This window comes from Bufo gargarizans, chromosome 5, assembly GCF_014858855.1.
Source record: "Bufo gargarizans isolate SCDJY-AF-19 chromosome 5, ASM1485885v1, whole genome shotgun sequence".
NCBI classification, from domain to species: Eukaryota; Metazoa; Chordata; class Amphibia; order Anura; family Bufonidae; genus Bufo; species Bufo gargarizans.
In genome coordinates this window covers 265,881,906-265,953,994 of record NC_058084.1, presented here as the reverse complement: position 1 = coordinate 265,953,994, position 72,089 = coordinate 265,881,906, and the positions used below count along the sequence as shown (strand labels likewise).

The window sequence follows — 72,089 nt, the reverse complement described above, 5'->3', positions numbered from 1 at the left end:
CTATAAACAATATAAGTAGAAAGATCGGCACATTAGAAAAACAAACAAAAAAAAGTGCAACTAACAACAGTGTGTGACAAGAAAGAGCAGTCCAGCATTCAGCATAATCGCCTACAATAATATAGATGTTCATTGAAAGAAGATTTAACATTAGATGGAGAATGTGGTAGAAGCTGTCATGTGAGCAGTATGGAGATGTTGCTCCTCCATCTTCCTGAAATCTTTGTCACCTTGCCTCGTTCTGAGCACAGCTCTGTGCAATTGAAAGGCTGGTCTCCAGCCTCCGACATCCCTCTGGTATCCACTGTTTGTGGAGTCTGGAATATTGTATTAGGAGGAGGTTTACAGCTGATCTCTGCACCACATGTGTAGTTCTGGGTTCCTTCTGAGTCAACCACCTTACTTGGGAGCAGCTCTTCTCTGTCTTCTACTGATCTCACCTAGTTGAAGCTACTGAGCTGCTACAGGGAGCTTCTGAAGACCTTAGATAACTGTTGGGTGGCACTAGAATTATGGTACTTGCTGCATTCAATCTTTTCTACCTAGTTTACAAGTACCCTAGATCAGTGTTTCCCAACCAGTGTGCCTCCAGCAGTTATAAAACTACAACTCCCAGCATGCCCGGACAGCATTTGGCTGTGCGGGAATGCTGGGAGTTGTAGTTTTGTAACAGCTGGAGGCACACTGGTTGGGAAACACTGCCCTAGATTACCCAGGATTGTACGGTACTCCATTGACCTGTTGGTATGTGCTGAACAATCTGTATGTGGCTGTCAGATCTGGTGAGTGCTACGTTGCATAACTTGCGGTATAGCTATAAGGATTATTGGACATCATGTGTGCCTATTTGTTCAACTGTTTGAGGAGGTGTGACTTTGTGTTGCAGAATAGTGATGGACAAACATCTGATGCGACGGTTCGCGAACGCGGTCGCTCGACTCTCTCAAATGTTCGGCGGGTCCCATTCATTTTAATGGCATGCGAACATGAGCAACCTCCAGGTCATACTTGCAGCCACAAAATACTTAGTAGATGCGCACACATAGTCCCACAACATGGACACTGACATACCAGAAGTATTAAGCGATTTTACAATCGGCAAGCATTCTTTTTTTATCGACAAAATTTCGTCAAAATATTAATTGCAAGAGCACATGCGCTCTGAAGGCATGGCCTACAGCAACTGGTTTGCACTGACTAACAATTAGATGGATGCAATGGTTGGAGCGGAGTTCAATGAGGAAGAGGAAGAACTCCTCGTGACTGTAAGTAATCTTACATTAAAGTAGTGTATTTGATTACATTTCACCTGCATGTCTGAACAATCACTTTATATGCATAAAGAGTGTTATAAAAAAATCGCCTGTGCGACTTTCCGCGATTCTAATTTTTCTTAAGTGCACCAAACTTCACATTTTATAAGATCTCACTAGATATTATTGATTTTTGCACTAAGTATTCCTGTGACATCACACCCACTATGTTAGGTTACCCTGCAGAGTGGCCGAGCGCACGGCGTCATTGGTTGCTAATGCTAACTCGCTATGACGCCGTGCGCTTCTTGCTTATAGATCATACAAGTGTATCACAGTACAGAGGTGGTGGCCTGGAAGCGCACATCGTCCAAGCAACCAATGATGCCGTGAGCTCGTCCACTCTGCAGGACGGGTTTGTACAGTCCGTAGTTTTGAAAAAACACACCGTGTGCATGCGGTCTTACTGTTACGGTTAGGAGATTGTATTGTATTACGACTGTATGTGGGTGGGGTCTGAGCTATCAGATACTGTCCAGCTAAGCAGAGATGTACCTGTCTAGTGAAGTGACAGTATGGTATAGGGTGTACAGCTGGTTCGTCTCCCCAGGATGCACCCTGGGTAACTCTAAATGAGCCAGCAAATACTGGCGGTGCAAGCGGCCTAAATTTAATATTTTCACCTCAAAGCATTACATAATTTTAGCAGTTTACTTGAGTAAATTATTTTCAATACTATTATTGTTAAAAATTGGGATTATATGCTTGCATTTTTCTCTTGCAGCGGATGTTGGGTCGGGGCTACGACCACACCCGGTCCCACACCGAGAAACAGAGGATAGTGCGGAAGTTGGCCTATAAAATGTGGCGCCAAATGGGTCGCAAACACCGCCGTCTGGCCATTATAAAGAAATGGTCAGACATGAAGCAAAAACAGCCCCGTTTTATAAAAAGAATCTGGGACGAAAAATGCCCAGGTACATACGTAAATAACTTTTGTATGTTTTGCCAACACTGTAATGTATACAGGGTGGGCCATTTATATGGATACACCTTAAAAAAATGGGAATGGTTGGTGATATTAACTTCCTGTTTGTGGCACATTAGTATATATGAGGGGGGAAACTTTTCAAGATGGGTGGTGACCATGGCGGCCATTTTAAAGTCGGACATTTTGAATCCAACTTTAGTTTTTTCAGTAGGAAGAAGGTCATGTGACACATCAAGCTTATTGGGAATTTCACAAGAAAAACAATGAGTTATTTACAAGTTTCTGACCACTTATAAAATGTGTTCAATATGCTGCCCATTGTGTTGGATTGTCAATGCAACCCTCTTCTCCCACTTTTCACACACTGATAGCAACACCGCAGGAGAAATGCTAGCTCAGGCTTCCAGTATCCGTAGTTTCAGGTGCTGCACATCTCGTATGTTCACAGCATATGTGTCATGCCCCACTCTGACGATGTGCGGAGGTCGGCCAGGATAGCAGCACGAGTTTAGTGTTTGTTTTGAAGCCATGCTGGATCCGCCTCTCATCAGGTGCGCTGGGTCGGGTCATTAGTTTAAATAGCACACCAGCCCAGTGCTCTGAGCGGATTATACAAATCGTTGTGGTCTTGGAAGCTAGGAAGGAAGGTTGTCTGTCTGTTCCAGCTCAGAAAGATAAGTGTGATTCAAGTTTGGTTGTTTTGTGTCATCTCTCCCATCCAGGTTCTGTGCGAGCAGGCTGCTCCTATTTCCCCTCTTCACTATCTCAGAAATTTAGGGTTTTGTCAGCCCAGGCACGAGGACACATCATACCTACCTTTAAGGTCTGCATGTGGGCTGAGCAGTGCAGGGAAAGAGGTCAGGGATTAGCTAGGAGGTGACCCTTCCCCTGCCTCTCGCTCAGAGCCTGGTTGGTGGGTTATCTGTGAGTCTGGGTGCACACCCGCCGTGAGAATATGCTGTGAAGATACGAGATGTGCAGCACCTGAAACTACAGATACTGGAAGCCTGTGCTAGCATTTCTCCTGCGGTGTTGCTATCAGTGTGTGAAGAGTGGGAGAAGAGGTTTGCTAGACCACGTGTCTGTGTCTGTGGTCAGATGTATCTTGGCACCGACGCTGTGTGCCAGAGATACATTGACTTGCCTCTGAACGTGGCCATATAGCTCTGGGATGACCTTCTGCGAGAAATATTTCCTTTCTGGGACCTTCCATTGTGGTGTTCCAATGGCCACAAATTTTCGAAAAGGCCTCCGAGTCCACGAGTTTATATAGCAGTAGTTGATGGGCTATCAGTTCTGACAAGCCAGCGGTCAACCGTTGGGCAAGAGGGTTATTCGGTGTCGTCATTTTTTTACACTCGAACATTTGGGCCACGGAAGCCTGCCTTTTTCCTGACAAACGTGAGGACAGCATGATGGAAGGTGGAGTGGAGGACAATTGTGAGGAGAGAGGAGAAGGAAAAGAGGCTGGACGGTGAGAGCCTGGAGTGTGGCTTTGTGGGTTCTGACGGTGTTGCTCCCACTGGGCTCAGTGATGTGAGGCCAGATGCCTTCTTAAGGCGGTCGTCCCTAGGTGGGTGTTGGGCTTACTGCGACTTATGCGTTGACTACAAAGGCTGCAGATGGCAACATGATTGTCAGCAGCTGACACATTAAAAAAAGCCCACACTGCGTAGCCATGTGCCGGCATCCTGGGAGTGCAAGATGTGACCGTACATGGTTGATGGCTCGCTCCTGATACATTAGCAGTCTGGTTTGTCCCTCCTGTGCAATGTAGGTTCGGCCTGCTTCTCCTCCCTATCTGCTGGTCCATCTCTCCCTCTGAACTCCCCTCCTCTTCATCTCTTGTGGGCACCCACGTTACGTCCAAAGACACGTCATCATCGACGTCACCTTCTCCACCACTAACGTTAGAGATCTCGGAGTAGGCAGCAACAGCGCGGACCAACCTCCTTGGGCTGATCTGTGTACTGTCGTCAGACTGCTGAGTGGCAGCCGTTGCTACCTCCTCTTCCTGATCCGATGCCAAGAATGGCTGAGCATCGGAAATGTCTTGTGATGGATCGGAAATAATTTCTGTGACTCAAGTGGAGGGTATATGGTGGTGGTGGTATTGTTGGTTGTGGTGTCTTTGGGGGTGCACACAGCAGAGAGTAAAGAGGGTGCAGATAGAGAGGATGAGGAGGGTACAGAAGCGGGAGGCCGAGTGAGCCACTCAACCAAGTCTGGTGCGTTCTTTGACGTAATTAAACGCACCTTCTGCAACGTCCCACTTTGGCTCCGGCCTGGTGCTCTTGCCCTACCCCTACCACCCCTGCGGAAGGGCCTGCCTCTTCTTTTGCCTGTCATTTTTCAAATTACCCGGCGACAAAAGTCTCTAGAGAAGCGCAGTGTATGTGGAAGAAGGTATATAATACCCTGCTTCAATATGTTGTTTTGGTGGCAACTGATCTATAATCACACCAGTTTTTTTTTTGTTTTGTTTTTATTGTTCAAATTTTATCACTGTGTGTAGCAGAGGTAACGCAGTGAAAGCGGCTAAATTTCTTCAGTAGTGTATTCTTAGATAACACCCTGCTTCAATATGCTGTTTTGGTGGCAACTGGTCTATAATCACACCAGTTAAAAAAAAAAAAAAAAAAAAGTTTAAATGTTAATTGTTAGCACTTTGTGTAGCAGAGGTAACGCATTGAAAGCGGCTAAATTTCTTCAGTATTGTATTCTTAGATAACACCCTGCTGTTGAAATTTTATCACTGTGTGTAGCAGCGGTAACGCAGTGAAAGCAGATACATTTCTGCAGCACCCAAATACACTATTTGAGTAGTATATTCTTAGATAACACCCCGCTTCAATATGTGGTTTTGGGGGCCACTGGTCTAGAGTCACACCAGTTATAAAAAATGTTTTCCTTTAAATTTACTCACTGTGTGTAGCAGAGGTAACGCAGTGAAAGCGGATAAATGTCTGCAGCACCCAAATACACTATATACTTTCTATATTAGAAAGTATATTATAAGTGTATTACACCCCTATATACTGCACACCAATCAATAGCACACCTATACCAGTCCTTAAAAGAACTTTTGTGTACCTATTAGCTAGCGATTTGTGTCACTAACAGTCTGTCCCTGCTCCACACAGCAACCTCTCCCTACACTGGCAAAAGACAGAATGAAAAATGGCAGCCAGATCAGGTCTATTTATAAGGTAGGGGGTATGTCCATGTGCTGAAATGTCTCAACTGGCTGTCCTGTACCACCTGATGGATGTGTCATGGGTCAACGTTCTTCACAATGTTAAAAAATATGGCGCCAGCGAATATCGCAAAATGTTCGCATGTTCGGCAAACCGCGAATGTGTAAAGTTCGCCGCGAACCGACCACCAGGCAATCCGAAAGGCCATCTCTATTGCAGAAATGCAATGTTGACATTGCTTCTTTGGCTGACCAAACAGCTTATATAAAGTATGATTTCTCTGCTGAGGTTGTATATGCAGAAATATAGGGGACAACCGACTGGTGGTAAGGGTAGATTGGATATGACGGAGGAAAAGTCTAAAATTTGAGCGTACAATGAGTAAACACTAAGGCGCTCTGGGGGCATCAAAGGGTAACCATTTACCCACAAGACTCAAGAGAGGATAAACTCAAGACACCAATCTCCCACACCTCTCACACCAGACCAACTCGTCAGATAGAACAACACTTAGCCGTCCTAGGGATGGACATCACAGACTTCCAGGCTGCGTGGTAGACTTATATTTGGCTTAAAGGGGCTCTCAGAGTATTAAGAAAATAAAATTACTGAAATACTTAAATATTACTTTATTATAAATATTTTCCTAAATACCTTTCATTAGTTATAATGGCTAGTTTTGACTAGGGAGCAATCATCGGGGAAAATAAAATGGCCATTGTCCTATTAGTACACACAAAATCATAATCACACAGGGGGACAAATTACTTCTGAACACTGAGCTAAAGAGCTGCCTCATCCTCCACTCTGTTATACTTGTCAGGGATTATGCTACTGAATGCAGCTGATAAGAGCTTCAGCTGAATGGAGTTCATGAGGAGACATGAAGTAGAGAGGAGGATAGGGATGTGGCTAATGAGCAGCAGCTTTTGTATCCATTAAAACATCCCTGCTTTACCATAGTCTGTCCTGTCCCTACCCTCTGTACTTCATATTTCCTAATGAACAGAGATTCAGCTGAAGATTTTATAAACTGTATTCGGGATCATAATCCCTGACAAGTAGGAGAGGAGGGTGAGGCAGCTTTTTGTCCTCCTGTGTGATTAGGACAGGTTTTCTGTGTACTAATAGGACAACGGACATTTTATTTCTCCTTATGATTTCTCCCTAGAGAAAACAAGCCATTATAACTAATGAAGGTATTAGAGAATATATTTTAATTAAGTACAATTTAATTATGTGACGAATACCATACCCCGACTGACGTCAGACGTCAACTACGTCAAGCTCACGAGACACGGTATGGTTACGGGTTACCAAGGCGTGACGTTACACCCTCCCGGAGGAGCAGGTGGGGTCAGCTTGGTACAGTTTACACCGACTCCTCCTGTCCACATGGGCACAGAGAGGCAACAAGCTGAGGGAGCCTGGTCACTGCCCCAGTGAAACAGCCCTTCCTCAGCCCGGGTAATCTGCCACCAGCTTCTCGTTTGATATATAGGTAAGCCTGATCCGCTAATGGGATTATTTAGGGTGAGAAACCAACCCGCGGTAGCTTATAACTAGGCAGAAACACGGACGTGGGGATTTGTAATTGAGATACAAGACAGAACAAGATTACATTATATATTTAATCGCCTTAAGGGTACACTAGATAACACACTATACACAAAGAATATATACAGTGGTCTGAGGCTACGAATACAGGTAGTATGGTACAAAGATGATTACACAGAGTACAAGTCAGTTACCGCGTAGATGAATGTTCCTTTGGGTTATCACGGTGGAATAGCCCTTCCTGCGGTCATGTGGGGCAGTGATGTCAGCAGTTTCCAGGTCTCTCCAAACACATGGCAAGATGTGACCCCCTGTCAGAGAAAGACCCGCTTGCTGGCACAAGCCTTTTAAACTGTAGCCGGCCCGTCCTCTTCCTGCCCGTGGGAGACCCCCCCTCCCTGCTGATCCTCGCAGCTTAATGACCCACAAAACCCTTTAGGATTCATAGCTCTAGACCAGAAGGTCACAGGGAGATGGTTCTGGGATCAAAAGACCCTCCTGGGTTCCAGCTACAAGGAGAGTCCAAGCATGGTACCGTTATTTAGTTTCTCTGGGGAGATATATATATCTCCCTTCCCTGGCATCCCACCACCAAACCATGACCACGGTCCTGTTAATTGTAGCCTCAGGGACACAAATATGTATCTGGTTTGTGCCTGTGATGGCTGGGCGATTCATAATTCGTTATGAATTGCTGGCCCCAGAAAGTCTGATAATTTCCATTTAACTGGGGAATGGACTAGATCTCATGCAGAGAGGTCTTTCCTGTTCCATTAGCTGGGGTTCCTGGCTGGCTGAATGGAAATGTAAAAAGTTGTAAACACTGGTGGACTGCTAGAAGCCATCTGTTGACTTTGAAGCAGGGCCCCCCCTTGTGGAGTTCTGAATCAGTGTGTGTATATACTCATAACCACTTCCTACTTTGCTCTTGCTATATACAGTGGGATGCGAAAGTTTGGGCAACCTTGTTAATCGTCATGATTTTCCTGTATAAATCGTTGGTTGTTACAATAAAAAATGTCAGTTAAATATATCATATAGGAGACACACACAGTGATATTTGAGAAGTGAAATGAAGTTTATTGGATTTACAGAAAGTGTGCTATAATTGTTTAAACAAAATTAAGCAGGTGCATAAATGTGGGCACTGTTGTCATTTTATTGATTCCAAAACCTTTAGAACTAATTATTGGAACTCAAATTGGCTTGGTAAGCTCAGTGACCCCTGACCTACATACACAGGTGAATCCAATTATGAGAAAGAGTATTTAAGGGGGTCAATTGTAAGTTTCCCTCCTCTTTTAATTTTCTCTGAAGAGTAGCAACACGGGGGTCTCAAAACAACTCTCAAATGACCTGAAGACAAAGATTGCTCACCATCATGGTTTAGGGGAAGGATACAGAAAGCTGTCTCAGAGATTTCATCTGTCTGTTTCCACAGTTAGGAACATATTGAGGAAATGGAAGACCACAAGCTCAGTTCAAGTTAAGGCTCGAAGTGGCAGACCAAGAAAAATCTCGGATAGACAGAAGCGACGAATGGTAAGAGCAGTCAGAGTCAACCCACAGACTAGCACCAAAGACCTACAACATCATCTTGCTGCAGATGGAGTCACTGTGCATTGTTCAACCATTCGGCGCACTTTACACAAGGAGATGCTGTATGCGAGAGTGATGCAGAGGAAGCCTTTACTCCGCCCACAGCACAAAAAGTGCCGCTTGAGGTGGGCTAAAGCACATTTGGACAAGCCAGCTTCATTTTGGAATAAGGTGTTGTTGACTGATGAAACTAAAATTTAGTTATTTGCCCATAACAAGGGGCGTTATGCATGGAGGAAAAAGAACACAGCATTCCAAGAAAACACCTGCTACCTACAGTAAAATATGGTGGTGGTTCCATCATGCTGTGGGGCTGTGTGGCCAGTGCAGGGACTGGGAATCTTGTCAAAGTTGATGGACGCATAGATTCCACTCAGTATCAGCAGATTCTGGAGACCAATGTCCAGGAATCAGTGACAAAGCTGAAGCTGCCCCGGGGCTGGATCTTTCAACAAGACAACGACCCTAAACACTGCTCAAAATCCACTAAGGCATTTATGCAGAGGAACAAGTACAACGTTCTGGAATGGCCATCTCAGTCCCCAGACCTGAATATAATTGAAATTCTGTGGTGTGACTTAAAGAGAGCTGTCCATGCTCAGAAGCCATCAAGCCTGAATGAACTAAAGATGTTTTGTAAAGAGGAATGGTCCAAAATACCTTCAACCAGAATCCAGACTCTCATTGGAACCTACAGAAAGTGTTTAGAGGCTGTAATTTCTGCAAAAGGAGGATCTACTAAATATTGATTTAATTTCTTTTTTTGTGGTGCCCAAATTTATGCACCTGCCTAATCTTGTTTAAACAATTATAGCACACTTACTGTAAATCCAATAAACTTCATTTCACTTCTCAAATATCTCTGTGTGTGTCTCCTTCATGATATATTTAACTGACATTTTTTATCGTAACAACCAACGATTTATACAGGAAAATCATGACGATTAACAAGGTTGCCCAAACTTTCGCATCCCAATGTATATGACAAAAAGCTCTACAGTGAGAAACACGCTGGGAGTCACTCGAACAATATCAGCCTTACACATGCAAACAGCTTTACCTTTGAAAGTGGACAGCCAATCACCTTCCAAGAGTTGTGGGGTGTTACCCTGTCTCTCCCTATATAGGTGACGTCTGTACTCTGAGTTTTATAATTGTTACTCCTGAAGAAGAAGAAGTTTGTGCTATTCCCAAAACATTAAGAAAATGAAAATAATTTGTGAGGAATATGTATTATTATTCCATGTCATCCATGTTCCCACACCAGCCATCAGCTGTCATAAGATAAGATAAGATGCCTTTACTGTCACTGTACAATACAATGTAATACAATGTACAATACAATGAAATGTTGTTTGGAGCAATCCTAGATGCCATGGACAGAGGAACAAGAACTGACATTTAAACTAAAGCATTACACTAGAAAAAAACAAAACATTGCACTAGAAGGCATTAAATATAAGGTAATGTCGCACTCGAATGGGGTGGAGATCCAACAGAGGTGCTCCCACTAACAGACAACACCCAGTCTGATAAAAGTAGAAGTAATATAAGAATAGAAGTGGGGCACTTTCTTAAGTAAAGGGATCTTTATTACAGGTAAATTACAATAAATTGACAATATATAATAGATATTAAAATTCAACAATATTTAAGACAGCAGAGGATAAAAGGGGGTAAGAATCCAACAATAAATAACACCTAAAATTAAAATACAATCAGCATAAATATAGATCCCAATTTACAAAAAAAGATATATATTCGAATATTCTATGATAATCGGATGAATATTCGTAAAAAATCTTAGCATCCACTGGTATTGGCTTGGTGTGTTTGTTCACATACGAGATATTAAGGAGATAAATGATCGGATGAAAGATTACTTTAGAATATGACCAGTCTCTTGTATACATAAATCGATGGTTAATGCGAAATTCTCATACTGTGAATGATCGCGAACTGTCGAATAGTCAACTTACGAAATAGTGTTTGAACACATGCGTATAATAATGACCAATGTTCCAAGCATGTATGACTTGATGATTTGAGCAGACAATATTGTTACTGCTAATAAGCACAGCGGCGTCCCGTTGTATTTAATGGAGAAGCGATCACTTATGTAGGATATACGTAATCTTACCCGGAGGTCTTTATACTGGACGATGAGCCCTCGACTTGGCGTACTTCACTTTTAGAGTCCCGGTCTCAAGGGTTGTTACTTCAGATTTGAATTTTCGCCCCAATCGAATTGTTTGCTCCACGCGGTCTTAGTATCTCCAATAAAGGGGTGCTTGATTTGGCAATTCGTTATTCTTATAGTGATGTCCAGGCCTCATCGGTTTTACAGTATCCTTTCTTTCCTTAATGGGGGGATTCACAGGTGTATCGTCTGTGTCCTCTGTATCCCCCCAGCCATGCACCAGTGATAGCCATGAGCTGGTCTGGGTGCCACCCTGCTGTGAACATGGTTCCTCCTCCTCCATCTCCTCATCCTCCACCCCGTCATCCAGCAGAACTGTGCCCTGGCTGGACAATTGTGTACCTGGCATTTGTGGGTGCATGAAACCACCCTGACATATGCAACAAAGGCTGCCAAATAAACTTTTTGTTGCCCAAACGGGTGTTTGTTTAATAACTGAATATGGCAGCAGTATATAGCACTGGACTTTCAAATGTCAAGATGCTGCAAGGCCTGAAATATTGTGTATTTTGCCCCAAAAAGGGTGTTTTATTAATAGAAGAATATAAGCCCTGTATATACAGGGTGTATCTCACACGGCCTGACCCACAGTAGGCCTCAATTAACCTCTTCAGGACACATGACGTACAGCCCCCTGGATCTCACAGGCTGGAAGCTTTATGAGTAATACTCACTGTATTACTCATACAGCCGCCAATGCTTTCCAATACAGAAGTATTGGAATGCATTGTAAAGGATTAGACCCCCAAAAGTTGAAGTCCCAACGTGGGACAAAAAATAAAGTGAAAAAAAAGTTGAAACATATCACATGACCTAACCCCTCAGATGAACACCGTAAAAAATGAAAAATAAAAACTGCACTAAATAAACCATTTTTTTTGTCACCTTACATCACAAAAAGTACAACAGCAAGCAATCAAAAAGGTGCATGCCAGCCAAAATAGTACCAATCTAACCATCACCCCATCCTGCAAAAAATGAGCCCCTAACTGAGATAATTGCCCAAAAAATGTAAAAAATTATGGCTCAGAATATGGAGACACTAAAACATCTTTTTTTTGTTTAAAAAAGCTGTTATTGTGTAAAACTTACATAAATAAAACAAAAGTATACATATTAGGTATCGCCGCATCCGTATCGACTGGCTCTATAAAAATATTACATGACCTAACCCCTCAGATCAACATCATAAAAAATAAAAACTGTGCTAAATAGTGTAATAGCAAGCGATCAAAAAGTGATATGCACCCCAAAATAGTGCCAATCAAACCGTCATCTCCTCCCGCAAAAATGAGACCCTACCTAATATAATCGCCAAAACAGAAGTTTAGACACTAAAACATGATTTTTTATTTTATTTCAAAAATGATATTATTGTGTAAAACTTACATAAATAAAAAAAAGTATACATATTGGGTATTGCCACGTCCGTATAGACCGGCTCTATAACAATATCACATGACTTAACCCTTCAGGTGAATACCGTAGAAAAATAAAAACGGTGTAAAAAAAGCCATTTTTTGTCACCTTACATCACAAAACGTGTAATAGCAAGCAATCCAAAAGTCACACGCACCCCAAAATAGTGACAATCAAACTGTCATCTCATCCTGCAAAAATCATACCCAACCCAAGATAATCGCCCAAAAACTGAAAAAACTATGGCTCTCAGACTATGGAAACATTAAAACATGATTTTTTTTGTTTCAAAAAAGAAATCATTGTGTAAAACTTACATACTTACATAAATAAAAAAAAAGGTATACATATTAGGTATCACCGAGTCCTTGACAACCTGGTCTATAAAAATACCACATGATCTTACCTGTCAGATAAATGTTGTAAATAACAAAAAATAAAAACGGTGCCAAAACAGCTATTTCTTGTTACTTTGCCTCACAAAAAGTGTAATTTAGAGCAACCAAAAATCATATGTACCCTAAAATAGTACCAACAAAACTGCCACCCTATCCCGTTTCTAAAATGGGGTCACTTTTTGGGGAGTTTCTACTCTAGGGGTGCATCAGGGGGGCTTCAAATGGGGCATGGTGTCAAAAAAACAGTCCAGCAAAACCTGCCTTCCAAAAACCGTATGGCATTTTTTCCTTCTGCGCCCTGCCGTGTGCCCATACAGCGGTTTACGACCATATATGGGGTCTTTCTGTAAACTACAGAATCACAGTCATAAATTTTGAGTTTTGTTTGGCTGTTAACTCTGTAACTGGAAAAAAATTATTAAAATGAAAAATCTGACAAAAAAGTGACATTTTGAAATTGTTTCTCTATTTTCCATTAATTCTTGTGGAACACCTAAAGGGTTAACAAAGTTTCTAAAATCAGTTTTTAATACCTTGAGGGGTGTAGTTTCTAGAATGGGGTCATTTTTGGGTGGTTTCTATTATGTAAGCTTCACAAAGTGACTTCAGACCTGAACTGGTCCTTGAAAAGTGGGTTTTTGAAAATATCAGAAAAATTTCGAGATTTGCTTCTAAACTTCTAAGCCTTGTAACATCCCCAAAAAATAAAATGTCATTCTCAAAATGATCCAAACATGAATTAGACATATGGGGAATGTAAAGTAATAACTATTTTTGTAGGTATTACTATGTATTATAGAAGTAGGGAAATTTAAACTTGGAAATTTGCAAATTTTTCTAAATTTTGGGCAAATTTGTTATTTTTTTATAAATAAAAATGATTTTTTTTTTTGCTCCATTTTACAAGTGTCATGAAGTACAATATGTGACGAAAAAATAATCTCAGAATGGCCTGGATAAGTCAAAGCGTTTTAAAGTTATTACCACTTAAAGTGACACTGGTCAGATTTGCAAAAAATGGCCTTGTATTTAAGGTGAAAATTAACCCGGTCCATAAGGGGTTAAAGATTTGTGCACCAAATGGCGGTATTGCAAATATCTGAATATAACCCCTGTATATACAGGGAGTATATCACACGCCCTGATCCACACTAGGCCGCAATTACATTTGTTGGCCCAAAATGGCTGTATTTCAAATACCTGAATAGAACCCCTGTATTTAAAGGGTGTATCTCACACGCCCTGATCCACACTAGGACGCTATCAAAGAATTGTGCTCAAAATGGCTTTTTTTTCCAATAACTGAATAGAAAGACAGTATGTAAAGGCGGTATCTCAAAATGACATCTGCAGCAAAGGCTGCCAACTAAATGTTTTATTTCCCAAATGGGTGTTTGTTTAATAACTAAATTTTACAGAAGTATATAACCCTAGAATTTCACACGTGCTGATGCTGCAAGGCCTGAAAAATAGTGGAATCTGGCAAAAAAAAATGTGTTTTTGAAAATCAAGAAAATGATGGCTGTATTTCTAGCTTAAATTGCACACTGACTAATCCAGATGTTGTATATTGCCAAAAAAGTGTTTTTTGGTAACAGAATATGAAAGCTGTATATATTAAACTTGAATTTAACACTTGCAGATCAGGAAAATAGTGTGTGTGGGGGGGGGGGGGGGTTTGGCAAAAAAGTGTGTTTTAAAAAACCCAGAAAATGATGGCTGTATTTCTAGCTTAAATTGCACACTGGCTAATCCAGATGTTGTATATTGCCAAAAAAGTGTTTATTTTGGTAACAGAATATGAAAGCTGTATATATTAAACTTCAATTTAACACTTGCAGATCTGGAAAATAGTGTTTTTTGGCACAAAAGGTATGTTTTTAAAAACCCAGAAAATGATGGCTGTATTTCTAGCTTAAATTGCACACTGACTAAGCCTGCAAATGCACCAGATGTTGTAAACTGCCCCAAAAATTGGATTTTCAATGTCCCAAAAGCTCAGATGCAGTGCTAGTGCACTGAGCTTGCATAAAATGGCTGCCGCCGCCCACCTAACTGACTTATTAAAGTTATTTTTTTCGGTCACTGGGCTCAGGGCAGGATAAAAATAATTGCACCCTGCACCCACAAAGCACAATGTATGTAGATCGCTGAGTTAGATTCAGATTTTGAGCAAAGATTCAGTCCTATTCTCTCCCTAAAATCACCAGCAGCATCCTCTCCCTACACTAGTAACAGCAGAGTGACGTGCAGCGCTACGTGACTCCAGCTTATATAGAGGCTGGGTCACATGCTACACTGGCCAATCACAGCCATGCCATTAGTAGGCATGTCTGTAATGGCTTCTAAGGTCAGACAGTTAACCGCTTGTTGATTGGCTGCTCTGCAGCCTTTCAAAAAGTGCCAAGAAAGCGCCGAACACCAAACCCGAACCCGAACTTTTACTGAAATGTTCGGGTTCGGGTCCGGGTCCAAAAATCCTAAAGTTCGCTCAACCCTAGTAACAATTATAAACAGCAAAAATTAAACCGCACATGGCTTACAGCTACTGTAAAAAGGACAATAACTGACAAAAAGGGCATTTAAAAAATACAGATCCGAGGGATAAGTTCTAGCATTTGAAATTTACAAAGGGCTTAATAAAATCTGCAAAAAAGATGTCAAAATCTGCAGAAATACAAAAGGAACAGCAGGTGGCAAAAGAGAGCAAAATAAATCCCCCAAATTATTTAAAGGGGTTCTGCACTTTGTTTAAACTGATGATCTATCCTCTGGATAAATCATCAGCATCTGATCGGTGGGGGGCCGACACTCGGGACCCCTGCAGATCAACTGTTTGAGAAGGCAGCTGCACTCCAGCAGCGCGGCGGCCTTCTCGCTGTTTACCGCAGGCCGAGTGATGTCACGACTTGTATCAACTTGCCTGGGCGGGGCTAAGCTCCATTCAAGGGAACGGAGCTTAGCCGCGCCCAGGCCAGTGATACTAGTCGTGACGTCACTGGGCCGGCGGTAAACAGTGAGAAGGCCGAGACGCTGCTGGAGCGCCGCTGCCTTCTCAAACAGCTGATGGACCCCCGCCGATCAGATGCTGATGATCTATCCAGAGGATAGATCATCAGTTTAAACAAAGTGCAGAACCCCTTTAAATTTATAAATGCTAAAAGAGCCAAGGTCAGAGCAGGTAGGTGCTCTAAATAATAGAAAAGAGGGGGGGGGGGTCACTGAACATAAGGAAAAGGCAGAGTTACTAAATGTTTTTTTTTAGCTCTGTATATACAAAAGAAGAGACAGGAGCTGATATTGGTAGTGCCAGGACTGTTAGTACATCCAGTAATATACTCAACTGGCTAACTGCAGATATGGTCCAAGCTAAGTTAAATAAGGTACATGTGAATAAGGCTCTGAGTCCGATTATATGCAAGAGTTCTTTAAGAACTCAGTTAATTTATTGCTATGCCACCATTTATACTTTTTAGACATTCTCTAGTGACTGGTACAGTGCCAAGTGATCAGCACAAGGCAAATGTGGTGCTCAAATTAAAAAAGTAATTTTAGACCAGTAAGCTTAACTTCTGTTGTGGGAAAAATGTTTGAAGGAGTCTTAAGGGACTATATACAGGAGTATGTGACTGTTAATAATATCATAAGTCATAACCAGCATGGGTTTACCAAGGACAAAAGTTGTTAGAAAAATCTGATTTGTTTTTATAAGTAGAAGTCTGGACAAAAGAGTGGCTATGGATGTAGTGTTGTTGGATTTTGTAAAGGCATTTCATACTGTCCCTCATAGACATGTAGTAGGTAAAAAAAGATCTGTAGGCTTAGAAAGTATAGTTTGTAAGTGGCTGAAGGTCCGTGCCCAGAGAGTTGTGGTCAATGATTCCTATTCAGAATGGTCTCGGGTTATAAGTGGTGTACCCCAAGGTTCAGTGCTGAGTCCCCTATTGTTTAATATATTTATTAATGATATTGAAGATGGAATTAATGGCAATGTTTATATTTTTGCAGATAACACTAAGCTATGTGGTACTGTGCAGTCTAAAGGAAAAGTCCATAAAGTCCATAAAATACAAGCTGACTTGGACATCCATTTGACAAATGAGTTTCAATGTCGATAAATGTAGTAAATGTAGAGTTATCCATCTGGGTAGTAATATTCTACTTGCATCATATATCCAAGGATAAGCAACACTGTGAGAGTCACTTGTAGAGAAGGATTTGGGTGTACTTGTAGATCATAGAATAAATAACAGCATATAATGTCAATCAGCTGCTTCAGAGACTAGCAGGATACTGTCATGCATTAAATGTGTCATGGACTAGTGGGACAGGGATGTAATATTACCACTTTAAAAAGTATTGGTGCGGCCCCATTTGGAATAAGCAGTTCAGTTATTCATAAACATGAGGAAAAAAAGGAATTGTTGGTCCAGCTTGTATTCGTGGTAATCCAAAGCTTTATTCAATATTCAGTAAAATCCAGGTACAGGAATGCAGGTCTACATGTTTCAGGCACAATAAAATTGACAAGGCATGGGCAGCAATGGCACAAAAAGGCGTAAAATGTGCAGCTAAAAAAGCACCCACCATAGCTAGCTCAGTAAGTCCCTCCCTTTTTAGAAATGACAAATCTTGCTCTACTCAGAGCACTTGGTTATCTACAAAGGGGAACTACAAATGTGGTCATTCCATTTGTATTTGTTGCAAATACATGAAAATCAGCCAGAATTTTGAATCTACTGTTAATGGCCAGACTTTTAAGATTCACTCCTTTCTCAATTGCAACACTACTTTTGCTATTTATTGCATAACATGCACCAAATGCAAGCTGCAATATATAGGATGTACAACAAATGCCATAAAAACGCGCATTAGAAAACATATATCAGACATACCGCACCATGCAAACCGCAATGTATCTGCGGCAAGTCTCCACTTTGCCACAGTGCATGGTGGGGATGTCTCATATATGTCAGCACAAGGTATTGAAAAAGTCAAAAAACCTTTAAGAGGTGGTGACAGAAAACGCAAACTTCTGAATAGAGAATCCTACTGGATTTTCCAGTTAGAAAGTCGCCAACCCCATGGTCTGAATAAAAAACTTGACCTCATCCTACAATATTGATCTTTAAACCATGGATCATATAGTATTCCTCCTTTCTCATTTTTTTTCCCAGTTCCGTCATCATTACTATATTTTTTTTTTCTGAATATGTCATTGTTATTCCTTTTTATGTTTTTATAAACTACATAAATTTATGGTTTGCTTTTAATTGAGTGTTGTTTTGTGGATGGGATGGGAGTGGTTGAACCTCAGCCTGATTACCTCAGGTGAGAAAGTCAGTCCCTCCCTCCTCTCTATAAAAACTTCCTGCAGTGTACTGGAAAATGTCATGAGTAAGGGCTAGGATTTTATTGTGCCTGAAACATGTAGACCTGCATTCCTGTACCAGGATTTTACTGAATATTGAATAAAGCTTTGGATTACCACGAATACAAGCTGGACCAACAATTCCTTTTTTTCCTCATATCTATATTTCTCCTACTTCGGGTGAAGGAGCCGGTCCGCGCTATATCAGTGGAATCCTTGGCAGGTGAGAGCTGCTCAAACTCCTGATTTTCACAAGTTATTCATAAACCTCTTAATTGTATTTATACTAATGCCAGAAACCTGACTAATAAAACTAGTGAACTGGAATTAGTGATGTGTGAGGAGGACTATGACATAGTGGGAATAACTGAGACATGGCTGGATGATAGCTATGACTGGGCAGTTAATGTACAGGGTTACAGTCTGTTTAAAAAGGATCACCAAAACTGAGAGGGGGAGGGGTCTGCCTTTATGTAAAGTCCTGTCTAAAGCCCACAGTTCAAGAAGATACAAGTGGGGGGACATGAACATGTGGAGTCACTGTGGGTAGAAATACATGGAGGCCACAGAAAATCTACTACTAAACAAGATAGACAAGGCGGCAAATCATAATGAGGTTCTTATTATGGGGGACTTCAACTACCCAGATATAGACTGGGAAACTGAAACCTGTACATCTAAAGGAAACAGGTTCTTGACAATAACCAAAGACAATTACCTTTCCCAACTGGTTCAGGACTCGACTAAAGGGACAGCCGTACTGGACTTAGTATTAACCATTGGACATGACAGAACAACAGAAAGACAACACCATAAAGTAAAAACCTTCCAATTGTCATTCAAACGAGTGTTTCTTAGGGTACTTTCACACTAGCGTTTGTCACACTGTGCGCAGCCTTCACAGCACAACCGACAGCAGGAGGAGAGGAGCAGTGGCGTCCAGGAGCAGGAGAGAGTAAGTGTTTTTTTTATTTTATATTTTATGAGGCTGATGGAGAGGCAATGACTGAGGGCTGAAAGAGAGGCACTGAGGGGCCACTAGTGAGAGGCACTGGGGGCTGATGGACAGGCACTGTGGGCTGATGGAGAGGTACTGGGGGCTGGTGAGAAGCACTGGGGGCTGGTGAGAGGCACTAGGGGCTGGTGAGAGGCACTGGGGGCTGGTGAGAGGCACTGGGGGCTGGTGAGAGGGTACTGAGGGCTGATGGAGAGGCACATAGGGGCATGGAGTGGCAGAGTGCATGCTCAACCAAGACAGGGATGTAGGATCCCCATTCCCAAAATCGTTTATTAAGGACCATCACCAGTTCATCCACTTCAAACGAGTTTGAAACCAGGGAAGGAGAACTGGTGCATTTATTAGATAGTGTGTTTTGAATTTATGATGGGATATGTTGGAAACCCACACCTGTTTTTCCTTGCTTTTTTCTACATTAATATTCATTCATTTTATAAAGTTTTTGTTTGCTACACAACTAAATGTCCAGTGGACTGTTACCAATGTTAAAGGCACCAACTGAATAAAAATGCCCAGCACAAAGTTATGTTGCTAAGTGAAACCTCATGGTTCTGGCTAGGTTTATTATGGCTGCATGGCTGTGGTGTGCAATAAAACACCTTCTGCTTAGAAAAAAAGGTTTGTTCTTTCTGCATGTATTTGCAAAACACAAAACGTCTTTCTATGTTGATAATACTTTAGTATGTGTTTATGAGATTTTTACTTTTGAAGGATGAGCTTTGAGGTTTAAGCCTATGGATCCCCAGAGAGTAAAGGCTTTGACTTTGAACACACGAGATTTGATTTAATCTAGCTACTATCTTTTTTCAGTTGTATGATTAAGTGTTTTCACAGGCAAAGTCCTTTAACCTTTTTTTTGCTTTACGTTGTGTAACATGACGCTATATTTCTGGATGCCAACATATAAAAAATCCAATATAGAAGCACACTAACCTAGCTGTCTATCAACTAATAAGTGGAAACTATTATAAAGGGAGTTTTTTGTCTTGTAAGGATGCTTATATTGGAAATGTTCCTTGCTTTCCCTTTTATTAAAAATGTGTCTATTTTGGGGGTCATTTATTATTCATGCGTATTTCAAGCATAGACGGACGCAGGCCCGTCTCATTCATCATTTTCTAAGCCTGGTTTGGGTGTAGAAAATGGTCTAAATGTAAGCCAGCAAGGAAGCTGTCTTACATTTAGACTGCATTAAGAAAAAAATATTTCGTGCACTAGAGTAGCAGACCGAGTAGCTGTCAATTCCAGACTCCGCCCCTCTCCCTCCTGCTCTTCTGAGCACGCCCTCCAGCAGGCGTGCAAGGCCGCGCTTCAAACACCAGCACGGACCCGATTGGTAAGACCGGCAGCTATGGCTCTCCTTAAACTTTGATCTCTTCACACCCACTTTGCTATTCTGGCCCCATGTCACAATATTAACCCCTTTATGCCCATCCTATAGTGGTCCATAACAAGCATTTTATGTTTCCCATCCACTCAATTTATCATGTAATTATGTAATTGGTAATTGATATATTTACTTTCCTTGAACTTGAGAGAGTATGGGACCAGCCGTCAAAATTAAAAATGGGATGAATCCTCACTCATTCTATTGCCTCTATCATGCCACTATCAACTTCCATTATCCATCATATATAGTCTCAATGTGCATTTTTCATTTCATCATGTGCGGTGTATTTGAGCGCTTCTGTATGCAAGTGTGTATGTACTTTTATATACATACATTGGTTCAAACCCCATACATAGCAATTATGCATTTTTACATAACTAGAATCAAGAATAGGCAGTCCAGAACCGCTTAGGTTTGTATATGTGTGCATACATGTGAAGGTGTATGCGTATGTAAGTATATGGCGACACTATTACTACTGGTGCCAATATCAATTTTATGATGACTAAGAGTGGGTTAATCTCCTGTATATGTGTGGAGGTGTATGTGTATGTAAGTATATGGCGACACTACTATTACTATTAGTACGAACATCATTATTATGATGACCACTGGTGGCAGTATATGTCACCATACTTGTGGGATTGTGTGTGTCATGATGATTATCAATAATTGTGTGTGGTATATATCACCATATTTACGGCATTCTAGCTTATTTTATACTACCAACAGCGGTTCCAGTTTTATGCGTGTCCACACATGCGGCCACGTATACGTATATAAACGTCAATAGACCTCAGGCGTGTATGTGTGTTTTTCCATATATCCCCACACATACCTCTTATGATACATCTCTAAAGTTGTGATATACCTTTTAAGGTGTGGACATTTTTAACTTTTCCCTACCACGTATTTTAGTTCCTTGCCTTTTGTCCTTTTTTTGACTTGTACATGTATACGGATTTTTTATGTTTACACTTATAACTACTTCCAATTCGTTTTAATCTTATTTTTATTATATTTTTTTTTATTTCTAATGACTGTGTATATACATTTTATGTCTCTTCTGTACCCAAAAAAACCCCCTTCTAAATTTGTGATTTCTTAGACTTGAAAAAGGAGTATATTGACTCCGAAACGCGTTGTCATTTATCAATAAAAGACCCTTTTGCCTATCTACTGAGGTCGTGTCTTTGCGCCAGAAGGTATCAATTGGTGCACTACTCTAGTGCACAAAATATTTTTTTCTTAATGCATTACACATCATTCCTCTGGAGACTTGGCTACTCCACCTACGAGGACTGAGAAGATACCGGCTGCACCGACCCCCTGTCCTCACGAGTGTTGTGCCTACGTATGCACAACACCACAAGGTGAGCACTACTTCTGATATCTTGACTTCGTATATTTATTACTGAACCTATTACCCTATGAGCGCCTTCATATCTTTTTTCGCCACAACTGCTTACATTTAGACTGGAGATGGATGCGCCAAAATTATGTAGAGGCCTGCGCATCTTCATAACTTTGGCGGATCCACCACCAGATATAGTGGTCATCTAAAACGCTTTTACATTTGTAAAGGCACAATGATAAATATTGGAGAATAAATGCTCTGTGTGCTTGTGTGTGTGTGTGAGAGAGAGATGTTGATCTTGTAAATTCACGTTTATCTAGTTTGGTGCATTATCTATTTTTATTTTATTTTTAAAGTAAAGGAGTTGTCCCATGAAAAGTATTCTATAATTCTCAAATCAGTGCCTGGATCTGAAAAGTTTTTGTAATTTCACACAATTAGATTAGTATACCCACTGAGTTATGGAATAAAATGTATATGTATAGTGTTAGGCTACTTTCACACTAGCGTTTTTGCTGAATCCAGCAGGGCTCAGCAAAAAATCTTCCGTTACTGATAATACAACCATCTGCATCCGTTATGAACGGATCTGGTTGTATTAACTTTAACATAGCAAGGACTGATCAGTCATGAACTCCATTGAAAGTCAATGGGGGACGGATCCGTTTTCAGACAGTGTCAGAGTTAAATGGATCTGTCCCAACTGACTTGCATTGTGGGTCATGACGGATCAGTCTTGCTCCGCATCCCATGATGTAAAGAAAACTGCAGCATGCTGCGGTTTGCTCTCCGGTATGAGAGCGCAACCAAACGGAACGGAATGCATTTTGGAGCCTTCCGTTCTGTTCAGTTATGTTTTGTCCCCATTGACAATGAATGGGGACAAAACGGAAGCGTTTTTTTTTTCCGGTATTGAGACCCAATGATGGATCTCAACACCGGAAAATAGAAACGCTAGTGTGAAAGCAACCTTAGGCTACTTTCACATTTGCGTTCGGGGCTCCGCTTGTGAGTTCAGTTTAAAGGCTCTCACAAGCGGCCCCGAACCCATCCGTCCAGCCCTAATGCATTCTGAGTGGATGCGGATCCGCTCAGAATGCATCAGTTTGGCAGCGTTTGGGCTCTGCTCCGCTCTGCAGGCGGACACCTGAACGCTGCTTGCAGCGTTAGGGTGTCCGCCTGGCCGTGCGGAGGCAAACGGATCCGTCCAGACTTACAATGTAAGTCAATGGGGGCGGATCCGTTTGAAGTTGACACACTATGGCTCAATTTTCAAAAGGATCCGTCCCCCATTGACTTTCAATGTAAAGTCTGGACTGATCCGTCTGCGGCTGAACAGACCCATCGTCTGCATTATATGAGCGGACCCGTCTCAGACGGATCCGCTCTGAACGTAAATGTGAAAGTAGCCTTACCTGTGAGGTATAGGTTTGGTTCTAGCATTGTTAAAAAGAGAGCCATGTACCATATGATCACAGGTGTAGCTATAGGGGCCTTGCTAGTGGCGCACCGCTGACTATGTATTGCCATACTCAGGACGGCAATGCAATTAAGTACTGCAACAGGGGCACCAAAGTGATGTCTCCCTGCCCCACCGTTACCTCTGATAGGCTCCAGGCCCAGTCAGCGGCGCGATAATGTAATCATCATAGTGCAACCTGAGCCGGGCAAGGTAACAGGCCGGAAGAGGCCTGCACCCCATCACTGACAGCGGAGGCAAATATCTGCATTTATTGTTTGTTTTGGGGTTTTTTGTGTGTGCTTTTCTGTGAAGAAAATCTGGTATAAGCTGTCGAGCTTTGCTTAGATCTGGCACATTTTCAGCCTGAAACTGTAGTATCTGAAGCATCACTAGCTCCCCAGCTGACCATAATAGAAGCAGATATGGCCCTGGAAGCAATGGTAATTTCTTTGGAGGTTTAGGCCACACATTGCCTCTGTTCTTTACTGCTACAGTGGCCACCACCTTCCTCCTCTGTCACCTCCTCCTGAGCACACCGATCCATTTCCCAGTTCCTGTCCAGCACACAATCATCATCAGAATGTGATAAGTAATTGTGGGCTCCTTGGCCTCCCTCCCAATTCCCTCCTCTGTATTTGTCCTAAGTGTCACTGTTGCCATGGCTACCACTGCCCCTACCTCCACCACCATGGTTTCTACTACTACTACAACAACAATACAGCTATGCATTGGGTTCACCACCTCCCCCCAAACCTCCTCCTCATAGTAGTCCAAATGCTGATGCTTATCACACAGGTCATTAGCAGGAAGACCATCTTGAGTATCTTCCATAGCACATAGGGTGTTTTTGCCTCTTCTTAGGAAAAAAGAAGGCACTCCACTAGGAGGCAGTGAAAAAAGAGATTATGCAAGTGAAAGGCTTCTCTGGGGCTGTAAGGAGGGGGAGCAGGACAAACGCGCAGACCCTTGGCTCAAAGGCACAATGTCAGACTCACTGGTGACATTGACATCATCCTGCTGTGACTGCAAGGATGAGGAAGCAATCCAGTTTACAATGTCATTCTCCTGGTCCACAGTAACACTGACGTCTACCAGAAGCGAGGGAGATCAGTGGCCTGGTGCTACTACTACTGGCTGGATATGTGGTGCTGCTGTTTGCACTACTACAGCCACACAAATTCTCACTCGCAGATGACCAGGCATGGGTCGTTAGTTTTGGCAGGAAAGGTCTAAGACATATTGGTACTTAGCCATAATATATTTACATATATTATTATATATTTAGAATATATAATATAATATTTGTAAATATATTATGGATAAAAACATCAGTAGTAGTTTCCCACATATTATGCATTCATATATATCAGAAGTATGATTTTATCTAAATATATATATTTATATATTTTAGTAATTACACATTTATTTTGTGTCATACATTTTTTACAATTACAAAAAAATATATAAACTTAATCTGAAATGTTTCTGCCGGGATTCACACTCCCATGCTGGTACATTAGAGGCAAGGCTGTTAACCACTACACTATACAGCTACATGTTAACCTGCACAGAAATATAAAATAAGTCTTCTGCTGAATAGGAATACTCACTAAATCAGAAACTACTATGAGGTTTTTCTGACATAGTTTAGCACTCAGCTTTATAGCTGAGTGGATAAGGTCCTTTTTGCTAATGTACAACATTGGGAGTTCAAATCCCAGCATAAACTTAAAAAAAATGTGATTTAAATATACTTAGGTGTCCCGAAGCACTGACTCCATATATGGATATAGCTATATATGGAGTCAGAACAGGGACTCAAAAGCCGAACTAGAGTCCCGACACCCTCCCCTCTTCAGAGCTAGGGGTTCTTCCATTGGGCTCGGGTGCACAGTTTTTTCATTAGAAAAATTTTCTATTTGGCACTGGAATAGCAAAAGTTATACTGCACATAGTATAATCAGTGCATTAGATTTTGAAAGGGAGTCAGGAAGGAGTTTTCTTCCCCTAAAATGAGGAAAATTTGCTTTTTCCAAATGAAGGTTTTCTGCCTTCCTCTAGATATACTTTGCAGGTTAAGAGGCTGACCAGGGTGGAAGGATGTCTTTTTTCAGCCTTACAAACTATGTTGCTATGACTATCATCACACATATTACAAATTCCATAATAAGTTGAATTATTAACCACTTCACATCCGCACATAGGATATAAACGTCCTATGCGTGGATGTTTATCTTTGAATGGACGTTCTGGAATGTCCATTCAGAGATGGCAGCTGCACGCTAATCGTAACCCAGAGAGAAGGCAGGGACAGTTCCCAGGTGTCCCTGCCTTTTAGATCGCTGTACACACAGCGCTCAACGAGCGCTGTGTATACATATCAGGAAGCGCTATGCGCTTCCTGCTCCGGCCCGGTGGTCATGTGACTGGCGGGGCAGGGAGAGTGCAGGAGCTGTCAGCCTTGCACTGAGCCTTGCACTGAGGCTGTACAGCATTGTATTCTTCTGTACAGACTCTCTGGGGGCTGTATTTCCCCTGTAACAATAAAGTGGTTTAAAAAAAAAAAAAAAAAAAGGTTTCACGTAATGTAAAAAAATAATTCCCCAATTAAGTAATAAAAAAAAATAAATAGAAAAAAATGTAATAAAATAGACATATTTGGTATTGCCGCGTCCGTAACGACTGGCTATATAAATATATCACATGATCCACCCCATCCGATAAACACCATAAAAAATAAAAATAAAAACTGTGTCAAAAAAAGCCATTTTTGTCAACTTACATCACAAAAAGTTCAACTCCAGGTGATCAAAAAGGCGTATGTCCCACAAAATGGTACCAATAAAACCGTCACCTCATCCCGCAAAAAATGAGCCCATACATAAGAAAACCACTTAAAAAAAATAAAAATGAAAAAAAAGCTCTCAGAACATGGAGACATAAAAACATATTTTTTTGTTTCAAAAATGCTATTATTGTGTTAAAGTGAAATATAAAAAAAAGTATACATATTAGGTATCACCGCATCCATAACAACCAGCCCTATAAAAATATCACATGACCTAACCCCTCAGATGAACACCGTAAAAAAAAAAAATGTGCCAAAAAAAGCAATTTTATGTCACCTTACATCACAAAAATTGCAACACCAAGCGATCAAAAAGGTGTATGCCCCCCAAAATAGTACCAATCGGTCACCTCATCCTGCAAAAAATTGGACCCTATGAAAGACAATCGGTAAAAAATTAATATACATGACTCTCAGACAATGGAGACACAAAAATGTGTTTTTTTTTCTTCAAAACTGCTATTATTGTGTTAAAGTGAAATAAATAAAAAAAAGTATTAGGTATCACCACATCCGTAAAAACCATTTCTATAAAAATATCACATGATCTAACCCCTCAGGTGAACACCGTAAAAAAAAAAAAAAAATGTGCCAAAAAACCTAACATCACATAAAGTGCAACACCAAGCAATCAAAAAGGCTTATGCCCCCTAAAATAATAGCAATCAAACCGTCACCTCATTCTGAATGAGATCCTAACTAAGAAAATCGGTCAAAAAACAAAAAAGCTATGGCTTTCAGACTATGGAGACACTAAAACATCATTTTTTTGGTTTAAAAATTGCTATTATTGTGTAAAACTTAAATAAATAAGAAAAAGTATACATATTAGGTGTTGCCACATCCATAACGATCTGCTCTATAAAAATGTCACATAACCTAACCCCTCAGGTGAACGCTGTAAAAATAAATAAATAAAAACTGTGCTAAAACAACCAATTTTTTGGTCAACTTGCCCCATAAAGTGAAATAACGAATGATCAAAAAATCATATGTACCCAAAAATGGTATCAATAAAAACTTCAACTCTTCCTGCAAAAAACGAGCCCCTGCACCAGACGATCTGAAGAAAAATAAAAAAAATATGGCTTTCAGAAAATGGAGAAACGAATATTTTTTTTTCAAAAATTCTTTATTATGTAAAACTTAAACAAACAAACAAAGAAAGTAGACATATTTGATATCATTGCGTCTGTAAGTACTTGTTCTATAAAAATAGCACATGATCTACCCTGTCGGATGAATGTTGTAAAAAATAAAAACAGTGCCAAAACAGTCTTTTCTTAGTTACCTTGCCTCACAAAAAATTAATATAGAGAAATTAAAAATGATATGTTCCCCAAAATAATACCAATAAAACTGGCACCTTATCCCCTAGTTTCCAAAATGGGGTAAATTTTTGGGAGTTTCTACTGTAAGGGTGTATCAGGGGGGCTTCAAATCGAACATGGCATATAAAAACAAGTTCAGGTAAACCTGCCTTCCAAAAACCATACGGCACTCCTTTTCTTTTGATCCCTGTTGTGTGTCCTAACATCAGTTTACGACCAAATGTGGGGTGTTTCTGTAAACTGCAGAATCAGGATAATAAATATTGAGTTTTATTTGGCTGTTAACCCTCGTGTGGATTAAAATGGAAAATCTGCCAAAAAAGTGAAATTTAGAAATGTCATCTCCATTTTCCTTCAATTCTTGTGGAACACCTAAAGGGTTAACAAAGTTTGTAAAAATCAGTTTTGAGTAACTTAATATGTACTCATATTTACATATGGAAATTACTGCTCATCATCTATTACAAGTATTTATTTATTATAGGGGTCTCCCAGAACCACAATGTTAATGGCCTATCCCGAGGGTAGGCCATTAATGTCAACTTGATGGGGAAACCAACTCCCCACCTCAACTGATCAGCTGATTGAAGGGACTGCAGGGATCATCTTGCCTTATTTACCTGGCACAGCGCCATACATTATGTAGTGGCCGTGCCTGGTACTACAGCTAACAGCATCTTAGCCCTATACAAGTAAATGTAACTAAACTGCAAGGAAATATGCAGCACTGTACCTGGCAAACAATGAAGCAAAGCAGTGTGGCCCCCGTAGTCACAATCTAAGTTCCCTATCAGTAGGGAAAAGGAGAGAACATACAAACTCCATGGTGATGTTGTTCTTGTTGGACTTGAAGCTGGGACCCAAGCACTGCAAGGCACCAGTGCTCAACACTGAGCCACTAGGCTGCCCTTTTAAGCATATGTGAAAAAATACATGCATAACATGAGGCCTAGCAAAAGGGCAATTGATTTGCATCTGGCCAGTTACTGAACTGTTTGTATTCATGTTTGTCATTGCTCCGCTCTAGAGATTGACATAGACTGGGAGACATATAGCAGAGAACAGGACACTTCCAAGCTGCTGGACGTGGTGTTGGAAATCCTTTTCCTTTGAAAGACATAGATGGAAATGAAATTGTTGATTCCACTCTAGATTTTCCAGGAATTGATGACGCACCTATGAACTGGGATAAAATCCCCAGTACTTCAGGAACTAAATCATCATCCTCTTTTAGAAGCATAAGTGAGAGTATTGTGTTAAAGGGAATCTGTTCCCACGATCCCAGACTAACATCTGTTGCAATACGTGAGCGGTACTGCAGATAAGGAGTCTAGATCTCTACCTTCTACCTTCCCACTGCTCCCATTACCCAGCCGTCCATGCTTAAAGCTACGCTGAGATACATTCTTGGCAGGGGCGTAGCCATAGGGGGTGCAGAGGTAGCCTGAGGGGGCCCAAAGACCCTTGTGCCGTATAAGAAGACACCAGTATTATAGAAAGTGCACGCTGGGAGGGCTCTGTCATAGATTTTGCACTGGGGCCTCGAAGGAAGGGGTTAGGTCAAGAATTTGGCATGGGGGGTGCCGTTTCAATTTGCCTCAGGTAGCATGAAGGATATGTGTTCCCCTGCCCATTGCCACAAATTACTGAGAGAAGGGGGCCCAAGCTGAACTCTTGCAACAGCACCCATAAGCCTTTGGCTACGCCATTGATTGTTGAGACTGCTAGCATCGATAGTGGCGAAAAAAGATAGGAAGGCGCTCATAGGGTAATAAGTTCAGTTATAGATATATGTAATCAAGACATCGAAAGTTATGCTCACCTTCTGGTGTTGTGCATACGTAGGCACAACACTCGTGAGGACAGGGGGTCGGTGCAGCTGGTATCTTCTCAGTCCTCGTAGGTGGAGTAGCCAAAGCTCCAGAGGAATGATATGTATTGCAAAAGGAAAAAGATTGTTGGTGCACTGGTGTGGTGCACCAATTGATACCTTCTGGCGCAAAATCACGACCTCAGTGGATAGATAAAGGGGTCTTTTATTGATGATAGACAACGCGTTTAGGAGTTGGTACACTCCTTTTTCAAGTCTAGGAAATCACATGTTTAGAGGGGTAGAGTTTTTTTTGGTACAGAATAAATTTTTTTAGGGAATGATATAAAATGTATGCACGTAATTGTGTTAAAATGAATTAGGAGAAAATGTGCACGTAGGAATCTGTGCACGTATGCAAGTCAAATAAAACAAAGAGCAAGAGCACTAAAATACGTCGTTGGGAGAGATTAAAACTGTGCACACATAGAAGATTCGCAAATAAGGACGGGTAAAGAATTAATGGTAAAATAAATTAACATAATATAATCTAATATAAAATAAAAAGCATGGAGAAATATATGTGTATAAGGGGGGATGCATGCAAACACACATGCGTGGCCGCATGTATAGTTACATATAGGACTGGAGCCACTGTTGGAAATAAATAAATACATAAATATATAATATATAATAGGCTGGGGTGCCATAGATATGGTGGTATATACCATATATAGATATCGATGGTCATCATAAACAATACCACAATTGTGATGATATAACTGATAGTGGCTTCTTTAATGGTGGTGGGATCGCTGTGTGCACACATCTATAAGATGTATCCTAGTTTGGCATGGAGTCTGGAAATCTACACGTGCGTAATAACAGTGATGTCATACGCTCCAATTCACAAAATAGAATAAATCATCACTCAAAATAGAATTTAAGCAAATATCTTTATTTATTTAGTTGGGTAATTAAAGGCCGCAATGCTTATTACTTAACCAATTAATTATAATCTGGTTAATCCAATTTATTCTCAAATATAAATAAGTAAATATTTAAACCAATAAACCATATAACACTCAGTCCACTCAGAGAGTGACTTAACCCCCGTCAATAAGCAAAGCGACAAAATAAATAGGGAAGGGAGGGAGGGAACTTGAAAAATACTTACGTGAATGAGCCAAAATCGTTATTTTCTGTTCTTTTATAGGTTCTCAAACTGGCAGTTAAAGTGATCTCCAATCAAATTTGAAGATATCAGCGCAAGCACCCACAGCATCTGGGTTAACCCATTCTTCACATAGGTAAGTAAATAATATAATCAACATATTAACTGTAATGTTAGGTGCCATGTCATCATGGCTCACCACACTGAATTATCAGTATGGTTCGCTCCATGATGTCATACGCTCCAATTCACAAAATAGAATAAATCATCACTCAAAATAGAATTTAAGCAAATATCTTTATTTATTTAGTTGGGTAATTAAAGGCCGCAATGCTTATTACTTAACCAATTAATTATAATCTGGTTAATCCAATTTATTCTCAAATATAAATAAGTAAATATTTAAACCAATAAACCATATAACACTCAGTCCACTCAGAGAGTGACTTAACCCCACAACGCCACATAAAAACAAGTGGCCCAATAAACATTGCAAGCCTTTAATAAAAACCATTATCAATTATGTTCTGCAAATCTGAAATGAATATATCACATCCAATATCAGAAAGCTGATCATCCTTTTCTTGGTAAAGTCCTCTAACGAATCCTTCTAATTCAACATGTCTGTAATTGCCATGACCAATTTCCTTCAAATAAATCTCCATTTTTTTATTAATTCTTTTCCTAATTGTTTCCAGAAAGGATAACTCAGAATTGAACCAAGAAAATTTTGGGATGATGTCAGAAAATACGAGTACAACACCATCAAGTAAGTAGCATATTTTACATAACAATTCTTTTAATTCATAAATTAACAAATGCGTTTTGATTTTTCCCAAATCAAACGAGCCAATATGTAAAATAAACAGGTCAGGTTTCGACATTTTTGAATATATAAGGCTGACATTCTTGAAGATATCAGAAATTTTAAGGTCAGCAAAGGAAAACCAGTTTATGGAAAATTCTGCTGAATAACCTAAATTAACAGTAGAATGTCTAAAAGCAGATCTTCTCTCAGCCAATTGAATCAGTTCATCCCCAAAAATCCATACAACTTTTGAAGGTCCTAAAATCAATAAACAACAAGGTTAGGCCGAATATAACATTTATAGCAATTGGACCTCCATCTACCAATACGTTTAATAACAGAACTATCTAAACCCAATTGCTCTGCAAAGGTTGCAGCACCTATACGAAATGAATGTGCTGAAAGTTTATAATTTACGTAACCTAAATCATTGAGACATTTATGAAATACAAAATTGAATTGAAATTTAGACAAATGGGAACCATCAGTGTGGTTAAATAAAGCATTGGAGTCAGGTTTCCTTACCTGAAACCATCTAGTAATATTATCAACTGGACAAATAGATTTAATCGGATAACTCCTCAAACACAACCAAACTCCTTTACTAAATTGGTCAGTCTTGGATTTTTTGATATAAATCTTTAGAATATCACTATTCAAAATTATGTCTGTCATCAATAATGGGGGATTTGAGATTTTATTGTCTGCAGCAATCTCGCTTAATCTTAGAGCAGCAAAGAAAGCTATAGAAAATGCTGCAGAAAATAAATTGGTTTCATATTCCGAAGAACAAACTAATACTAAATTACATATGACCTTTTGTAACAATTCAATAGATAAAGGGCTGGTCTTAACATTGGGGACTGACTTTCTTTTGATACCTTTAATCATTTGTTTAATGATAAAATTATTCAGAATAGAGCTTTCGCCTTTTAATTTAAAGAAAAAAGAAATGCCCGATAATTTTTTAGAAATAGAATCGGCTTGTAAACCGTTGTTGTAAAGATATATAATAAATTTGATAAAATTCCCTAAATTAAAATCAATGTAAGAAATTTTTTGAGATATGCAGAAAAGCTTCCAATCCAACCATGCGGCAGAATATGCTGCCCATGTATTCTTGGCTAATGAACCAAAAATAAGTTCATTAGTTAATCCTCTGATATCTCCCAAAGATGAGTTGGACAAGGAATTCCCATTCGGGAAGCTCGAGGTGTCATTAAGAAGAATTCCTTGAAGCGCTGTCGGGACAAATAATCAGCAATATAATTAGTTTTCCCAGAAATAAATCTAGCTTTTATCCAAATGTTAAATTTTAGACATTGAAAAACTATCTTACGCAATAATGAAGAAACTAACGGAGACTTAGAAGTTAAACAGTTTATGGAAAAAACTACTCCCATATTGTCCGACCTTAGCAGAATTCTCTTATTCTGAAACACTGAGGACCAAATTGTTAGAGAAACTAGAACTGGAAATAATTCTAGAAAAACCAAATTTTTTGAGTACTTGTTATTAGTAATCCAATTTAAAGGCCAACGTTCGGCAGACCAAAAGTTGTCAAAATAAGCACCATATCCAATAGCACCAGACGCATCTGTATAAAGAGACAAGGTGTCTGAGCCAACAAACTCTTCCTGCCAAATGGTGTGACCGTTAAATTCACATAAAAATTGCAACCAAACTGAAATGTCATCCTTTAGTTGTTTGGTGATGCGAATATGGGATCGAGGTGAGGACTTACCTGATGTGGCAGCATACAATCTTTTAGAAAAGACCCTTCCCATGGGAATCACACGAGAAATAAAATTAAGAGAACCTAAAAGAGACTGAAGTTGTTTAAGCGTAATTTTTTCTTTTCCGGATATGCGAGTTAATTGTTGAACAGTATTCTGGATTTTTTCCATTGGTATGCTAAATTCCATTGTTACTGTATTTATATCTATGCCCAAAAACTTGAGATTCGTAGTAGGATAGACAGTTTTATCTACAGCTAATGGAATGCAGAAATATTTAGCTATACCAATGAATCTATTCAGAAGATTCATACAATCATCCGAATCTTCACGACCTATAAATAAAAAGTCATCGAGATAATGTAGTAAAAATCCACTACCTGAGTGAATATCCATAACCCAGTGTAGAAAAGTTGAAAACGCCTCAAAATAAAAGCAAGATAGGGTGAATCCCATGGGAAGGGCCATATCATAAAAGAATTTATCGAGAAAATAAAAACCCAAAGAATTATAACCGATGGGGTTTATAGGTAGTAGTCTGAAAGCAGATTTAATGTCAGCTTTGGCAAGAAGAGAATTGCGGCCTGCTTTTTGTAAAAAAGACAAAGCTTGATCAAATGAGGAGTATTTCACACTGGCTTTATTTTTTTCCATCTCATCGTTTAAGGAACTGAATTTAGGATAAGATAAATTGTGAATAAGACGAAAAGAATTTGGTTCTTTTTTAGGAACTAAAGCTAAAGGAGATATACGAAAATTCAAGAAGGGGGGAGAATCAAAGGGACCAGCAATCCTACCTGCCAAAATTTCAGATTCAATTTTTTCTTTAACAATGTCAATATTTTGTTTTACAGATAACGCATTTTCAACTAGAATGCAACCTGGACCCACAAATTCAGGTATGAAAAACCCATTGGTAAAACTGTCAATTAATAAATTAGCCATCTGAATGTTTGGGTAATGACCTAGCCACTGAATTATTCTTGGCAAATTCAGCGGAGTCACCTTGTTTAAACGATTGAATTTCCTTGTTAGAAATTGGGAAGTGAATACCTTGTTTTTTAAAACATTTTGAGGCTGAATGAGAACCGGCACAGAAAGAACACTCGTGTCGGTATTTGCAATTATGTTGCCATCTGCAATGCGACTCGTTAAATGCGAAACAGATACCTTTTTTGACGTTAATGAAATTGGGTTGACGAAAAAGATTGTTTTTGTTAGGGAGCATTAAATTCAACCAAAGCCCGACATCTTTACTACCCCAATTTAGATTCGGATATACTGCAAGTTTCTGACGAAAGGATTCGTCATACAGACACCAACCCATTCCGCCAAAATTTCTATATGCCTCCAAAATAGTATCTACATGGTAAAATAAACCAGTACAAAGACTAGGAAATTTTTCACCCAAAACTGCTGCGTATATATTAAATGCTTGCAGCCAGTTAAAAAAGGATTTCTGGTGTAATTTTCTCTTTTCTTCAGAATCTGATTTTTTGTCTTTCAATAATTCACTTTTTAAATTCTCACTAGATGAAGGAAGAAGAGAAAAAATTTCAACATATTCTTTTCTCCAAATTTTTTCTTTCACGCTCAAGGGTAAATGAAACCCTAATGGAGAAATTTGACACGCCAGAACTTCTTTAACAGATGTCTCTTTTATACCTGAGTTAAATTCAAGCTCAGGAATTACTGCCATTTCAGGGTTAATATTGGACATTTTAGGTACATTAGTGAACGGTTGAATGGTTGAATTAGCAGCAGTCAGACTATTAAGGGTATTAACTTGACTGACATCTGCTAATCCAGACCAAACATTTTTTGGTGATTCATCCTTTTTAGATAGGTAAAGTAAAAATTCATCAAACAACTGAATCTTCAATTTAGAAGAATCAATGTCAAGTGAATTAATCTCTTGATTAATAGTGCCCTGCGGTTTGCAGTCACTTAAAAAGTTATAATTCAGCTCACCAGAAGCAGATGATGTAGGAGGATGATCAACTGTTGAAGCAGGTGATGGCTCCTGAGTGACAGTTGAATGCTGTTGAAAATGACGCCGTTGAATTTTCCTGCTGGCTCGGCTTGAAGATAAGTTGGTTTTCTTGGTCTTAGAAGGAGGCGCATATTGTGAAGGGGAATATGCCCTCTTGTCTCTCCGCTGACGTTTTTTAATCGGCGAGCGGTTCTCAGGTTTTTCGCGCATGCGCACAAAATTATCGCAGGGAGGATCGATCAGTTCGGCGCTCGCGCCAGGTACTGCGCAGCAGACGGGATTAGAAGATAAAAGAAGCTCTTCTTGCTGGTCCGGTCCTTGCTGTAAGCACTTCCTCAGCCATTCTTCTCCCCCTTGGCTTTCTGCTCTGAAAATAAGTTGTTTCAACAGATCTTCCATGACACAGATGAACGCAGGTCTGTCTCTTGAAAAATACTTACGTGAATGAGCCAAAATCGTTATTTTCTGTTCTTTTATAGGTTCTCAAACTGGCAGTTAAAGTGATCTCCAATCAAATTTGAAGATATCAGCGCAAGCACCCACAGCATCTGGGTTAACCCATTCTTCACATAGGTAAGTAAATAATATAATCAACATATTAACTGTAATGTTAGGTGCCATGTCATCATGGCTCACCACACTGAAATTATCAGTATGGTTCGCTCCATAATAAGCATGCACATATACAAACAGATGTGCCCACACCTGCATGAGCACAATGAACACAGGAGGTATAAGCATGTATACAGATGTGCCCACACCACAAGCATGTATAATGAATAGCACAGCCAGGGCAACCAAATAAGTCTGGGATTACTGGTCCCACATTGATTCAAACAGGAAGGAAATGAACAGTGAATAAATAGATAAGTCGATCGTGATATAATAGCCTGAATAGATGAGAGACATGCAGCGATGGATGTTCAATTAGTACAAACTACTATTGGATACAAACAATGCTGAACGGGATGACACAACTGGGAGGTGGGCCCAAAGAGATTTGAATTATCAAGGAGGACATGAGGAGATGTGGAGCACATGGCTGCTGATCTTACCTGTAGGGTCCGTACTGGGGCTTGAAGCGCGGCCTTGCACGCCTGCTGGAAGGCGCGCTCAGAAGAGCAGGAGGGAGGGGGGCGGAGTCTGGGATTGACAGCTGTTCAGTCCGTCGGACCGGAGCTGTCATTGTGAACAGCGCATGCGCTGAGCGCTGTGTGAGATGCTGGCTCTCTGAGCCGCAGGGACGGGATCGCTCACAGGGAAGATTCCATAAGGGGTGATAACTAGATGGGGTAAATGAATGGAGGGGAGTGGTGTGGGGTGTTTGGGAGGCTAAAGGCTGGTTGGGTGATATGACTGAGAATTTGGGCAGTGGTGGACTGGATGATAAGGGGAATAAGTGATTGGATGAATATATACGCGTAAATACTGACGGTGTGAGCACAATAGAGGGATTGGTAGGGGGTTGTGCCGGTGGGATGGAGCAGGTGTATGGGTCAATATGGGTGATTGGGGGTAAAGGCTGATGGCGGGAGGGCTGTGTGCTGAAGGGACAAATACCTATGTAAAAGGTATGCCGACAAGAGATATTGGGTGGATGGCAAGTGGCAGCTGGGGCAATTGGTGATAGGGGACGTGTAGTGTGGTGATGGTAGGGGCTGTGGGAGATGTGAAGTGGTTGAAGTATTGGCTGATGGGACAGTGGGCTGGTGAGGAAAAGTGCATGACCCGGAGCTATTGGTTGGGAGAGGACTGGTTAGAAGCAGTTGCTCTCTAGTGATTCGTTTAAACCATAAGGTTCTATGGTTTGCATTTTAAAAATCCAAAACATTTCTTTCCGTCTCAATTTCTGAAATCAGTTTGAGTGGGTAACCGGAATTTGTTCAATCGGAGTTATGGAGAGGTTTGTTGGGTCTTTATTGTGGACCTGAAGGAAATGCCTGGACACACCATGTTTGGTGTAACCATTTGATATATTCCAGCGGTGGTTATTGATCCTTTCTCTCAATGCTTGGGTGGTGCGGCCTATGTATTGTAGTCCGCATAACCATTCTAATAGATAGATGACATAGCTTGAGGAGAAATTTAAGAAAGTTTTTATCTCAAATTGCTCTCCTGTAGAGTTGCTTGAGAATTTTGAAATCCGAGAGGAAATATTCAAGCAGCATTTGCAACGGCAGTGTCCACATTTATAACTTCCGAGTAGTAGCGTTTGGGCCCTCCTGAATGTTGGGGTTTTTGTTGGATGGTTTTTTTTTTAGAAAAGGATCCACCTGTAATATATGCCAGTGTTTAATGAGGGTATTCCACAAGGTATTGTGATTGGTATTATATGTCGTAATGAAGGCGGATATAGCATAACAGAGAGGACTCTTGTGTGCATGCACAGCAGTCCTGACGGTGTGTTTCAGAGCAGCTTTTTTATCTGGACTCCCCACTTAAGCACTACTCAAGTATTACTTCCGACAATAGTCCAAGATCCTGGTGACAGACTCTCTTTAAAGGATACCTATCATTTTTGCAACTTCTGACATGTCATAATGTGACATATCTAGAGTTTTGACCAGCAGGTGTCTGGATGCTGAGACCCCACCAGTCTCTAAAGCAAAGTGGCACAATCTTCAGTTAAGTGCTTCCCAGTTGGTGGAAGTCTCAGCACCCAAACCCACCCTATTTAGAACTTCTAACATGTCTTTATGTTTTTGTATGAGTTTGTATAGCTACTGTATATCGCGATAAATTTGTAAATATAATAGGTACTAAGGGATGTAAAGTGAATGAGACATATTTTAGTGACAATTTCACTCTACAGTTGTGGCAGGTTCACTCTACAGCATCTGAAATTGAGCAGTTGCATCGCCTGAATAGGAGCTGTACAGAGTCATTTATTGTGGCATGCTTCATTTGATGTTGTATTATGGAGGTATTCGTTCTTAGATCTATCGCTTCTACAGGGGAATAAACTTTTTAATACTATGTCATATAGATCATGCACACATTTATTTCTGATGTTGTGTATGAAAATTTATGTATACTGAGGCCATAGAGGTACCGGTATACGCACATAAGTTCTGTATTAGGGCTCAATGCACCTCCAGTGAAGAGACTCTATGTGTCTCTGTAAAGTCTTCAGCTCAGTATTCAACAATGTATCCATGATGTATCAGACTGGATTTCTCTTATCAATGAGCAACACAAATGAATGTAATTTCTGTAGAAACTATCCGGGGTGGAACAGATTGAACACACAGACGAAGAAGTAAGTGATGACCTTAATGGACTTGGAATTGATGACAAATTTATTTATGTAATTCTGAGAAACCATGAGGGAGTCGCCTCTGATTACCCATACTGCATCACTCCAAGGCAGACAGTAAGTTAAAGGGGTTCTACACTTTGTTTTAACTGATGATCTAGCCTCTGAATAGGTCATCAACGCCGATCAGCTGTTTGAGAAGGCAGCGGCGCGCCAGTAGCACTGCGGTCTTCTCACTGTTTACTGCCAGCCCACTGACCTCATGACTAGTATCAACTAGTGTGGGCTAAGCTCTGTTCACTTGAATGGAGATTAGCCCCGCCCACGCTAGTTGATACTAGTCGTGACGTCACTGGGCCAGCGGTAAACAGTCAGAAGGCCGCTGCGCTACTGGAGCGCCGCTGCCTTCTCAAACAGCTGATCGGTGGGGGTCCCGGGGGTCGGACCCCCGCCGATCAGAAATTGATGATCTATCCAGAGGATAGATCATCAGTTAAAACAAAGTGCAGAACCCCTTTAAGGTCGAAGTCTCTTTATCAAAAACTAAAGCTGCCCATATATTTTAGACCTTCTCTTTTCCTGACACCCCTATACACATGCACGCTCCCCACAAGAACAAATAATCGGACATGTTTAAACCTTTTTTTTCCCCTGACATTTGCTATTGGGTTGAGTCTGGACACCCCCATACTCATCAGATCATTCAATCGGTGGGGTTTGGTTGACTTTCATCTAATGTGTGTAGGCAGCTTAAAACAAGGTTTTCAGCCAATCCGCCTGCTGGAGCAGAGGCTGCAAGCAGTGCTGAGAACATGGCGGTAAATACCGTAGTTATTGGTGCGTAATAAACAGTGTTGCATTTGATTTTAATTTTATTGACTTCCATTTCATCTTTTATTTTTTTCTTTGTAAGTATAGCTGCTTGTTAATGACATTTATGTACCCTGGATTGTTCCTGCCAGGGGATACAGCACTATACACGTGTCCTTCACTCCGCTAATGTCTGAGAACACCAATAAGAGTGCTGTGGATAAGCTCTGGGATTTTTGAGTCTAGATGACAAGGTAACCACATTCCCTCTTCTATCTGAGAACCATGCTCATGGAAGTTACTGTTCTGTTTTAAAGTCAGCTAAAATGCATGTCTTTTTTCTGCAGCCTGCAAGACAAATACACAGAAAAGTAAAAAGGCTCCATGGAGCTCCAGGCATTTGTGAAACCTGTTCTGTAAGCAGGGCCGGCTCCAGGTTCATGTGGGCCCTTGGGCGATAAATCCCAGTGGGCCCCCGTGAGGCATTTTTTTACATTGACATGTCCCCCTGTGGCTCCCACACGGTATAATGACCCCCAGTGACCCCTATACAGTATAATGACTACTAGTGGCCCTTCACACAGTATAATGACTACTAGTGGCCCTTCACACATTATAATGAACCCCCAATTCCCCCCCCCCCCCGTATTATGACCACCTGTGGCCCTGCATTCAGAATAATAACCCCCAGTCGCCCCCATTCAGAATAATGACCCCCAGTAGCCCCCACACTGGGGGAATACTGTATGGAGGGGGCTCTGGGGGTCATTATACTAAATGGGGGACACTGAGGGTCATTATACTATGTAAAGGGCCCTCACAGTATAATGACCCCACAGCGACACTCCATGCAGAATAATGACCCCTAGTCGCCACCACACTGGGGGTTATACTGTATGGAGGGGGCACGAGGGGTTATTATATTTAATGGGGGCTCTGGTGGTCATTATGCTAAATGGAGGGTCAATGGGGATCGTTATACTAAATGGGGGGCACTGGGAGTCATTATACTGTGTAAGGGGCCCTCACAGTATGATGAATGACCCCCCAGTGGCCCCCTCACATACCTATCATTGCAGGGGAGCTGGTCGTCCTGTCCATCACTAACCGCAGCTCCCTGCGCTCTTTCTCTCCTCCGGCCCGCTGCAGCAGTGAGCCAGGCCTGGAGCAGAGAAGGAGATGTGCAGTGATGTAGCTGGAACTGACTGGGCCCCACAGCAAATTTTAGTACGCCCCCCTCCTCCCCAATGTGTGTTCACATCACGTTTTCCTATCGGTTTGATGTATACAAATGTGCAGCGCTCCACGTTTTTGTATCCTGCAGAGTCAAGTAAAAAATGCATACGTTAACGTATATGGTTTTTTACAATGGAACTGTATGGTGACCGGACGCCACTGTACGGCATCAGTGTGAGGATTGTATGGTGACCGGACGCCACTGTGCGGCATCAGTCTGAGGATTGTATGGTGACCGGACGCCACTGTACGGCATCAGTCTGAGGCATCTGGTAACGCATACATTTTTGGTATACATTAAATGGATGGCACAAATGGGATGTGAACCCAGCCCCAGTGTCAGAATAAGCCCCAGTACACAGCAGAGCAGCGTGGTGGAGAGGGGAGGCCGCCATGTACTGACAGAGCGCTACCTGGTCCTGCTGGTCAGGGATGAGGACTGTGCTTCCCAAGGATCATTTGCTACTGGGAAATACAGTGCACAATATAATACACTAGAATCCATATAATATAAAGATATTAGCCCTTCCCCCAAATAATAATACAATTAGGGGGTCATTTATTACATAGAAATACGTCTGTTAGGCTACTTTCACACTTGCGTTCGGGGCTCCGCTTGTGAGTTCCGTTTGAAGGCTCTCACAAGCGGCCCCGAACGGATTCGTCCAGCCCTAATGCATTCTGAGTGCTTGCAGCGTTCGGGTGTCCGCCTGGCCGTGCGGAGGCGCGCGGATCCATCCAGACTTACAATGTAAGTCAATGGGGATGGATCCGTTTGAAGTTGACACAATATGGCTCAATTTTCAAACGGATCCGTCCCCCATTGACTTTCAATGTAAAGTCTAAACGGATCCGTTTGCATTATCATGCAAACGTATACGTTCTGAACGGATGTAAGCGTTTGCATTATAGGTGCGGATCCGTCTGTGCAGATACCAGACGAATCCGCACCTAAACGCAGGTGTGAAAGTAGCCTTAGGCTACTTTCACACTAGCGTTCGATCGGATCCGTTCTGAACGGATCCGATCATATTAATGCAGACGGAGGCTCCGTTCAGAACGGATCCGTCTGCATTAAATTGGCAAAAAAAAAGCTAAGTGTGAAATTAGCCTGAGCAGATCCGTCCAGACTTTTACATTGAAAGTCAATGGGGGACGGATCCGCTTGAAGATTGAGCCATATTGTGGCATCTTCAAACGGATCCGTCCCTATTGACTTACATTGTAAGTCTGGACGGATCCGCATGCCTCCGCACGGCCAGGCGGACACCCGAACGCTGCAAGCAGCGTTCAGGTGTCCGCCTGCTGAGCGGAGCGGAGGCTGAACGCCGCCAGACTGATGCAGTCTGAGCGGATCCGCATCCATTCAGACTGCATCAGGGCTGGACGGATCCGTTCGGGTCCGCTCGTGAGCCCCTTCAAACGGAGCTCACGAGCGGACAGCCGAACGCTAGTGTGAAACTAGACTTAGGCGTATTTCTGACACAGATTGTGGCACAAAGGTCCTTAGCACCGCAATCTGTATCTTTTCCCGCTCATGCCAGGTCTAAAAAAGGATGGCGTGGGCAGGGAAAGGGATACAGTTATGGCCATGCAGTTATTGGATACCACCGCCATATAGTGATAACACCGCCATACAATGATAAAACCACCATACAGTGACCGGATAAAAGGGTATAAGAGGGCACAGTACAGGGAATGACTATGGGCACTGCACAGGGTGTGGTAAGAGGGCACAATGCAGGGTATAAGTGGGCACAGTACGGGGTGGGGGGCACAGTCACATGACCCTGTGACGTTAGAAGGTCCTTATGGTGAATGCTGTTCAGATGCCACCATAATTAGAGGCAGAGGAGTGAGACAGGGGCCCTGGGTGGACAGGAGGGGTGGACACAGCAAGTAGGGGGAAGGGGCTCTGAGGGGGATTCATACAAGTAGTGGCAGGAGGTCTGTGCAGGGCAGCAACAGGAGATAGGAGGGTGAAACAGGAGCTCTGGATACATGAGGGAGGAAAGGAGACAGCAGGGGCCCCATGAGGATGAGATAGGACAGGATATGGGGGGGGGGGGGCAGGTGTCATGGGGGCAAACTGCTTAATGAAACAGTAACACAACTAAATAGAATGAAGCAGCAGCCGATCGAAGAGACCCCCCCTTCTGTCCCAAGAGACATTCACAGTGCAGACTGCAGACTCACTCACAGACTGTCTTCAGCTCCAGCTCCAGCCCTCCGGTCTCTCTCCTCAGGCAGCGTGTGTCCTGTGTAGAGGGGGCGTGTCTGAGTCTCTGCAGCTCAGAGGGCCCCACCAAAGGGGTACTGCGTAAGTGAAGTGACAGCAGTGAGAGCTCCCATCTGTATTGATGGAAGTGCTCATAGCAGCTCAGTGGGCCCCCCCAGGAGCATTGGGCCCCGGCACTTGCCCGGGGATGCCGGGTTATGACGCTGGCCCTGTCTGTAAGTAATGTGATTGGACAGCTTAGTTTTAGGGGCAAATAACAGTGTTATGCCAGAATGAAACATGTATAGAACTAAAGCTCCAAAATGCATATCTGATAATGACTATTGAAACTAATGGGCCAAACTTTAAAGGGGTACTCCAGTAAGAAGAAGTTATCCCTTATTCACTGAATAGGGGATAAGTATTAGATCGTTGGGGTCTGACTGCTGGTAGCCCCACCAATTACAAGCATGCTTCATGCATCTATATGGGACTGACTGAGTATAGAGCTTGGCTATCTCCCGTAGTCCCATAGAGTTTAAATGGAGCAGCATTGAGCATGCTCGACCGGTGGATACAGGGCCTCTGTGTGTTTTCGTGTTTGTGTCCCAGCAGTCAGACCCCTATCCAGAATCATAAGAACTATTACTTCATTGTATATATTCCAATGTGCTTTACAATTAGGGATGTTTTTAAGAACTGGGCGGTGCTTCTAAAATCTTCCTCTTTCTCCTCAGGCTCACAGTGGAATATAAATGATCAGGGCGAAGAAGGGCTGGTGTTTTATTCCGTAGCAAGTGACCTCATTCCTGATAGGATATCTTTACCAGTTAGTATCTAATTCTATCCAGTCATTTTTCTTACATATTCATTGATAACATTAGGAACATAAATTTTTTTGGCTTGTAAAAAATACCATGAACTTCAGTGAAATAAGTATATATATATATATATATATATATATATATATATATATATATATATATCTTACAAAAATCTACTGTCTTTAACTAAATTTTTTATTATTTTTTTTTAGTCCTGGTAAAGTCCTGGTTTTTTAGTCCTAATCTGATGACAATAGCTCAGGGATGGCCAACCTAAAACTACAACTCCCTCCATGCCCTGCTGTAGGCTGATAGCTGAAGGCAAGTCTGGGCATGCTGGGAGTTGTAGTTTTGCAACAGCTGGAGAGCCTCAGGTTGGCCATCCCTGCAGTAGCTGATGACAGCATGGTGGCTTAATGAATAGCACTATCACCTTGTAGCACTGGTTTCCTTGATTTAAACCCAGCAAAGGTTAAAAGTGACATGGATTTTGTATATTCTCTCGGTGTTTGGTGAATTTCCTTCCACACTTCAAAATCAAACTGATAGTTTTATTGCTGTATTATGAAATTGGCTCTTTTGCAGGGATGACCAACACGTAGCCCTACAACTGTTTCAAAACTACAACTTCCAACATACCCAGACAACCTACAGTTAACAAGGCATGTTGTAGTTTTGTAACATCTGGAGGACCACAAGTTGGACATCCCTAGCTCTAGAGTGTGTCTAAAGCAACAACTATGTCTCCTTGGAGAGAGCGCCTTAATCGGCATGAGGAGACTTATAGGCCATATATGCTAATCTGGAATTCTGGGAAGAAAGGGATGCAAATGAGCTCTTAACAAGCTTTGCCTCTAATGTCTCTATTTAAAGGGTCGAACATTAACTTAAAAGATTTATTAGCCTTACATCTGGTGGCATTAGAGGCATGGCTTGTTAAAAGCTCATTTGCATCCCTTTCTTCCTAAATGTTATTTGGGACAGGAACTGAAATGTAGGATATCAACAGGACTGCAGGTTATGTTGATGCTACATAAGCAACCAGTAAAAACTAAATGCAAAGTTTTTTTGTTTTTTTTTATAATTAAATTTTATTTATTGTGATACAAAAACTTAAATACATATTACATAATTAACATTATAAAATCCATAAGTCCGCCAATTCTAATCTGTGAACGTGGTTAACAATAATTTCATACGAATATACATAATAGTGTCGACATTTGAACCTTCACATTCTACAACTATGGAATAAATGCTGAAAAGCCGGACAGATAGCATTTTCCCCATCTCTTCCCACCAACCCGCCACCCACCCTGCAGGAAGGAAAAAAAAAAAAAAAAAAAGAAGGGGATCCTAATTAATTAGCCGTGTCCCAATCTTTCCATAGACTATTCCACTTTGAGTAGGATCCTCTTTGTTTGTACAGGATCCTCTCATAGCTTTTCACTTTCTCCACCAAACCCAGCCAGTTCTTGCAATCTGGGGCAGAAGAGCAAAACCAGGATCTAGAAATCAGAAGCCTCGCCAAGAACATCACCTTGATCAACAAGTGACTTTTTATGGGTTGATGATTGACCTCAGATAAATCTCCCAGGACCCATATCCTAGGAGACAGAGGAACAACAATTTTAAGTTTACGCGTCAGATTTTTTTGGACCAGGCTCCAGTACCTCCTCACCATTGGGCAGTCCCAGAACAGATGTAAATGATCTGCCCCGGGATCGCCGCAGCGGGGGCAGTCAGAGGAGGTCCGGAGTCCTCTTCTGTATAGCCATATAGGTGTCGCATAAATTTTGTGCAGAATATTAAATTGAACAACAATGTGATTAGAATTGTGTGAAACCAATTTTAAGCTTTCCCCTATGTTCTCCCAGTTTGGGGGACCCTCCTCTGAAAGAAGAGAAGACCAGGCTCTCTGTCCTGGAGAAAGAACATCCCGAAAAAAATTATCCATTAAGTGTCTGTAACAGTAAGATAGTTTAATTCTCGTGGCAGTTTTCTTACAAATTAAATCCTGTAAAAATAAAGGAGTGTCTATAATAAAAAGGTGACTGTTCAAAGTGCTAAAGAGTGCTGACCTCAATTGAAAATATGCGAACCAGGCCACCTCACCTAATTTTGCCCTTAGTTCCATAAGGGGCAGAATTTGTCCACCGCTGACTACTTGATGTAAGTACTGCACATTTTTAGTCCTCCAGTACTGACTGCCACTTAAGTCGTTTAGATTAAGAAGTTTCGGATTGTGCCATAATGGGGTGCAGATAAGCGATGCCTTAACTGCGCACCAAGCCCTTATAACCGACCAGGTCTTTATAGCCATTCTGCAGAAAAGTGTGTACCCGCTCAGTATATTTAATAGGTAATCGGATTCCAGTACAGTGAAGAAATCAGAAAAACCTGCCTCCTTCACCACTTTACTGCAGAAAGGACTATTTTCCCAGTCACTAAAAAGGCAGAGTTGGGAGGCAACAAAATAACCCCTAAAATATGGGAGATTAAGACCTCCCCGCCTATAGGGCATGGAAAAATAAAGTGCCTTCAGTCTCACACGCTTCCTCCCCCATAGTAAGTCATTAAGCATCCGCTCTATCAATCTGAAATGCTTGTCTGTAATCCATATAGGCGAGTTGCGCAGGACATAAAGAACCTGGGGCAGCACTACCATTTTTATTAATGAAATTCTATCCCCTCTTGCTTGCAGAATTTTCTGCCATATCTTAATTTTTGCTCTCAACTTCATCAGCAAGGGGAACAGGTTAAGCTGTAGATAGTCCTGAGGTTTAGCGGAAATTATTATCCCCAGGTACTTTATTGAATCAGAGATCATTATCTGATTATTTAATTCGCCTCGCAGCTCGTCTATCGGGAGAAGTACTGTCTTCTCCCAATTGATCTCAAGTCCGGATATGTCGGAAAAGTGACCGACCAGATCCATTATGCGAGGGAGGGTGGTATTTGTTTGATGAATAAAAACCAGAATGTCATCTGCGTAGAGGGACACACGGTCATGCTTCCCCATTATGCCAAAACCGGCCACCTCCGGATCATGTCGTATCATGGCCGCTAAGGGTTCGATATAAATATTAAATAAAAGGGGAGAAAGGGGACAGCCTTGGCGGGTGCCTCTTCCCAGAATAAAGCTCTCTGTCATCAAATCATTGATCCTAATCCTGGCGACTGGGAAGTTATAGAGTAGCCGGACCATTGCCATAAATTTTGGGCCAAAGCCCATTTTTTTCATTACCTCCCAAAGAAAAATCCACTCCACCCTGTCGAAGGCTTTAGTAGCATCCAACGACAGGATGGAGCGGGCGCCGCGCCCCGGGGATTGAATATTCATAAATAGCCTATGCAAATTGTGATGGGTGCCCCTGTTTGGCATAAAGCCGTTTTGATCCGGATGAATAATCGTAGGGATAACGCGCGAGAGCCTCCTAGCCAGGACTTTTGATAGTAACTTAGCGTCTGTATTTAATAGGGAGATTGGTCTATAGGAGCTCAATTCGGCCGGATCTTTATCCTTTTTTGGAATTAGAACAATAAGGGCCTCCATCATAGAGTGTGGTAATCTCCCTCCCTGTGCTGCTTGGGAGAAAACCTCCAGCAGCTGGGGGAGGATCACCTCACTATGCTTGCGATAGACCTCATATGGAAGGCCGTCTGTTCCTGGCGATGAGTTCCCCGAGACAGACCCAAGGGCCTCCTGCAACTCAGCAAGAGAGAGCTCCTCCTCCAGATATTCTTTTTGAGTTTCATTTAACGTAGAAAGTGGAATTTTCTCGAGGAACCGCATCACCAGTTCAGACGACAGTCCAGGGGAAGATCTATATATCTGAGCAAAATATTGTAGAAAAATATTCCCAATTCCCTCTGGATCTGTTATGGTTTCGCCCTCTACATTACGAATTGAGATGATAGATTGTTTTTTCTTATCTTGTTGCGAAATTATTCTAGCTAGAAGCTTGCCCGGACGTCCAGACTCGATGAAATAATTGAGCCCCTTGAAGAATACCCTATGATTTGCTTTCTCTGTTACATATTTCTCCAAGGAGCAACTAGCCTTCTGCATCTCTTGCCTATTATGCTCAGTGGGATGGCTAGCGTATCGCTCAGCTGTGAGTGCAGCGATCTTACCCAGTTCCTCCTCTTTCTTTCTAAATGTTCTCTTTACTGCGGCAATCTCACTTATAAAAACCCCCCTTAAATATGCTTTCAAGGCATCCCATACTGTGTTGATATTAGCAGAGGGAAGGTTAACCTCCCAAAAGGAGGATATCAGTAGTTTAATCGTCTGCAGATTGTCCAGAATAGTGAGCCAATATGGATTTAACTTAAATCCTAGCCCCCTAGTATCCTTATTCTTCCCGCTGCGAACCTCAACCAGTAGGGGTGAATGGTCCGAAACTGTTCTTACTCCGTATCTTGCAGATATTACTCAGATTGCTCTCATTAGTAAATGCTAGATCGATCCTAGACATTGCTCTACCCCCCCTACTGACACAGGAGTATACTCTCTTTCCTCCACCAAGATGTTCCCATATATCCACCACTCCCACCTCAGAGCAGAATTGAGGCAGCGGGGAGTTACAAGGATACCTCCCCTTTTCCACATCAAGTGAAAATCTGTCTTTATTAGGATCAATGACCGCATTAAAATCCCCTATCAGGATTAAGCGGCATTCTGGTCTCTTTTCAGAAAAGAGCATTAACTGAAGCAGTGGGTACATTGAAAATGGCGGAGGTATATAGAAAAAGGCTAGAATATAACTATCACCATTAAGCTTGCCATGCAAGAAAATAAATCTGCCCTGGGCATCTATATGAGATTTTATAAGGGTGAAATCTATGGAGTTATGAATAAGAACCGAAATACCCCTGGAAGAGCCACTAAAGGTAGAATGATACGATTGGGACTGCCATCCCGTTGTCAGGCGGGACAAGGTTTCCCTAGTTAGGTGAGTTTCTACTATACAGATAATTGCTGGAAGATATCTTTTTAATGCGTCCATAATCGCTTGCCTTTTAACTCTTTCCCCAAGTCCTCTGACGTTCCAAGCTACAATTCTAGTGGACATCTCTCACAAAAGAAAAAAAAAAAAAAAAAAGACCATTCCTGCAAGGTGGGTCGCCCCCCCCCCCCCCTCTCTTGATCCGCCCGAACTAGTCAGCGAACCTCTAACTTCCGGCCGTTCTCCCCCAGCCTGGCCCCTCCCTCCTATCCCTCCAATCATAGTGAAGCACAATTTCAGATGCCCATCTGATCCATCCAGTCTGATGCCTGTTGTGGTGACTCAAAAAAAAGGGAAGACCCGTTATGAATTACTCTTAATTTCGCTGGGTATTGTAAGGAGTATTTAATCTCCTTAACCGCCAAGCGTTTCTTTATCTCTATAAAATTTCTTCTTCTTTCCTGAGTCTGCCGCGCAAAGTCAGGAAAGAAGAGCAGTTTTGAACCCTGATATTCAATAGGTGCACATTCTCTTTCTCTCCTTAAGATACTATCTCTATCCGCTGTAAGGGATCGCCTCTTATTTGGGGGTCGTTTGCACAGATATCTTCAGGACACCAAGTTTAAGATGCAAACACTGTGCTTTATTGCGGCACATCCGCATAAACATAAACAATAATACAAAATAACAAAGACTTGCCCAGCTAGGCTCTAACTAAACAAATAGATGCCTGACTCACCTAAGTCCCTGTTCACACCCTGTGAACACGTGCGGCTTTCTGAGCCAAAGTCCCACAGCCTCCTGGCTGTACAGAGCACAGTACGCCCACTGTCTCCAGTTCAGTATTTCTTGTGGGGGATTGGGGCTCAGTAGTCTGCCTGACTATGGCCCTGCGACCCTCCCAGGCGTTGCTGTGTCCCCCAACTCCAGGCTATCTCACAGCCTTGTGGTCCCTCAGCATTGCCCAGCTGAGACCACACAGACAGAGCCTCCAGGCCTCTGTCCACAGGTAACACACTCCCCCCTTTCTGACACTCTGGGAGGTGCTTTGTGCTAGGCTGATTACCTCCAGCTTCTCTCACCTGTGGTGGAACAGGGGTGTGGACCGAACTATCCACCCCTTCCTTGCCTCTAACCTGAGTGAGACCTGTCACTGTCTCACATATCCCCCCCTTTGTTCAAGCCCGTGAGGGTGAACACCTGCATAACCACGGGAGGCTGGTGAGAGGGCATCCACCTGGCCTGGACGTGGGGAACAGCCACCCACCCTGCTCTTTGGCTGCTCCCAATAAGAACCGGCCCAGATTGGCTTTACAGCCACACTAAGTAACCCAGTGTCAGCGAGCACTAGCTGCCGCTGACACAGAAAATTACCGGTTCTTATTTCACCGAGGCCAGGAACCTCGGTGACACGTACCTTCCCTTTGTTCTGCCAGACCCACGCCATCAAAGCTTGGTTTATCACCAAAACCAACATCTTGCCTAACCAAAAAAGCCTAAAGGCCTCATGTGCCCATCTCATGGCCAGATACTCTTTTCTTACTCTTTCCCGAGTGATGATGCGCTGTCGTATATTTTGATCTCTCTCTCTTTTTAGATCCTCTGGCTCCTGTACATGCGCCTCACGTCCTTTCTGGGACTGCTGCAGCTCTTGCCTGAACTGTTCCCAGTCATGGTCATATCCCGAGACTTTCTCCTTTGCTTTGCAGGGCTCCTTCAGCAGAGCATGCTTGCCCCTACTCGCTTCTTTTAAGTGCATCTGGGTCACTTCTTCCTTCTTTCCAACAGTAGTTACCCCAGCTACTATGGCAGTTTTAGAAACCTCTGCTTCTTTAGCGGCTTTTTCCACTTCGGCCGCGGCTCCCTTTGGCTTAACTTTGGCCTCTGTAGAACCTGGGGACTTCATGTCAACCAACATATCGGCCTTAACTTTTTCAGTCTTTGTCTTCTTGAAGTCTCCAGTCTCTTTGACCGCCTTCTCATCCTTCTCGGACATGGCACCATACACTTGCCCTGTTAACCCCTCCCCCTCTTTCTCATTGAGGCAGGAGGCACCAGGGTCTTCAGCAGACTCCTCGTCTTCTTTTATTTTCTCCAGAGGCTCACCCAGGACCCTGTTCTCATTTTGTGGAGGAGTCAGGAGATACAGGCCATTGTAATAGCCCAGATCCGAAAACTGATCGTTCACCTCCTTGTACTTCTTCCCTAGCAGCCTGCTGGCTATTTGGAAGGCCTTGTATGCAGAGGGGACATCTTCCAGGCCTAGGCTACACGCTACCACGGGTCTGTGGTCTTCGGCATCCACATCAGCCCCATCAACTGGTTTAGCAGAAGCATCTTCCATCTTCTCTGCCACAGCCAGCACCACAGTGCCACCCTCTCCAGTCCCATTTTTAACCGGCTCTGGCTTCTTGACGTCTTCCAGAGAACTCTCCTCTTCAGGTTTCTCACCTTCTACCTGCTGCTCAAGAGCACACTTAGATTTCTCCAACTCATCTTTTAAGCTCATGAGATTTTCAGTCTCTGCTCTGAGTTGCTTGTTCAGCCTCTCCAATTCAGCATGCTCCTCAAGCGCTTCTTCCAGGGCTTTAGCCAAGGAGAGGGCCTTGGTCTCCTTTTCCCAAGCATCAGTCTCTGTTTGGTCACTTTTTTCACCATATCGAGCAGAGATGCATTTCTCTTCAGCTAGGAGCCAGTCCCACTTCTCCTGTTTCTTTGCTGGATTAGACATAACTTGCTTCTGGTGGTCCAGGTCCACCATCAGATCATCCAATCCTCGCTGAAGTTTGTTCTTTGTTTTCTCCACCTTTTCGTAAGTCACACCCTGTTTCTCCAGGCGCTGAACCACCAACTCCATGTTTTTCAGCAGTTTCTTTTCAGCTTTTTGCACAAGCTTGTGGGAAGTGCCCCGCTTTTTGGCCTCCGGTTCCAGCTGCTCCTTGCTCGGCTCTGCTGCAGCAGATGTAGGAGTATCGCCATTCTCTTTCTTTGCCCTTTCTGAAATTTTCTTCAGTTTCTCTGTGAAGACAGCTAGTCCCGTCTCTAAGGTTTCTAGGGAGCGTGAGGAGAGAGATCATCCTCCTGTTTGCAGCTGTACTGTCGTGTCAGGTCACCTACAACTGCCTGGACATGGACCACAGACCCTAGGCTGATGTCACCCGACTTAATTCTCATCTCGTCAGATATAACTGTCTGGTCGCTACTAGTAACCACCTTAGTTTCGCAGGACCTTGATATGGTAGCTTCACTCTCTGAGTTGCTATCGGTCACAGCACATACGTCACCTATACCGCTCGTGTCATTGTTAATTCTGACCTCTAGGGGCACCGCTGAGCTAATCCCCACCTGGGACACTTCCTTAGTAACCGACCAACATTGTGGAGACTGCATTTCCACCTCTGGTACGTGCGGTACACCCTCTAACCCTATCATATTTTCCTGCACCTTCAAACACTGAGCTGGAGCTGGGCTTTGCTCCACACTACTTATATGCACGTCTTCAAACCTTTTGATTACGTCATATCGCGCTTCATGAAACATAGCAGATGCAGAAAATAAAGTTTCATCATCATTTACATTTTTACCACCAGGGGGCGCTTCTCCCCTGACCACAACCTGCAACGGAAAAGTTATATCACTGTCACCACATATTTCATATGACATCATATTTTCCTTATGCATTTCCGCATTTTTGTCACCATCACCTTGCACTTGACCAGCACCATTGTTTCCAATGGTCAATATTCTTTCCCCATGCAGGTCAAAGTGCAGCTCCCTTAGATCCTCACTTAAAGGGACAGGTACAGGTTCTGCAGGAGTTTCGTCACCATCTGCAGAAGTGTCTACCTTACCCCACAGCAACAAACCGATATCACGGCCCAACACTCCCTCATGCATGAGCGTATCTGTAACATCAAGTTCATCAGTCTCTGTTCTCATTGGAGTCTCACGCTCAGTGAAAATCAGTGGATAGTCCTTATCCGCACGACTGTCCAGCACCTTTATTATTTTATCAGTCTCTGGTTTCAATATTGTGCTACCCCTTACCCGGGCTAGCATGGGATCCCGGATCCTTGTCATCCCAAAACTAGCTTTGGTCATGGGCAACTGAGGAAACCCAGAAACCTTCTCCCCTGCGGGTTTCTGCGAGGGAGCAATCACAGCAGGCTTATCCGCCTGTTCAGACACAGTTTTTTCTCTGTGCGACTTATTACCTACCGGCCCAGCAGATATCCCCTGCCGCCGGCTCACTGTCACTTGGTCTGCCACATAGTTAATAACAGGAACAGTCTTACCCTTTGTAATCAACCATTCTGGTAAAGCAGTGACATCCTCTCCCGCGGACTCATCAAGGTTGTGGTTGCTCCTAGCAACAGCTTTACTGCACCTCCGCACTTCCTCTCTAGGACTCAGGACACAGTCGCAGGGAAGATATGCACTCCTGAGAACCGCACCGCTCTCCACCTCTTTGTCTTCCCGACGGTTGCCCTTGGCAACGGCATATCTTTGCTGTTCATCGGACTCTCCAGGTACACAATTTGTAGCATTTTCTCCGCTCCACAGCTGCCAAAATAATGGGAAGTCTTTGCCAATTGCTATGGCCATTTCTTCTGCCTGCTGTATGCACCAGCGCTGCCGGAAGTACTCTTCCCCGAGACCCATGGTAGCAGGAAAAGATTTCAGCCACAAGTCCACTTTTGCTGGGCTACTGGCCCTTTAATTCACTGCAGTTTTACTTGCACCACAGCAACATAGTTCACACTCTTTTGAGCAGCACCTGCTCCACTGGACAAAAAAAAGCTTCCGTTCCTTTACCGCCACACACGGCAAAAAACAGCTTTTAGCAGCACCTGCAGTCTCAGCGTTGCCCCTAGCAACCGACCGTTGCCCTTCTCTCATGGACAAGTGCCCGCATCCTCCACCAATTGTAAGGGATCGCCTCTTATTTGGGGGTCGTTTGCACAGATATCTTCAGGACACCAAGTTTAAGATCCAAACACTGTGCTTTATTGCGGCACATCCGCATAAACATAAACAATAATACAAAATAACAAACACTTGCCCGGCTAGGCTCTAACTAAACAAATAGATGCCTGACTCACCTAAGTCCCTGTTCACACCCTGTGAACACGTGCGGCTTTCTGAGCCAAAGTCCCACAGCCTCCTGGCTGTACAGAGCACAGTACGCCCACTGTCTCCAGTTCAGTATTTCTTGTGGGGGATTGGGGCTCAGTAGTCTGCCTGACTATGGCCCTGCGACCCTCCCAGGCGTTGCTGTGTCCCCCAACTCCAGGCTATCTCACAGCCTTGTGGTCCCTCAGCATTGCCCAGCTGAGACCACACAGACAGAGCCTCCAGGCCTCTGTCCACAGGTAACACACTCCCCCCTTTCTGACACTCTGGGAGGTGCTTTGTGCTAGGCTGATTACCTCCAGCTTCTCTCACCTGTGGTGGAACAGGGGTGTGGACCGAACTATCCACCCCTTCCTTGCCTCTAACCTGAGTGAGACCTGTCACTGTCTCACACCGCGGACAGTAATAATTTCATTAAGACTGCACGCGGCGGTCTCCCTGGGATAGGTTTCCCTCCCGGAATTCGGTGGGCTCTTTCTATTTGAAACATAGAGGAAAAGTTATCGCTGCCAAAGCTGTTCATAAGCACGTCTTTAAGTTGTTCCTCTAGATGACGGCCTTCAACTCCTTCTGGGAAACCGATTATACGAACGTTGTTGCGCCTTGATCTATTTTCTAAGTCCTCTATCTTGTTTTGAAGTGCTTGATTTTCTGAAGCAAGAAGCGAAGTTTTGGATTTTAATATGCCCATGTCAGTTTGCAGAGAGTCAACGGATTTTTCCATGCTATGGACTCGATCCCGAATCTTTGCTAGATCTTCTCTTATTAATGAGATATCGCTCTGCACTGACCCCAATTGAATGGACATTCCTTGCACTAAAGTGCCATTATTTTCCACAGCACTTAGGATTCTGTCCAAGACAGCTGGGTCGTATTCGGTTTGCATTTGTGCAGAGAGGCTTTCCTCGCCTACCTCCTGGTCTGCAACCTCTAGACCATCATGGGAGAGTTCATCGTTTTGGGAGGTTTTAGCGGATTTTTTCGTCTTAGCAGGGAGTTTGATTTTAGCAGGATTTTTATCATTTAGAAAGGGCGACTTCAAAAACTTGTCGATTTTGTTCTCTGGGGTCTTTGCCCCAGGCTTAATTGCAGAGGAATCAACTGAGCGTCGTTTTGGGGCCATTCTCCCAAGATTTCCCCCTTTTTTTTTTCTATTGCCTTTTTTTTTTTTTTTCCTCTCCTTCCTTCCTGATTTGCCACAGCTTTTTCCCCTGTTTTTTTTTTTCTTTTTTTCTTTCCCCCCCTGCCTCCCCTATATCCTCGCCTCTGTCTTTTCTTTTACTTTGTACTCTCCTTTATATTTCTTTTGATTCTTTTCACGCCGGCTGCCTTTTTTTTTTTTTTTTTTTTTTTTTTTTTTTTGCGTAACGCAAAGTTTCGGCAATGCACTACACCCTCTTTGCTGCCATGTACACTACTAACCCCTCTCTTCACCAATAGCATAGGAATCAGCAGTACTGCAAGTGTAGACTGAATAAAATGGAATACTTATTTCTCACGTGACCAGAGTGTGATGTCCAGAGCCTTAGTCCCAGTGCACGCTGTGGCTAACAGAGGAGAGGGGCGACGGCGATGTAAGGTATAACGGCAGCAAGATATCCGGCAGAGTGACAGTCCAGCATCCGCAGAAAGCAGCAGGGTGAAACCAGGCGAGCAAAGCAGTTCGACCACAGGGAGAGGAAGACAGCAGGCAGGGCAGCACCAGCAGAGCCCATCAATCAGAGCCAGTCAAGGGCCCAAGCAGAGCAGCCACAGCGAGGACGGCAGACAAGAAGCGCCGAACGGCAGACAGCAGGCAGAGGAGCGGGGCAGGCGAGGAGGCAAGGAAGCACGGCCGAGAGACAGAACACCCAGAGCAGGACGAGAGAAGCAGCAGCAGCACACGGCAGCAACAGGAGAAGCGATCAGCGGCCAGACCAGGTAAGATTCAGCATCTCAGAGCACGAGTCTTGGCATCAGCTGTTTGGCTTCAGCTGGTCAGCATTAGCCTGGAGGGGAGAGACCAGCACTGGGGAGGATCGAGACGCGCTCACTCACGTCATCCCGCCCCCATCAATCTGTGCTTTGATGAACTAAATGCAAAGTTCACTATATTGATAGCCCTTCTCTATATTCTTCTAATAAAAGGTTGCATAACCTTTGCTGGTTAGAGGGCCACATTGCCAGATCAAATCAGTCCCAAGGAACACATTAAAACCTTAAGAGGTATTATCACTTATGGCATTTCCAGAGGATATACCATTAATATCTGACAGGTGCAGGTTTTACTTCTAAGACTCCGGCTTATCAGGCATGAGTCACTCTCTGTTGTAAATTATGAGTATTGTGGTTATAGCCTAGCATTTCACAAGTGCCATAAAATACAGTGAAGATCGCAACATGCACATGCATATATGGTGACCTGACTAACTCATGTACTGTACCAAACTGGGTCAAAGGACCCATTCTCCTTATACAGTCATGGCCAAAGGTTTTGAGAATTACATAAATATTGGAAATTGGAAAAGTTTTTTATAATAGCAATTTGCATATACTCCAGAATGTTATGAAGAGTGATCAGATGAATTGCATAGTCCTTCTTTGCTATGAAAAATTAACTTAATCCCCCAAAAAACCTTTCTACTGTATTTCATTGCTGTCATTAAAGGACCTGCTGAGATTATTTCAGTAATTGTCTTTTTAACTCAGGTGAGAATGTTGACGAGCACAAAGCTGGAGATCATTATGTCAGGCTGATTGGGTTAAAATGGCAGACTTGACCTGTTAAAAGGAGGGTGATGCTTGAAATCATTGTTCTTCCATTGTTAACTATGGTGACCTGCAAAGAAACGCGTGCAGCCATCATTGCGTTGCATAAAAATGGCTTCACAGGCAAGGATATTGTGGCTACTAAGATTGCACCTCAATCAACAATATATAGGATCATCAAGAACTTCAAGGAAAGAGGTTCAATTCTTGTTAAGAAGGCTTTAGGGAGTCCAAGAAAGTCCAGCAAGCGCCAGGATCGTCTCCTAAAGAGGATTCAGCTGCGGGATCGGAGTGCCACCAGTGCAGAGCTTGCTCAGGAATGGCAGCAGGCAGGGGTGAGCGCATCTGCACGCACAGTGAGGGGAAGACTTTTGGAAGATGACCTGGTGTCAAAAAGGGCAGCAAAGAAGCCACTTCTCTCCAAAAAAAAACCCCATCAGGGGCAGATTGATCTTCTGCAGAAAATATGGTGAATGGACTGCTGAGGACTGGGGCAAAGTCATATTCTCTGATGAAGCCTCTTTCCGATTGTTTGGGGCATCAGGAAGAAGGCTTTTCCGGAGAAGAAAAGGTGAGCGCTACCATCAGTCCTGTGTCATGCCAGCAGTAAAGCATCCTGAGACCATTCATGTGTGGGGTTGCTTCTCATCCAAGGGAGTGGTACCAAAATGGTACCAGTGATACAATGGTACCAAAACACCCTCCAACAGCAACTTCTTCCAACAATCCAACAACAGTTTGGTGAAGAACAATGCATTTTCCAGCACGATCGAGCACCGTGCCACAAGGCAAAAGTGATAACTAAGTGGCTCGGGGACCAAAACTTTGACATTTTGGGTCCATGGCCTGGAAACTCCCCAGATCTTAATCCCATTGAGAACTTGTGATCAATCCTCAAGGGGCGGGTGGACAAACAAAACCCCACTAATTCTGACAAACTTCAAGAAGTGATTATGAAAGAATGGGTTGCTATCAGTCAGGAATTGGCCCAGAAGTTGATTGAGAGCATGCCCAGTCGAATTGCAGAGGTCCTGAAAAAGAAGGGCCAACACTGCAAATACTGACTCTTTGCATAAATGTCATGTAATTGTCGATAAAAGCCTTTGAAACGTATGAAGTGCGTGTAATTATATTTCACTACATCACAGAAACAACTGAAACAAAGATCTAAAAGCAGTTTAGCAGCAAACTTTGTGAAAACTAATATTTGTGTTATTCTCAAAACTTTTGGCCACAACTGTATATGTGGGACCTAGAGATGGCTACAATATGTACCATTAGTACTTGCTGGTCTGCTGAGCAGTGTGTCACTCCTCTCTGACAAGGAAACTGCAAGTGAACTGACACAGACAAGAGTGTCTAGATGGTTGGGGGCCACACAGAATGGTATGTTTCATGTAGCCCCCACCCCTCTTCTAATTTATTGGACTAAATACTACACAAGCTACATATGTAAAATACAAACACTCTAGAAATGTGATATAGTCTAGGACAGTGGTGGGCAAACTTTTTAGTCAACTGAGCCAAATATCAACAAAACCGCGAATGAAATTTCTTTTAAGAGACAAACTTTTTCCCTTTTTCCGGGAACTTTCACTACCCTCGTCACTTCCTGTTGTGACGCAGCACGTTCCAACATTTTGAAGGAGAAGGTTCCTAATAGTGGGAGGAAATATGGGTGATATGAGATGTACACGCCCTCTCCAGCTTTGCTAGGTGAAATGGGGCCCTGGGGCGAAAAACAATAAAGCCCCCCCATGCACAATTCTCCAGTCCAAACAGAACCAGGCCGGCCGTGGCACCATTTATCCAGCAGTGCCAGTGCCAGCCCATGCACAGACCTCTCTCTCATGAATCTGAGATGTCTGTGCATGTGCTGGCACTGCTGGAGAAATGTGCCATGGGGCCGCGGCTGCCCTGGTTCTGTGTGGACTCTGAGAAATGTGCATGGGGGGGGGGGGGAGAGATGTCTGTGCATGAGCTAGCACTGCTGGAGAAATGTGCCATGGGGCCGCCCTGGTTCTGTCACATCTCTCTCATGACTGTGAGTCATTCGCCCCCCCCCCCCCCCCCCATGCACATTTCTCCAGTTCAAACAGAACCAGGGCGGCCCCATGGCACATTTCTCCAGCAGTGCCAGTGCTAGCACATGCACAAACATCTCTCTCATGACTCCCCCCCCCCCCCCCCCCAGAACCAGGGCAGGCTAGTACACTGGCTGGCACTACTGGGACGGGTGAGATGGTGGGAATGGGATCCAGTAACTAAGTTGTTATAAATAATCTACCTACCTACCTTTCTGCCTCCTGTCACAGTCTCAGAAGATTCTTCTTTGTGTGGGCTGCGGGCCTTCCCTGGCAGAGTCTGCCGCAGTTTGCTGACCACTGGTCTAGGAAACCTGTTTATTGTACTTAGAGATGCTGATGGTGATGAAGACAAGAATGGGTACACATTTACTAAACAGGTGGACTTCTCCCACAAGCACTACTTAATGCAACACTAATTGCATAGTACTGCTGTCCATGCCTACAGATCAGTAAGTTATATGTTAATAACACCCCTCCCCCATCTCCTCAATTTGCCAAAATGAAACCCTCCTGGAATACATGACGTTGAGAGGACTTCTGAGTTTTCATATACACATAGCTTCATTAGGTCTAATAGAAAAACTAAGATTTGTACTTAGTGTATAACTACTTAGAAAATGCTATAACCTTTAGAGTTTTTTTTTTTTATTAAATGAGAACCATGATATTAAAAGATCCAGACTCCAAGCACAGATGTGCATGCTGTCCTTACAGTTTTTTGATCTTATAAATTACAGTTTTGAAATAGATCCCAGACAAATAAATTATACATAAGAAATAGACTAAGAATTTATGTAGTTTTAAGACCACACTTGCTGGGTCAATCAGTGATGTTTGACAATAAACCTGCATGGTACTTCAGGTCTGGCACTGGATTGACTCTTTCCGTTGGTCCAGAGTAAACAATCTGACACCAGGAACCCCTAATAGTTTACAGAAAAACTTCCTTAGTTTGGAAGCCACCCAAAGTCAACGATTCAAGCACTAAACCTTTTAAGATCCTTTATTGCTTTCTGGAACTAGGGTGCATGCATTAAGTTTTGGCAAAGCTACATCGCAGCTAATTTGGCCCAATGCTTAAGCAATCAAAAACCAAAAATGAATTTTTAAACAAAAGAAAAGAATGTGATGAATGACTGACTACTGATGAAAAATAACGAGTAAAACTTGTTTGAAATCAAATCAAACTACTGTTTATAACGTGAAAATTATATTAATTATTCCAGCATATTGCCGTTAAATAAAGTGTGTACTATAAACCCATTTTAACCACAAATCAAATAATACTAGCAGGCATGGCTCTTAAAACTTAGGTAAAGTTGAAGATAAAAATCCAAAACATTTTGTAATTTGCTTTAATTGTCATCAATTTATTTTCTTAAATTTCATGAGCATCTTTAAAGACGTATGTGATAGGTCTTTCATTTGTGATAGGAAGTGTCAATGTGTTTTTTCCCCAATGCAGTGCATATCCTGTCCATTGTGTGTGCCGGGTACTGCAGAGCTGCAATACCAAATACAGTCCCAGATTTAGAAATATCACTGATTTTGGAAATGATCGATGTGTGCATTTTTAAATTATCTCATAGTTTCTCTAAATCATAGGTGGCAAAATTAAAATGACTTCAGTCATGTGACCATATAAAAGAGGTAACAATCTGTGTCAGCTAACACACTTGCAACAGCTGCCTAGAGCACATTTGGAACTTTCAAGAGAAAGACTACTGAAATGTGCTTTGTGGACACCAACAGACCCAAATACCCAGGATTGATCCAAACTTTTAGAGACATTTGTCTGGTCCTGGCTCAAGAATTGGCGGTGTTTAGGTACACCTTGTTTACAAGTGAATGCTCCCATGTGGATTTGTGAGTGGGCCCAGTGTGGCCTTAAATGCCTCAAATTTACCAACAAAAATGTTGGTAAATATGGTGTTGGAATATGCACAATAATACAAGTATTTTCATTTACAATTCGATATAAGATAGTAGAAATTCATCAAAATTGTAAGGGTAAAGCCAGACAGTGCAGCAGTTTAATGCCAAAATGTTAAAATAAAATGTGGCATTCTATTTTTGCCAGCAAACCTTCCGATCATTGCATTTTTTGTCTGTATTTAATAACAGCATGACTGCTTCTATAATAATCTGCTGTTATTTTTTTATTAATTTTTCTTTGCTAGTTAGTAGGCAAATAATACAGTGGCATGGACCACAGAGAAACCATTTGAATGAACTGTTTGTCAGTTGGCCATTAGCAATCCTTACAAGGACTGCAAGAAGCTATAGAGATAATACACAATGTCAACCTGGGAAAGCCCTTCACAGGGCAATAGTCGCATGACAGATGGCATAAAAATGGGAGTAGCCTTTTAGGGGGGGTGGATTATATATTGGCGTCTGGCTAATCCACTATATAAGATACAGTATTAGCATGAATATTGTGCTTACCAAGATCACTACATAATTACAGCTCTAGAACCAAGGTTATAATATAATAACAGCCCAGAACCAAGCCCAACATAAATAAGGCACCAGAACCAATCTAATAACATAAATACATCTCCATAACCTATAACATGAGTACAGCCACAGAACTAAGATCGCTACATAAATACAGCCCCACACCAAGCTCACTACATAAATACAATCCCAGATCCTAGCTTACTAAATAACTAAAGCACTAGAACCAAGCAAACTACATAAATACTGCCCAGAATTAATCGCATAACATAACTGCAGCACTAGAACCAAGCTCTGTACATTAATACAGCCCCAGAACCAGGTTCAGTACATAAATACAATCACAGTCCAAATACTGTAACTATTTTAGTGGTTACATTGTGTTTTTACATGAAATGCTGCATGTTTATGGATATTTAACACCTTTTTTTCTTAATTCTGATTGGTTGAGAATGACTGACTACTTTTAGAGAGTGTTCAGATGCCTCGTCACGTTGTTTACTCACCAGATCTGCTGCACTGTGGAAGATGACTTTGTTCAACCCTTAGTCAGAGTTTCTCACAGAGTTGAGGAGGCAGTAGGATGTCTGAAGAGTGGGAAACAAGGGACAGGAGAGGGAAAGAGGGAAACATGGGTCACTGGCTAGATTTGCTCCTGCAGAACATCAAAGGCGATGCAATTACATCATTTTGCAATACCCCAAAGGACTATTGTAAAGTATTAATTGTTATTTACAGAGTTAATGCAATATTTTATTAGTTAAATGTTGTGATTTGTTGTATTCATGCACTTAATGACATTGTATAGACAACATATCGTTAACAAATTGGCAAATTGTGTTAGGTTATCAAGAGATGGACAAGGTCCACCTTCTGATTAGTTAGTGTTGAGGTAGTCTAGTCTGATGCAGCCTGGAGGAAACACGTCTGTTAAACCTCCTGCACCGGAGTACCTGAGAGAAGATTAGAAGATATGGAACCCACAAGGCTGCTCCTTGGACTCAGACAGCAAGGTATGCTTGTTTAAGGCACAAAGACTTCGCTGCTGTACCACACTTAGAGACAGATTGGCTAACCATATTTCAGTTCTACACCACTAAGTCTGGGAACTGCAGAAGGACTTAACAAGAACGTTATAGTAGGCTTGTGGTTCTGCTGAAAGACTGCAAAGAGTCTTTAGAGAGAGGAAGTACTGTTACCGCCATCATTGGTGCTGTCCATACGCTGCTATAAGGAAAATATTGCACTGTGGTATATTTTGGAACTGTGCCTTGCTGCTATTTGTACTACAATCCCTATCATCAGTCTGTAAAGAGAGACTTTATTACAACCAACAGGCATAATTGTCTCTAATATCCATTTGTCCTGCATTGCACCCAACCAATCCTATATACTATCAAGGGCACCCCAACTCTTTTACAACAAAATTGGCCACAGCACTCTGTTCATAGAATGGCAGGGGTGGGTGCACGTCCGGGTAGCGTTCTAAGGCTCCACCTCCAGAACTTGTAAGTGTCACAAATATTTAGACAGCACTCCTTTTTTTTAGTGATAATTAAATGATTTTATTTCATGTTATTTCAGCCGGAATAGGTGGGTTTTTTTGTCAGTTGCAACGTTTCAGGCGTAATAATTGCCCTTCATCAGGCTGACAAGACCACTCTGAGGACCACACTAAGTATACAGCGCCGGCTGTATACTTAGTGTGGTCCTCAGAGTGGTCTTGTCAGCCTGATGAAGGGCGATTATTACGCCTGAAACGTTGCAACTGACAAAAAAAACCACCTATTCCGGCTGAAATAACATGAAATAAAATCATTTAATTATCACTAAAAAAAAGGAGTGCTGTCTAAATATTTGTGACAAGGGCACCCCAACTATCACCAGGCAGGAGCCCCAATACTATAGTATGCATAGTATAGTAAAGAAAGGGAGTGAAGATTGCGACTCTGATCTGGGATTACCACCACCACCCTCAGACTGATGACTACCACTTCCATCCTCCATGCACTCTCCTGTGGCTCGCTGCTATTGCGCCACCTGCATCACAAACAAGTGCTGTAAGGCAGCACAGTGCAGGGAACTAATGGTTCCTTTGAGCTGCCAGTGCTGAGGCAGATGCTCAATTATATTGGTGTCCTGGTGGCAGGAGGGTGATCTGCCTGGGTTCCAAGGAGGGGGCACAAAACCCTGGGTACTCCCAGGAAAAACAGACTTGACATGTCTGGAATAATAACCAGTGAACTGCAGTGACAACAGCATAACCAAACCTGTAAATTCTGCACTGAAAAGGAGCTTGCCCCCTCACTACTATGGAGAATAAACTTGCAGCAGTTTTTGACTTTATCAAAGCTGTAAAGTGGATACACCATCTGCCCATACCCTAATGGTAACAATTTCTTTGTTTCCCACAGCAAGTAATCACAGCTCAGCTTTGATTTCTTAAACTGTTTTGAAAAATTGAAAGCTGTTAAGAGAATTGTTAAGGCTAGTTTCACACTAGCGCTAAAATGTTCCAGCAGAGGAACAGCCTGCTAGAGTTCATCGCAAGCAGCCGAATCCTAGCACTAATGCCAGGGTCCCATTATGGTCAATGGGCACTGGCAGGGAAAGGTAGTATCTGGCTATGCCAGATACAATAAACTCCAACAGGCTGTTCCTCTGCTGGAACACTTTAGCGTTAGTGTGAAACTAGCCTAATAACGGTGCAAGCTGAGGTCAGTCCAGCACTCTCTAATTAGTAAAGTGGGGGGACATGTTGGTAAAGGAGTTATAGTGTTGAGGGAAAAGTTGGGGTTAAATATATATGTATATATGCCCTTACATATATGCATATATATTGGCCCTTTTGCATGGGCTGCTCCAGGTGGTATGGGTGTATACATAGAGATGAATGTATGCCCCCTTGTCAGCATACATCTCTATATATAATATATATATATATATATATATATATGCAGGCGGGCTTATTGCTGCCCATTTATGCCCCAGAATTATATTGTGTATATATATATGCATATAGATGTGCCCCAAAAATCTATATGGATGTATATACCTAAATGTGGGCCCAGTATATGGATCTGTCCAGGTTGTGTGTATGTCTATGCATGTATACCTAAGTGCCCCCAGGTTGTGTGGGTATATATGTATATATATATATATATATATATATATATATACTGATATGATCCCCAGGTTCAGCCTAGTTCTGTTTAGGGATTGTTATGACGTAGGCGTGTGTGGTGCTATGGTGTGGAATCTGGGGCTCTCATTTACACCTTGGGCAGTAAGTCCTTTGATTCCTTTGTCTGTATAGATCCTGAGCCTCAGGTGGCCAACTGGCAGTTCAAGCATTCCGTCACAAACCAACGATGATGTCATCACCCTCCTGGTGAAGGGGGAGGGGGGCTGTTTTTGGGATTATATTAGCCCTAGCCAGGACAAAGGCGCTCTCTTGAAACTGGACTACAAACAGAGACACATGGGAACAGCTCCCTGAAGGAAAAGAGGCAGAGTCCCACATGCCCCAGGAGATGGCTGAGTAACCCTTTCCCTCCAGCATTGCAGTACCCCTAATACCCCTTCCCTGATTTACCCCTATTTTCCCCTGCCCTATACCACCAACGATTCCCTATACCACCAACTCCCCTGTATTAACCCTAAATCCCCTGCATTGCATTTCCCCCATTCAGTCTCTGCCCTGCAAGTCCCTGCAGAGAATTAACCCCTTCAGTGCCCTGTTCCCCTGCTCTGCCCTGCAAGTCCCTGCAGAGCATTAACCCCTGCATTGCCCTGTCCCTGCAGAGCATTAACCCTTGCTGTCCAGCTACAACCCTGTGTACCCAGTGTTTTTAGTAGTCGCCATCCTCGTATAGTGATAGGAAGTCGAACGTAGTTTAGTTCAGTCGAATGTATAGGCAACAGATGTAGTTAGCTAGTTAACCACCTCCGGACCGCCTAACGCAGATGTGCGGTCCGGAGGTGGCAGCCCTGCGCTCAACGACGCATATACGCGTCATCTCGCGAGGGCCGGGATTTCCTGTGAACGCGCGCACACAGGCGCGCGCGCTCACAGGAACGGAAGGTAAGCGAGTGGATCTCCAGCCTGCCAGCGGCGATCGCTCGCTGGCAGGCTGGAGATCCGAATTTTTTAACCCCTAACAGGTATATTAGACGCAGTTTTCATAACAGCGTCTAATATACCTCCTACCTGGTCCTCTGGTGGTCCCTTTTGTTAGGATCGACCACCAGAGGACTCAGGTAGGTCAGTACAGTCGCACCAAACACCACACTACACTACACTACACCCCCCCCCCCGTCACTTATTAACCCCTTATAAACCCCTGATCACCCATGATCACCCCATATAAACTCCCTGATCACCCCCCTGTCATTGATCACCGCCCTGTCATTGATCACCGCCCTGTCAGGCTCCGTTCAGACGTCCGTATGATTTTTACGGATCCACGGATACATGGATCGGATCCGCAAAAAGCATACGGACGTCTGAATGGAGCCTTACAGGGGGGTGATCAATGACAGGCGGGTGATCACCCATACACACTCCCTGATCACCCCCTGTCATTGATCACCCCGTCATTGATCACCCCCCTGTAAGGCACCATTCAGACGTCCGCATGATTTTTACGGATCCATGGATACATGGATCGGATCCGCAAAACACATGCGGACGTCTGAATGGAGCCTTACAGGGGGTGATCAATGACAGGCGGGTGATCACCCATATACACTCCCTGATCACCCCCCTGTCATTGATAACCCCCCTGTAAGGCTCCATTCAGACGTCCGCATGCGTTTTGTGGATCCGATCCATGTATCCATGGATCCCTAAAAAATCATGCGGATGTCTGAATGGAGCCTTACAGGGGGGTGATCACCCTGATTACCCTGATCACCCCCTGTCATTGATAACCCCCCTGTAAGGCTCCATTCAGACGTCCGCATGTGTTTTGTGGATCCGATCTATGTATCCATGGATCCGTAAAAAATCATGCGGATGTCTGAATGGAGCCTTACAGGGGGGGTGATCAGTGACAGGGGGGTGATCACCCTGATTACCCTGATCACCCCCTGTCATTGATAACCCCCCTGTAAGGCTCCATTCAGACGTCCGCATGTGTTTTGTGGATCCGATCCATGTATCCATGGATCCGTAAAAAATCATGCGGATGTCTGAATGGAGCCTTACAGGGGGGGTGATCAGTGACAGGGGGGTGATCACCCTGATTACCCTGATCACCCCCTGTCATTGATAACCCCCCTGTAAGGCTCCATTCAGACGTCCGCATGTGTTTTGTGGATCCGATCCATGTATCCATGGATCCGTAAAAAATCATGCGGATGTCTGAATGGAGCCTTACAGGGGGGGTGATCAGTGACAGGGGGGTGATCACCCTGATTACCCTGATCACCCCCTGTCATTGATAACCCCCCTGTAAGGCTCCATTCAGATGTCCGCATGTGTTTTGTGGATCCGATCCATGTATCCATGGATCCGTAAAAAATCATGCGGATGTCTGAATGGAGCCTTACAGGGGGGTGATCAGTGACAGGGGGGTGATCACCCTGATTACCCTGATCACCCCCTGTCATTGATAACCCCCCTGTAAGGCTCCATTCAGACGTCCGCATGTGTTTTGCGGATCCGATCCATGGATCCGTAAAAATTATACGGACGTCTGAATGGAGCCTTACAGGGGGGTGATCAATGACAGGGGGGTGATCAGGGAGTCTATATGGGTGATCACCCCCTGTCATTGATCACCCCCCTGTCATTGATCACCCCCCCCTGTCATTGATCACCCCCCCCTGGTAAGGCTCCATTCAGACATTTTTTTTGGCACAAGTTAGCGGAAATTTTTTGTTTGTTTTTGTTTTTGTTTTTTCTTACAAAGTCTCATATTCTACTAACTTGTGTCAAAAAATAAAATCTCACATGGACGCACCATACCCCTCACGGAATCCAAATGCGTAAACATTTTTAGACATTTATATTCCAGACTTCTTCTCACGCTTTAGGGCCCCTAAAAAGCCAGGGCAGTATAAATACCCCACATGTGACCCCATTTCGGAAAGAAGACACCCCAAGGTATTCCGTTAGGGGCATATTGAGTCCATGAAAGATTGAAATTTTTGTCCTAAGTTAGCGGAAAGTGAGACTTTGTGAGAAAAAAACAAAAAAAAAATCAATATCCGCTAACTTATGCAAAAAAAAAAAAATTCTAGGAACTCGCCATGCCCCTCATTGAATACCTTGGGGTGTCTTCTTTCCAAAGTGGGGTCACATGTGGGGTATTTATACTGCCCTGGCTTTTTAGGGGCCCGAAAGTGTGAGAAGTCTGGGATCCAAATGTCTAAAAATGCCCTCCTAAAAGGAATTTGGGCCCCTTTGCGCATCTAGGCTGCAAAAAAGTGTCACACATGTGGTATCGCCGTACTCAGGAGAAGTTGGGGAATGTGTTTTGGGGTGTCATTTTACATATACCCATGCTGGGTGAGAAAAATATCTTGGTCAAATGCCAACTTTGTATAAAAAAATGGGAAAAGTTGTCTTTTGCCAAGATATTTCTCTCACCCAGCATGGGTATATGTAAAATGACCCCCCAAAACACATTGCCCAACTTCTCCTGAGTACGGCGATACCACATGTGTGACACTTTTTTGCAGCCAAGGTGGGCAAAGGGGCACATATTCCAAAGTGCACCTTTCGGATTTCGCAGGCCATTTTTTACACATTTTGATTGCAAGGTACTTCTTACACATTTGGGCCCCTAAATTGCCAGGGCAGTATAACTACGCCACAAGTGACCCCATTTTGGAAAGAAGACACCCCAAGGTATTCCGTGAGGGGCACGGCGAGTTCCTAGAATTTTTTATTTTTTGTCACAAGTTAGCGGAAAATGATGATTTTTCTTTTTTTTTCTTTTTTCCTTACAAAGTCTCATATTCCACTAACTTGCGACAAAAAATAAAAAATTCTAGGAACTCGCCATGCCCCTCACGGAATACCTTGGGGTGTCTTCTTTCCAAAATGGGGTCACTTGTGGCGTAGTTATACTGCCCTGGCAATTTAGGGGCCCAAATGTGTGAGAAGAACTTTGCAATCAAAATGTGTAAAAAATGCCCTGCAAAATCCGAAAGGTGCACTTTGGAATATGTGCCCCTTTGCCCACCTTGGCAGCAAAAAAGTGTGACACATGTGGTATCGCCGTACTCAGGAGAAGTTGGGCAATGTGTTTTGGGGTGTCATTTTACATATACCCATGCTGGGTGAGAAAAATATCTTGGTCAAATGCCAACTTTGTATAAAAAAATGGGAAAAGTTGTCTTTTGCCAAGATATTTCTCTCACCCAGCATGGGTATATGTAAAATGACACCGCAAAACACATTCCCCAACTTCTCCTGAGTATGGCGATACCAGATGTGTGACACTTTTTTGATGCCAAGGTGGGCAAAGGGGCACATATTCCAAAGTGCACCTTTCGGATTTCACCGGTCATTTTTTACAGATTTTGATTGCAAAGTACTTCTCACACATTTGGGCCCCTAAATTGCCAGGGCAGTATAACTACGCCACAAGTGACCCCATTTTGGAAAGAAGACACCCCAAGGTATTCCGTGAGGGGCATGGCGAGTTCCTAGAATTGTTTATTTTTTGTCGCAAGTTAGTGGAATATGAGACTTTGTAAGGAAAAAAGAGAAAAAAAAAATCATCATTTTCCGCTAACTTGTGACAAAAAATAAAAAATTCTAGGAACTCGCCATGTCCCTCACGGAATACCTTGGGGTGTCTTCTTTCCAAAATGGGGTCACTTGTGGCGTAGTTATACTGCCCTGGCAATTTAGGGGCCCAAATGTGTGAGAAGTACCTTGCAATCAAAATGTGTAAAAAATGGCCTGCAAAATCTGAAATGTGCACTTTGGAATATGTGCCCCTTTGCCCACCTTGGCAGCAAAAAAGTGTGACACATCTGGTATCGCCATACTCAGGAGAAGTTGGGGAATGTGTTTTGGGGTGTCATTTTACATATACCCATGCTGGGTGAGAGAAATATCTTGGCAAAAGACAACTTTTCCCATTTTTTTATACAAAGTTGGCATTTGACCAAGATATTTTTCTCACCCAGCATGGGTATATGTAAAATGACACCCCAAAATACATTCCCCAACTTCTCCTGAGTACGGCGATACCAGATGTGTCACACTTTTTTGCTGCCAAGGTGGGCAAAGGGGCACATATTCCAAAGTGCACCTTTTGGATTTCACCGGTCATTTTATACACATTTTGATTGCAAAGTTCTTCTCACACATTTGGGCCCCTAAATTGCCAGGGCAGTATAACTACCCCACAAGTGACCCCATTTTGGAAAGAAGACACCCCAAGGTATTCCGTGAGGGGCATGGCAAGTTCCTAGAATTTTTTATTTTTTGTCGCAAGTTAGTGGAATATGAGACTTTGTAAGAAAAAATAAAAAAAATAAAATCATCATCATTTTCCGCTAACTTGTGACAAAAAATAAAAAGTTCTATGAACTCACTATGCCCATCAGCGAATACCTTAGGGTGTCTACTTTCCGAAATGGGGTCATTTGTGGGGGGTTTCTACTGTTTGGGCATTGTAGAACCTCAGGAATCATGACAGGTGCTCAGAAAGTCAGAGCTGTTTCAAAAAGCGGAAATTCACATTTTTGTACCATAGTTTGTAAATGCTATAACTTTTACCCAAACCATTTTTTTTTGCCCAAACATTTTTTTTTTATCAAAGACATGTAGAACAATAAATTTGGCGAAAAATTTATATATGGATGTCGTTTTTTTTGCAAAATTTTACAGCTGAAAGTGAAAAATGTCATTTTTTTGCAAAAAAATCGTTACATTTTGATTAATAACAAAAAAAGTAAAAATGTCAGCAGCAATAAAATACCACCAAATGAAAGCTCTATTAGTGAGAAGAAAAGGAGGTAAAATTCATTTGGGTGGTAAGTTGCATGACCGAGCGATAAACGGTGAAAGGAGTGTAGTGCCGAAGTGTAAAAAGTGCTCTGGTCATGAAGGGGGTTTCACCTAGCGGGGCTGAAGTGGTTAACATAGCTGTGTTTATATATATTTTAGGCATAAATAGACAGAGTCATCACTAGATGACTCACTCCTATTTATGAATATTAATTATTGAGTTTTGCATAAATATCAATAATTAATATCCCCTTTAACATATAGTCCATGATACTCTGAAGCCATTGTCACCTCCAAAATCTCTTTCTAAGAAAGCACTCCTTTATTTAGGATAGGTGTATCACGATTTAAACATAACTTTGTTGTGAAAACGTTATTGTAAAATCTTTCATATAATTTGTGTGCAAAACAGGCTTTGAGTTTACTGTGTGCAGGGCCGTGCTATTCAGTTCACTATTGTTCTTCCAGTAACGTTGCCCAGTATCTCCCCATCTTGCTTGATTGATAGTCTCTGCCTTCCTCTGCCTCATCATTCCCAACTATAAAATCTGAAGACACAAACCTATAGACACACTTGACAAGACACAAATCATAGCAGTATGTTCAGACCCCGGACACCAATGATCATACAAAAAATTGCTACTGGCATTACAGTGATTAGCTGGCCAGAACACGTCATTGGGTGCTATGTAGCACCCGATGACGCATGTTCGCCTTATTCGTAGTCAGGGAGAGCTGAGCATAGGAAGGGACAGAGAGTGTAGGGAGTGTAATTGGATTTTTTTTTCTACAAACACTTTTCAGAGACCCAAAAGTCCTTTTAAGGACTTCTGTGTGTGACAGCAGCAGTATAGATTTGTAGCGCATCCTGCGCTAAATACCATGTAATAGGCCGCTACGAACATTTACATTATTCGCACCACATCTTCTGTGTAAAGTGTGCGCATCCCTAAAATATCAGTGACATCCAGTGTACTTTTTCCGTAGACGGTGTCCGCTGCGGACAGTTAAATTATCCGTGACACATCTCCTGTTTAAAGTGTGCGCATCCGTAAAATGTCAGCGACATCCAGTGTACTTTTTCCGTAGACACGGCAAACAGCGACATTACTTGTGGTACCTGTCCTGTATAACGTTTCCTCATCACAAATACCTTTGCAAATTTTTTGGGAGCATACACTTCTAAATCCTACGCTACTGTACGTGTGACATACTTTCAAGCATATAGCACATAAAAAATGAAGAAGGCGAGCCGTAAGGGACGGGGAAGTGGCCATGATACTAATGGTGCAAGCAGAGGCTGTGGCACTGGGCGCGGAGAAACTGTGCCTGCTGCGAGAGCACAAGATAAACAATCATCCACAATACCTATCTTTATGTCCCAGTTTGCAGGGCGGCGTTGGACAATGCTCACAAAGTCAGCCCAGTGCGAGCAGGTGATCAGTTGGATTGCAGCAGATAATGCTTCTAGTTGGTTAAGCACCACCCTGTCTTCCACCAAGTGTTGTGCGATGTGAGCACGTGCTAAAACTCGACATTCCACATATTGGCCAGGCTTTGTGTGCAGCAGAGGGCAGTAGTGGAATACCAGTTGCAACATGGTCGTCACCTTTCCAGTCAGCTTCTGCTATTCACAAGCGAGGAGTGGGCATGGATGTTAGACCTCTGTGAGGTTTTAAGAAACTTTGAGGAATCAACACAGATGGTGAGTGGCGATGCTGCTATTATCAGTGTAATTATCCCACTTCTGTGTCTACTCAAACGCTCGCTGCTCACAATTAAGGATGACGCTTTGCATGTGGAAGAGGTGGAAATGGGGGAAAACATTACACAGGGTGATGGCCAGACCACCCTCAGTTCATCATCTCAGCGCAAATTGAGCGATGAAGAGGAGGAGGAGCAGGAGACGGTTGCCTGCTACAGAGGGTAGTACCCATGGAGATTCCATCCATTAATTCCATCTGTTCAGCGTTGGTGGGCAGAAGAGGAGGAAGAAGATGAGGAGATTAAGAGAGATCCTCCTGATGACGACAGCGAAGTCTTGCCTGTTGGTACTCTGGCACACATGGCTGACTTCCCGTTAGGCTGCCTTTTCCGCAACCCGCGCGTTATACGCTTTTTAGACAACACGGATTACTGGTTGTTCACTCTTCTCGACCCCCGCTACAAAGAGAACCCCGCTTCTCATCTCTCTTTCCTCTGGTGGAGAGGATGAGCAAAACGGTGCAATACCAGAAGATCCTTGCTGAAAAATTGCTCCAAAAATTTCCATCTGACAACACTGGTGGCAGAGTCCGTAGTTCCTTGGCCAACCAAGGAGGGGAGACAAGGCGAACACATTGCAGTTCCAACAGAGGCACGGCAACACTCTTCAAAGCCTGGGACAGTTTCATGACACCCCGCCAGCACCCTCACCCTGATGCGCGGCCTAGTGTCACAAGGAGGGAAACATTTTGGAAGATGGCGAAGGAGTACATAG

At 42.7% G+C, this 72,089-nt stretch overlaps 1 protein-coding gene and 1 long non-coding RNA gene across 2 annotated transcripts; one reads left to right on the top strand and one right to left on the bottom strand.

The window, feature by feature from the left end:
- The first annotated feature begins 30,452 nt into the window (after positions 1 to 30,452).
- On the top strand, positions 30,453 to 35,561 carry LOC122938657. The gene is made up of 4 exons (XR_006390045.1): positions 30,453 to 30,511; positions 31,074 to 31,144; positions 33,774 to 33,818; positions 35,392 to 35,561. It is a non-coding gene; the product is annotated as an uncharacterized LOC122938657 (long non-coding RNA).
- LOC122938656 lies at positions 30,707 to 35,095 on the bottom strand. Its single transcript, XM_044294340.1, has 2 exons — positions 32,928 to 35,095; positions 30,707 to 31,441 (listed from the first exon to the last, which is right to left on the bottom strand). The coding sequence occupies exons 1-2, from the start codon at positions 33,862 to 33,864 to the stop codon at positions 30,876 to 30,878; spliced, it is 1,503 nt and encodes a 500-aa protein (XP_044150275.1). The 5' UTR covers positions 33,865 to 35,095; the 3' UTR covers positions 30,707 to 30,875.
- Positions 35,562 to 72,089: the final 36,528 nt, after the last annotated feature.

What these genes read in the sequence shown, in the direction of transcription:
- LOC122938656 (XM_044294340.1), bottom strand. Translation starts at nt 33,864, where the DNA reads ATGGCTAATTTATTAATTGACAGTTTTACCAATGGGTTTTTCATACCT. An exon ending in ATTGTATGCTGCCACATCAG is followed by an intron (nt 31,442 to 32,927) that starts GTAAGTCCTCAC and finishes TATTGATTTTAG; the next exon opens with GACCTTCAAAAGTTGTATGG.